This window comes from Dreissena polymorpha, chromosome 16 (genome assembly GCF_020536995.1).
Source record: "Dreissena polymorpha isolate Duluth1 chromosome 16, UMN_Dpol_1.0, whole genome shotgun sequence".
NCBI classification, from domain to species: Eukaryota; Metazoa; Mollusca; class Bivalvia; order Myida; family Dreissenidae; genus Dreissena; species Dreissena polymorpha.
The window spans coordinates 14375791-14447586 of record NC_068370.1 but is presented as its reverse complement, the minus strand read 5'-3'; the positions used below and the strand labels follow the sequence as shown (position 1 = coordinate 14447586).

Below are 71796 nucleotides of genomic sequence, written 5' to 3'. Positions count from 1 at the left end.
GGTCAAGGTCAAAGGTATTTTTTGCAATATTGAAGATAGCAACTCCATATTTGACATGCATGCGTATCTCGCGGAGCTGCACATTTTGAGTGGTGAAAGGTCAATGTCATCCTTCAAGGTCAATGGTCAAGGTCAAAGTTCAAATTTTGCAATATTGAAGATAGCAACTCCATATTTTGCGTGCATGCGTATATCATGGAGCTGCACATTTTGAGTGATGAAAGGTCAAGGTCATCTTTCAAGGTCAAAGGTCAAATTTTGCAATATTGAAGAAAGCTTCTCGATATTTGGCATGCATTCGTATCTCATGTAGCTGCATATTTTGAGGAGTGGTGAAAGGTCAAGGTCATTCTTCAATGTCAAAGGTCAAGGTCAAAAGTCAAATTGTGCGATATTGAAGATAGAAACTCGATATTTGGCATGCATGCCTACAGTGGGGTTAGGGATTTTGTTCCGCAAATAAGGGGTTGCTTGGGGATGAATATTTTTGTGGATTAATCTCTAACAATCCGTTTTTTTAGGTATTAATCCCTAACAATCCCTTCTGGTTTTTTTAGGGATTTTTTGGGTTGAAACGGATTATTTGGAATTGTTAGGGCTGAATAGGGATGCTAGCACTCTGCGCATGCGTACGGGTTAAAAGGCGGAGTAAAGAATGTAAGCTTTTGCTGTGCGCATGCGTAGGGCTGAAAAGGCGGAGTTATTATCGCGAGCTGTAACTTGCGATAATAACTCCGCCTTTTCAGCCCTACGCATGCGCAGTACTTAAATTCGGACCGAAAGTATCTGGAATTCGCGCAACGAAATCAAGATCAATATCACGTGACATCAATCGAACAGCCGCAAGTATCATTCTGTTATTTGGCGTTATCACTCGCTACTGCAGCGTGTCTGCCCGTTCGATTCCAATACACACAATTTCATCACTTCGCACAATATAACTAAAAACATTTTAAAAATGTAAAGGTTTCGATATTAATCGCAGCGTTGATAAATTAAACGTGATTTTAAAATAAAACATAATAGACTTATTTTAAAGACTTATAAGTCTCTGAACCAATAGTAAGTAATGAAACGTAATAATGTTATTTTATGCCGAGTTAGCTTTTTTACAAGTACATATTTCAATTGCCGTAAACTTAATTATTTCTTTCTGGAAATAATGAACTTAGAATAAGTATAAAAGTGTTCTCAAAATATACAGTCTATTAAATAACAATACTTTGAGAGATTATCGGCCGAGTTAGACTATTTAAAAGCATATAAATACTTCTGATGTACATATCATTTTTAAGGTAATATACAATGTACAAGACGACGATTTATTTTTTATTTTAACGTGAACAATCTCGGAGATATTCACCGATGCATATTTTTCTTATTGAAAAGTACATATCCGCCTTTGCCTAAAACTTCACTACAGTTTGTATTTCTAAATTAGTATTTCATGTTGGAACATTTAGAGGTAATATAAAAAGCTATGTCCGAAAATAAATTAATTGATATTAAACTGTTCTGGAGATGTTCTCTCTATTTCCTAAACTGTGATACTTCTTTATTAAATTTTCCAAATGAGGTGTTTATTTTAGAATAAACTATAAAACAGAAAACAAATATATTGATTTTAGTTTCGTTTATTACGTACAAATAATCTTAGCAAGACAATAAACAATTTGAATACACTACTCTTAAAGAGAGACCATGTCCCCAATGTGGGTTAAGTGTGTTTATCTCTGGTATCCGGACAATCGCTCCTACGGACAATCGCTCCTACGCTAAATTTGACAGGGCGGACAGTCGCTATTACGTTGTTTTGACAGGGCGGACAGTCGTTCCTACGATGTTATTGAAACATATACATATAACATTGTATCAATATATTACAATTAACACATGTAAAAACCATGCATTATCACATTAAAACACTATTTTAATAATCATTGAAATGCCGATTGAGAATTCTTTCAGTGTCATATATCAATGGGTCAAATGTGATAACAATGACCTAACCAATTGTTTACGTACCTTAATTAACTTTAATGTGACGCCAGTCTGTAATCTTCATGCACAGTTCGCACATCATAGGTGTCAAAGTGGTCATTATCGATTGATACTACCATTGTTGATATAGCAATTATTGATAAAATGATATTTATTGAAAGATTGTACTTGAAAAGGATGTTTGCGTATTATTAAGACTTTTTTATTGTTGCTACCTTATTTACCAGAAACACGTGTTTTAAATTAAATTGTATTGGTATATATATACTATTTCTTTGCTATTATATAAATATAACTTCTGATTTCAGATAACACAAGTGAACAGTACGAATCATTATTCGCACGAAGCAGATAATCACATGATTGAGGCGATTAATTAATTAAAATCATATTCATGTTGAATCGGCTTACCGTAAACAAGTTGGCAATTTTAATTGTCGGTTAGTTATAGGTGTTAACATTTGATCGGCGTATACTACGTTTTGCTGTGGAATCAAAATAATGTAGGAGCGATTGTCCGGGTCGACAAAATAATGTAGGAGCGATTGTCGGGGTTGGCAAAATCATGTAGGAGCGACTGTCCGCCCTGTCAAAACATCGTAGGAGCGACTGTCCGCCCTATCAAAACATCACGACGATGAAAATACACGCATCGACTTTCTCAGTAAAGAAATCGGTTCGTGTTTAGATCCGATCTCACATGGACTAAACAACCGAACTGAAAATAAACTTAAAGCGAGATTATACGATTTTTGTTTGCGTGAATATTGATAAAAAAATATGTTACAATAAACCACAATAGGCAAGAAAAATTATACATTGAAGATGAAATTCATAAAATGCAGCAAAGACAAATTAGCGCCCCGAGCCGATTGTGACGAAGATCGTAAATATTTTCCTACAATAAACGAAGCATTCGTCTTTTTATTTGGATCAGCGTAAGTGTTCGTGTGTCGTGTGAAAAGATATCATTGCAGGAATTTAAAATGAACAGTCAAACTAAATTTAGATTCCCAACGTACGAGCCTGATATACATGCGGCGAATTCGACTGTAAAGACATTTTCGATTTCAGATTTAAATATCCGGCTTATTTCGCATTTTCGACACATGTTCTTCTTAACTTGTATTTTAATTTATATTGAAATATATGTATAATAAGGTTTTTTTCACAATTTATTTAAATTCATAAAAAAATTGAAAAAAATAATCGTATAATCTCGCTTTAATATTGACTTTATAATTGCAAAATTATAAACGATAAAGTAATGCAACCGATAATTGTGACATATATATGTTCATTAAGGGCGGGCGGCGGGGTTATCTCCCTTTCGTTTCCCTGTTCCATTACTTATGCCTGTCAAATACCAATCTCCACGCAGAGTTGTCGTTCCTTGCTCTCACATACAACTCTGCATAAGGCTCAGCACGCCATTTTGTCTACCAAATAGCTAAAACCGAACAAACGCATACAATGTATATTTGAGTGGATATTTAAGATCGCATGCATTTAATTAAAAAATATGACTTTTAAATGTACGATAAATCGTGCACAAACTTGTGAGTTTTAATGCAACTCTTTGGAACTATTTTATTGCCCATTTACACAGATGTTATCATTCCACGCACTTCACAAATGTAAACAATTGTACATATTTTTTATTGAGTGACGTTAGGCATTGCTTCGACGTATTTATGTATGTCGGTTTCTTAACATAAAAAAAACATATCAATTTTATAATAATTAATTAAGACTGATATAAGATATCATGATATGAGATGGTTTTCTTTAATGCAGTTAATGCAATGTAACCGTCGTTCAAGAGATTGTTTAGTATACTGTAACCTCACTGATGAACGCTTGGAATGATCATGACATGAATGAGACGCTTTCATAACAATAGTCCGTTCTGAGCCCAACACAGAGGTGAATGTAATGTGACCGTCGTGCAAGAGATTGGTCAAATACACGCTCGAATGGCGAATCAATAGATTTGCAAATCATATATACCCAAAAACGAAAAACTCGTGCGCTTTCGCGCCAAATCTTTAACACAAAACCCGTGCATTACTCGCGCTAAACTATTATCATTATCTCTCTTCTAAATAACATTTATAAAACCATACTAGGCTTTTACCGCTTTTATCAAACCGAGAATAATTTAATTTAAATGCAAATGGTGAGCAATGTATTACTTACAAGGGAGGGAATCCCGTACTTAGATATATATAAGAGACAAGGAGTGCAACTTCATTTGCGGTAAAACTACACGTTGTTTACTGTAAACCATGTAACTCGAACAATTTTTAACGGATCAACTATACACCGGTTGTTTTTGAAAGCTAATAAAATAATTTATCAGGAAAAAATATCATCAGTACCATTATATATATAATACGGGATTCCATCCTGTGATTATTTATGGCGAGTAAATTATGAAAACAGTAACCTTTGACAATTTTACGCAGTAGCAATCTCATTTTAGTACATGTTCATCATGTCTCAGGTTATGAACGTTTACGTCGCTCTTGGTTACCAGAAAAATTCCCACGCACGGATTTCAACCGTCATTGTTTGCAACCAAATAGGAGGTTTTGGCGTGACGTCACAAGAGGGGTTTTCCGTTACTAAAAATAGATTGGCCGTCAAACCTCTCGATCGCGGCCATTTACATTGTATTAGAGTAAAGGTCGTCGGAAGACTTAATACTGACAATTTCACAAAACAAGACTATAAATTCCCGTTTTCTTTCTTAAAGTAGGACTTAAATAAAATATAATTCAAAAATAACAAAACATATAATAATTTGATTATAATTATAAGTGGTGTGGATGCGATAGTGTTATTTTTCATCAGCGATAAAAATGTATTGTAATATGTGCATTGTTATAAAACATAGCCCATAAAAAAAGCGCTATAAATTACAATCTTTCAATGTAGTTTTAATTTTCTTTTACACTGAATGAATTTTCGTTTGGTTTTACATTGAATGAAATAATTAATAAAATTTAGCATTCAAATGGAAAAAAACAACACCTGCATATTTTGAAAATTGAACTGTCGATCTTTACATGTTAATTGAAAACGATTTTCTAGTGATAATGAGCGATACATATCTAGCATTTAATGTAGTAGCATTTACTGATACCATAAATTATACATTTTAATTATTTTACGCAAGTGTTTTACATCCCTTCTATGATCAAACGTTATTGCTTGTTTTCATGATGATGTTTCGAACACTGCAGTAACGCATGATCTTTACAAATTATAGCAGAGTTTACATTTGCAGGTACCCGTTAAATACGTTAATTGTGTAGCAGTAAATTAGTACAATATTTTAAATTTATAGTTATTAAACACTTTATTGTTATGCTTAAACTGGCTTATATATATACACTGTACAGTTCCTGTTGATCCATTTATGAAAAATGTATATTTTTTAAATATGTTCAAATATTTTATTAAAGTTACTGTTAAGTATTTTGTATTTGGCTTAAATGACTGCTCAATATGCCAAGAGATAACCTGGAGGTATCATAAATTGTGTTTAATGACCAGACACATGTGGTTTATTCAGGGTATAGGTTCCCAGATTTATGACACCCTGTTTTGTTAGTAATTGTCTGGACAGTATCCGATCATAACGAGATAATCGGTTTGTGATGAACAGGGGCAATTAAACACTGGGTTAAAATGCTGAAACAAAGAGTGTCAGAATTGGTGTGAACACTTAAATAAAAACAAATTTATCAAGAGGATTTAGTTAATCTGTAACAAGGTAAGTTTTTACAGACAAATAGATTCAAATCAGTTTCTAAATGTTGATTACATGAAATCAATCTATTGTTGTTTATTTTCGTCCTTATTTGTGTTCGTTCATTGAATTTAATTGATTCTGAAAGAATTTCAATTTCTGAGTATTTTGTTGTTCTTAAAAATGGTCGCGAATATGTGTCAAGTAGAGATTATTATGATAACCTTATCACGATGCGGTTCATCAAATGCAAACAATAGCGACATGGCCGCAGTGTTGACGGCCAAAATTCGAGCATGCGCAAACGTGACGTCATTATCGGAATCCCCAAAACCTCCTATAAGTGCAAAAGTACTGGAATTGGTATAGCGTTTTTTGAAGGTGTATGTCCAGCGCGTGTGCTGGGAAAACAGGGCTTAATGTATTTTTTGTTCAGCTTTATAATATTTAAAACAAATCTGTATGAAAAAAGTCGGTGAACATTAATCCGGTGTTAATTTTTGAAAATATTGACGCGTGCATTAATTATGGATCTTAAACGGAGTATTAATCCGCATACAAAAAAACACCGGGCATATTGCATATTAGTTCGGAGACATGAAATTGTTTCGAAAGAAAGCAATAAGAGGTTCAATTCTATATGAGCAAGTCTCGCTGCGCACGATTACGCTCTTACCTCTCGTATATATTTGACTCATGAATCTTGGCAAATACCTAGTGTTTTATTTTGCTTCATCTTAATTAAGTTATGCATCTGAATGTACTTTAAGTAGCATAGCATGACTTCCAAATGACCAACAGCTCTTTAATATTTGAAAGAGATTAACACGAAATACCTACCCATCTGTAATAACGTTAATATGTGTACTTCAATATTATAGCATTATAGCATTTTATGCGGTGCAATATAAGTGTTGTCTTAATCATTTTACTGTAGAATTATAAAAATGCTGTAAAAAAAAACCTGCCGACCAACTGAATCAATTCACCGATTTTAAAGAAGATGGGTTGTGGGGTGGCTGATGCACGAGCTAATAGAATGTTTATCAGCCCTTTCAGTGATATTATAATAAATTAAATGTATTTTATGACGTGTCGACCTCATTCTTTGCAAAAGATCATGTGCTGTAACTAAATAAAGACGCGCAAATCAGTATATGTTTTACTGAAAAATTACACTGGAATTAATGCAAACAATGGAAAAGTATTTACCCATTAAAACTTAAGAAAAAAAATACGTCAGATTACGACTCATGCATTGCAGTAGATGTATTTTTAAAATGCCAGACTACGTTGTTTCACAAGAACGTTGGACAAAATATTGGTGAGGCGGGGGAGGAGGAGGCGGGGCGTGTATTTATTAATACGGTTAATACATGGAAATTAATTAAATATACAATGAAAATAAATTTTTAATGTTATTAGGTTTGCTTGATAATTGTTTTCAATGCTCGTTGATGCCAATGCATTTATGAGAATAATTATGCTGTACATTCTTTGTTAATCTCAAACACAAAGAGACCGGTGCAGGTTTCTCTACTGATTATCTGCTGAACTTCTTCATTTAAATTGAGATAAACTTTGAAAATTTTCAGGCAATGATACACTTTTTATTGAACAGTTCATATCTGCCTTTGCCATAAACTGAAATTGTAGTTATGTTTCTTAATCAAGTTTCAATTTGAAATTTATGTTAAAAACTAAAGGTTTAACAAAGAATGATTTATGCTATTTAACTGTCCCGGCGATGTTCTCAATATTTCTAAACTGGTCTATTTCTTAATTAAATTTTCGAAATAAAATATATAGTTTTTAGATTTAACTGTAAACATGAAACACATTTTGCTTTTACTTATTACGGACACATAAAAACATTTTTAATTCAAATCTGCGATAGAGGCGCACACGCATTCTCTTCAAGGTGGATGTCCCCATTTTTAGATGGTCGCTTATCGACCGTCTAAGGTGGTTAGTCTAAAATTCAGGTCGATACGCCTTAGCTACTAGGAGCCCAATACCCGCTTACTACGCGTATCCACGCGAGAAAGAGTTGTATAATTTATGCAAGAGGTTTGAGTTCCCCAATTATATTCATTCACAAATGGAAACATGATATCAATATCGTGTTAAATGCAATAGTTTCGAACGGTGCTTTTATAGAAAAGAATCAATAAACAATGATCGTATTGTACGTGTCGCGGAGGAGGTTGTTTATGAATGAATAAAATAGTCCACTTTCTGCAGCGTCTTCATGACGTAGTATTTTTGTTCAGTCCATTCATAATATGAGGCTATTAATAGATGCGCCTGTCGATAAACAAAGGAAAGTCCACGGGCGATAACAACGCAATAGGTTACGCTCTCACACACACCTGTAGTGCGTTCAGTTACAGCGAACGTTCGCTATAGTTCGCGAACGGTCGCGAACGTTCGCTATTGAACGCTCGGTTCGCCGCGAACGTTCGCGAACCGAAGCGAACCCTCTCGGGAGGTAGTTCGCTAGCGAAACCAAGATGGCGGACAAATAAATGTGTTGTATTTGTTCAGTGTAACTTCGATTTTTTTTCCTAATTTGTAGTACATAAAATGAATTGAACAATAAACAAAGTGTATAGGAGGTGTTCGGGATTCCGATAATGACGCCACGTTTGCGCATCCTCAAATTTTGGCCGTCAACACTTCGGCCATTCTGCTATTGTTTGCGTTTGATGATCCGCATCGTGATAAGATTTCCATCATTTTCGCGACTCTTTAAGAACAACAAAATACTCAGAAATTGAAATTCTTTCAGATTAAATAGAATCCAATTAATGAACACAATTAAGGACGAAAACAAACAACAAATTGATTGATTTTATGTAATCAACATAAAGGAACTATTTGAACCTTTATGTCCGTAAAAACTTACCTTGTTACAGATTAACTAAATCCTCTTGATACATGTCAATGTTTTTATTTCATTGTTAACACCAATTTTGACACTCCTTATTTCAGCATTTTTAACCACCCATTGTTTAATTGCCCCTTTGTTCATCAAAAACCGATTATCTCGATATGATCGGATACTGTGCAGACAATTACTAAGAAAACAGGGTGTCATAAACCCAGGGACCCATATTTGTATGACTCAGTATGGGGTCATTTACCACATGTGTCTGGTCATTAAACACAATTTATGATACCTCCGTGTCATCTCTTGGCATAATTAGCCTAAAAGTTGCTTTAATAAAACATTTGAACATATTTAAAAAATAGGCGTACATTTTTCCGAAATGGATTAACAGGATCTATTCAGTATATATATTAGCCAGTTTAAACATAGCACTTAAGTGTTTTATAATGACAATACATTTAAAATATTGTAGAAATTTACTGCTACACAATTATCGTATTTTACGGGTACCTGCAAATATAAACTCCGATGTAATAACGTGTAAAGATCGTGCGTTTTTGCAGTGTTCGAAATATTATCGTGAAAACAAGCAATCGCGTTTGATCATTATATGGATATAAAGTACTAGGGTAAAATAAATGTATAGATTTATGGTATAATAAAATGCCAGATTTGTATCGCTCATTATCACTACAAAAGAGTTTTCAATATACATGTGCATTCAAAGACAGTTCAATTCGACAATATGCAGGTGTTTTTTTCCATTTGAATGTTAAAATTTATTTATATTTTCATTAATGTAAACGAAACGAAAATTCATTCAATGTAAAAGAAAAGTACACCTACATTAGAAGATTGTAATGTATTGCGTTATTTTAGGGCTTTGTTTTATAACTGATTCAATGCACCTCTTACACTAAATTTCGATCGCTAATGAAAAATAACACTATCGCATCCACACCACTTATAATTATAATCAAATTATTATAGGTTTTATTATTTTTGAAAAATCTGTTAGTTAAGTACTTTCTGCGTTATTAGCGATTTTCGCCATCAAAACCGCAATCAATTGTCCATTGTGTCACACCGGTCTTACTGACAATAACGTAGTGACGTCACCATCTATGTATAGAATGTCAATTTTCTGGGAGCCGCCATCTTGAAACGTTCGCGCCGAACTTATCGTTCAATAAGACCGAATCGGAAACGAACTATCATTGGCGTACGTTCGCTGTAACTGAACGCATTGCTGAATGACGTAGTACAGGTCATTCGTAAATTAAGGAATAGATTCGGGAAAAAGTTAACGCTTATTTATATTCTCAATTTATAAAACGTTGAACATAAGTTCAACAATAACTTCAGCGATACGATAGACAAAAACAAAAAAAATGTTTCATAATCGCTAAACCCGAATATAACAAACAATTTATAATAATAATACGAATGACCTGTTTCGTAACCCCGTTCATGCTACTACAACGGGTATTTCTGGAAAACGTTCTTTGGTTCTCAACTGATAGCTGTGATCTTTTGTATTTACGGGTGCTAGCAACGCAATAGTAGAAGATTAGTAGAAGGTTTAGCTTGTTTATATTCACAGTTCTCAATACATAGACAGTTGGATATGAGTTAATCAATTAATACAGGCATACTATAGGCAACCTCGAAAATGCTTTATAATCGCTAAAACCGAAAACAACTAAATATATTATAGTAAATATATTTATAACAATAAATATCTTTTAAAAATGTAGTCGGCGTATACGCTGACTTTGAAATAAAGTTTGCAATTTACTTTTCTAAATAAATAAATACAATTAAACAAAAGTTAAACTATTGTGTTGTGTTTTTCACTTGTAAGTTGCATATTCACCGCATGAAATGTGTGTAAGCATTGTCAAACCACACATTAGTGCGAGTAGATAAAAAATATACTACGGGAGAGCACTTCATATGTGTCCTCATATGCCTTGTTATGAGTATCTGTCATCACTATCGAAATATATCGTATGTTGATATTTGATTTAAACGCAGTTTTCTTTCGACACATTTAAATCACACGTCAATAGCGCCGTCATGCGAAAATGGGTCTTATGCGTTTCGGCAAGCGTTTGTTAAACCCAACATGTGCTTTTGCGCAGTCAGGCCATAGGCGATGCTGTTCGCTTTAAAATCACTCAATATGTTATGTTTCTCCTTACCAGAAGGAGAGATAGCTGAGTGGGCTATTTATATGATGGGCGCATATGGAATAAGACCCATTTTCGCATGACGAGGCTCATTGCGAATTGAAAAAGCCACATTCAAGAACAATGCTTTTTGATACAAAATTGAATAAAAAAATAGCAAACTTGTTAATATTGGCAGCCTATCCACACATTAAGGAATGATTTCCAGACGTGCTGACCAAGTACGGCAAACATTGTGGTATGATAATTAAACGATTTTCTCTTATCGTGACACTATACAATGTCGCTAATGATAGTTTTCTCATCTTGGAGGCGAAAGTGAAATTCTGCGAGATGGATTGTAACGCGTAATTGTAACAGGGCCACAATTTGTGTCGTTTGAGCATACAGAGAGTAGTCCGGAATTCCTTACACTGAACAGTGCTACATTTTTTGAATTGAGCACATACGCAGTGATGTAGCAAAAATTCAGAGGTTGTATCTCGAATCAGCTTATTTAATATTCGAAAATATTCATGCGTGTCTGTTGGCGTTATGTAAGTCACTAAGATGAAAACTAAGTAAAACAGCTATGCCTAAAAGCGCATTAGTGCTCTATACCTATGTTTATGTCAGCGTTGTTGAGACCGTGTGAACTGCTCGGGTAACAAGTAAAGCATAAACAGCAATGTTTATATATTTTTATTCCTCCATATACAAGATACGAAGATTATTGTATATTTTGAATTTGTATATGGTGTCAAAAATCAAAAGTTTTGTACACGGAACTTTCATTATGCATTTATATTCTTGGTTAGATAGTTATTTGATATTAGAAAAAATATTCCTTTAATATGATGATGACTGTAAATGTTCTTTATATTAAGTTCTCATTACCAATTTCATCATACTTTCTATGCTTTCAGAACGTCTAAAAAGCATGTTGTTTTATTTTGTCCAAATTATTTCTATGAAATAATAAGGATGATAAAAAGTGCACACAAAACTCGACCCGTGCGCTATGACACACGCTTTATAAAGTTAAATGGCGTGTGTTCATTTCAAACTTGCGATTGATTTTGAAAAATGAATTGCGTGTTAAATTATGCAATAGCGAACATCTTCAGTGCCTTCAGTGCTTTGATTAATTAAGCGTTTACTGGTATGCCTGTGCCACCACATGCCGGCACATGTGTAGATAAGATAATAACGATAAGATGCGTCATCTTTACCACCTCACTGAAAGTCGGTTGCAAAATTACACGAATATTTGTTGCAGCAAGGCAAATATAACGTTTAATCGAATTTGTACCGTGTTAAAACACACACAGTTTCGTTTTCGAATTTTCGGTCTAAATACAAACAAATTATTTGTTGAGTTTACAAATGACTTGTATTTTAGGCTATGAAACACTATGCTGTATGCAGCTTATACATTGTAATATGTGTGTGTGTGTGTGTTTGTAATTCAGAGTTTATTTACAGGTCTTCGCTGAGTCTTTACGACTACATTATGTGCTCTTTCAGGGGAAAATATTTAATTTCGAGCTAAAATAGGTCTAATTTACCTCGGCTGGCCGGGTGTCCGCCAAAGAAATGATTTTGATCCAAATAGACCAGTGCGTGATGGCCAATGAGACCTTAATGTGCACTGGTATACAATTAATTAATTGTATTGTGTATAAAACCGACAAAATTAAATCCTCATCCAAAGATAGTTGTCTACGCCCCGCCTACTCGTTTACGGCAGTGATTAACTCCGCCTTTTCATCCGTATTCCCCGCTGACATCGACTGCGCATGCGTTGAGATTAATTAATCCCTTGAAGAGATAAATTCATCCCTTGCACCGAATTGTGCTGAATTCATCCCTTATAGAGCTTAATTCATCCCTTGCGATGAATTCATCCCTAATAGAGCTTAATTCATCGCAATTTATCACTAAAAAGCACTGGCAAAGGTTTAATACAGATGAATTCGGATGAAACGGGGTGAAAACGGATTAATCCCAATAAATGGACTGAGGGTTATTTTTTAGGGATTCTAAAGAGATTAATCCCGGAACAAAATCCCTAACCCCACTGTATCTCATGGAGCTGCACATTGTGAGTGGTAAAAGGTCAAGGTCATCCTTCAAGGTCAATGTCAAATTTTGCAATATTTGAAGATAGCAACTTGATATTTGGTATCCATGCGTATCTCATTGAGCTGCACATTTTGAGTGGTGAAAGGTCAAGGCCATCCTTTGAGGTCAAAGGTCATATATATGGCTTCAAAGCAGCGATGTGCGGGGTATTGTGTTTCACGAACACAGCTCTTACAACACTTACAACACTTACCTGACATACCACAATGGACTCCACCCAAACCATCCCCCAGGCCCCACCCCAGAATCCTCCCCCCCCCCCCCCCCAAAAAAAAAATAAATAAATAAAATAATAAAAATTTTGTTTCCCTTTTTTCATCTTATTTTTGAAATATCATCTTATAAATGACAACCCACCCACATTATTCCCCCCTCTCCACTCACACCCCCGCCACACACACACACACACACACACACATATATTTTTTTAAACATTAAAAAACAAAAACAAATATTTATTTTTAATATTTTATTTTTGAAAGACCTTCCAACCATCACACCAAAGCTATTGCTATCAAACTTGAAATATAATCTTATAAGTTTGTTTTATGCCTTTACAAATGTTCAATAGATTGTGGAAAATATATCTGAACTCAGAATCGTCTATAATGTACCACTTCTTTAAAACATGCGCGATCAATATGTTTCAATTATGAAAATCTCCCAGTTAGAATATGACTATATTACCTTAACCTTATTGAATATGAACAATTTCCCCATTATACTGTCAAGCACTCGAAAAGTCGAGCGCACTGTCTTCTAACAGCTCTTATTGTACTTACATTGGCATGGAGCATATTTCAAAGTGTATTACAGGTATCAACTTTAATCTATGATAGCTCTCACTGAGGACGTTTACACTGAGCAAGAACTTTAACTCTTACTTCCCTACTTTTAAGTTATAAACCTTCCTCACTGTATGTACTTAAATGTTTAACGGAGCATCTTTCGACACGTAAAAACGGTATGAACTTGAAACTCTATATTCAGTACATTTTACTGAGAGAATGCAAAATGCACTAAAACCATTACTCCTGCCCATCTATGTTAAGCGTTAATGGCATTTGTTAAATCTGGTTCTAGTCTGACGCATATCTTAAATGTTTTTAGCGGTATCTACTTAAAACTTCATAAGTAAATAGTAAGTAGACATTACATAATTGAGCATTGCACGAGAACCATGCCTCTTGCTCTTTTATTTAGAGAGTTTTCGCATATTGGTAGTTCCTGTTCTTAAATTGTGTCAATCGCTGAAAAAGATATTTAGTTAAAGTAGGTAGATGTCATCGAGAGAAAGTGCCTTTAACAAGAGCTATAGCATGAATGCTTCATAATTTAGACTTATTGCCTTCTAAAACAAACTTAAAGTCAATAAAAAGGTAAAGCACAATGACGGGTTGTATGGTGCACATGAACCACATTTCATTCTCCTCTAGATTTGAGCTATTGTCCTCGGTTAATTTTTGTACATAAATGGTATCCGAAGAATATTTTTAAAAATCTCCAGCGTTTTAAACTTCTAACTTGAAACAGCGTGAGCATAGGTAGCATGATGCACAGTGTACATAAACTGTAACCTATTATTTTTAATAATGTGAGTTATTGCTCTTTATTTACTTCACAATTTACATTTGAGGGAGTAAATCTGGGAGACTATAGAAAGCATGATCTTAAAACTTAATTGGTATGTCGGTCTCATGTATGGAAAACCGTAAAAAATAGTTTTTTCGCCGTATGTTGATAGTTATTGCACTTTGCTAATGTATTACAATATGTATTATAAAGTATAATAATTTTGAATTGGGCATATGTAAACGGGGTGTATGAGATGTTCAGCTTAGCAGCTTAGTGAAAGTACTTTGTTGCTTGGCAGCAGCTCCCTCAAGAGGACGGGCACAATTGGTTCTCACTTTACACTCCACTCTCATTTCTGGTGCAAGAATCTGGACCAAAACACATAATTCTAATCGCTTCTGCTGGCGAGCGAATCGGAGTGAGGCGGCTTTAAGGATTTTACCAGCTGTGAAAGGACCTTTACGGAAATTAAGTGGACAAGGCAGCATATAAAAACATATAAAACATATAAAAAGACGGATCAGTCGGGCGCGTAATAATGACGACTGTTCACTTCACTGCTAGTCCCAAGGGTTGACACGACCAGTTTGCTACTGGAGCTAGTACGTTGGCAACACTTGGAACAACCATATGAACATGGGACATAAGAACACTCCATGCATGCGGGAAGATCAACAACCGTAGTGCAAAAGCTATGTTTTGGCGGGTATGATTTCAAACATCTCCACGGGGTTTCTATTATTGTCAGGAAGGAGGTATTCATGAGCGTCACCAGTTGCAACTCGGTCACCAGTAGACTCACCTCCATCCGTTTCTCAGCGAGACCTCACAACATAACGATTATCCAGGTCTACGCATCATGCTACAAAGACAAGGACGTCACACAGTTTTAAGAAGAATAAGAACGAATAGTTCATCGTCCTAGATGACTGGATGGACCATACGCCTACCAAGAATGGTAAGGGACAGTAGATAACCAGATCAGTGTCATACTTACTCCGAAATGGTTGAAGTTCACTTACAACAGGGCGAGCGTCAGAGCGTGTCCTGGCACAGACATCGTGACCATGACTGAGTTTCCAACATCAAAATGCCGAAGCTAATGAGCAAGCGTGTCGCCAAAAACCTGAATTTCCTGGACAGTAACATTGACATCATCACAAAAAGCATGAATTATTACATGCATGCCGTCATCGACCGAAGCAGTTTTTAATAAAAAGAGAAGGAGATCAAACCATGGGTGACCTCTGCGACACCCGTCTGGACAGAATAGCAAAAAACAAACAGGGAGATGAGGGTGAAGATGAAAGAGGCAAAAATGTGTTTACTAAGGAGGAATGCATCTAAATTGACAAAAAGATGACCGCAAGCCTACAGTAAGGCCTGTAACACTCGAGACCCTAACTAAGACCATGCAGCATATGACCAGTGTTTTGGCAGACGCAGATGGAACCTACTTACTGAGAGTGCCGCAGTATTGAACAGGTGGACCAATATCTGCAGCAACCTCTATACATACCCGCTTCAGCCACTCCCAAGTCTGAACTATTCGCGATAGAAGCGGACAATGAGTCTGTAAACAATTAAAGAAGAGGTGGAGGTGTCAGTGCGCCGTCTGAAGGCAGGGGAATCTTTGGCAATGGAGAACGTCCCTTCCGGGCTAATAAGCATGGGGTAGAGGCAATGACTGCAGCAATGATGACGTTGTATCAGAAGATCTGGACGGAAATGAACTGGTCCAAAGATAGGAACCACTATCTGGTTGTTCCCCCCCCCCCGTCCTATCAAAAAGGGGCAACTGCAAGCTGCTCGAAAATTACTGTTCCGTCAGCCTCACCAGACATCCAAACAAAGCAATGCTTAGCACCATCCTTAAATGAAAAGCAGTTTGGATTTATAGCTGGTCGGAGCACAGAACAAATCTTAAACTGCAGAGTCGTCATTGAGAACCTCCTGCACAACCAACGTGAGCTGTTTCAAAATTTTATTGAATTTAAGAAAAAGTTAAACCGCGTGTCACATGATGACCTTTAAGACGTAGTGAATATTAAACAGTGTAATTCGCACATGCATATTGTTTTAAAAATAAATCTCGCTCATGTCGACTGTAAATATCCCTTGTTACACAAGCGCCGATGCTATCTTTTCTTACAGAGTAATAGACACAATCTTTAAAAATCATTCTACAGGTTTAGATAAACTAATTAGTTAACAAGTTTTGCGTGAGAACAAAGCATACACACATTACATATGAGATGTTGTAAAATGTCCCTTTTTATAACAGATAGGTGAGTTTTCTTGTCTTGTGAGCAATATTAGCGCACTTACTTCATATCGAAAGGTTGCGTGTTAGAATAACGTCTGGGTCGAGGGGAATGTGTCCATGTCTTATGCTTTTGTCTATGTAGTTAAATGATTATAGCATCGGTTATAACGTTTGCTTCCGTTGTCGCATATAAGACAAACAGTTTCAGATTACAGTGATAATGAAATGTTCTTGAACAACAACAACTATATGTTTTTGCACTTTACTTAAAACACATAGTATGAGAGAGGACAGAGCAAGTAATCTTCTGATATGGCATCAGATGCGCTACCGTTGTGCATAAAAAAAAATTGAACAAAATTCCCCGAATATTATGAATTCCTAGAATGCAACGAAAACACAATCCCGAAATAAGGTCTTACTTCTTGAAGCGATTGCTAATACATGTACACATGTATATCTATTGGTAACTTTATAAAACAAAGTGGGTTGTATTATCATGTTTACGCTAGTTGTAATCATGTTTGGACGTACATCGCGAGTTCCTTCGATTACAATGTGGCGTATCAAGAGATTGAATGGGAGCGGCGTGTCCCCCTCTCAAGGTAAAGAGTCGAGACTCTTACATGTATATGACATTTGTGCTTGATGGATCAGGAATGTATTGTGGGGGGTTGAAATCTTAAAAAAGTCGCCAAACTTGTAGTGTATCTCCAATTCATTAAACCTTCTCAACATAACATTGTCCGGAATTCTCTGACAAACATTTAACGACTTATTTTACTAGAGTTGCGACACCTTAAGGGTTTCGCGGGATGGAATGAGTGGAGAGATGAAATCAAATTGAAAATCTGACACTGAATATTATTGTGGTGTTTTCGTCATTGTTAAATTTGTGCACATGTTTGGCTTTCTTATGAAGACTGTACCATTGGAAATAGTTAAATGTTAGCTTATGGTACATTCAACGGTATGTATTATTAGAGTCAATGTTTAAGAGAATAGTTGTTATAAACTGTGCATGTGCCAATTTTGCCGTTGAATATACATTTACATGTGCCCATTCGGCTGTAAATAAAATGAAACTGAAAAAGACAAAGAGTCAAAATGTTTTTGTCAAACACTTTATAGAATGTTTAAAACGTAATGATGTGTCGACTCGAGGCGCAACAGTAGCGCGTCTGACTCCAGGTCAAAAGGTTGCGTTGTCGCGTCACGTCAGGGTCACGTATTTTAAGCCATTTAAGTCTAGTGGACTCTTCCATCCTTCTAAATTTGATCAATTAATTTCCAAAATTAAGGAATGTCTAGTATATTTATTTCTATATTTAGGCGTCTCATCTGGGTCTGCGCTGTTTGCCTAGGCATTTGTTCTAGACGCTAGGCATAAATGGGTTCGAACATTAGCCCTCTAGGACGTTAGCCCCTAGGACATTAGCCTCTAGGACATATCGCCTAGGTCATTAGCCCCTTCAAAAAAGTGCACGCTAGGACATTAGCCCCCAGATGTTTTAAAACGTACATTCCATTTTTTTTTAATTTCATATGTAAATACATACAATTATTAAAATGTTGAAGTCTAATTGTTTTCAATATACAACTTGTATCACACACGTAATTTTTTGTGTTTTTTTACAATTTCTTTTTTTTCTGTGGACTCTATTTATTTTGGAAACATTTTGCTATATAGTACAGAAGATGCAATACTGTTATTGTTTATCCAGTTGTTAAAAACTTTAACAACCTTTTTCTTAAGTTTGTATCACTCTTAAAATAAACACAACTTTAAAGTAAAACTTGGTTATATTTACATATACTTAGTGCCTAAATAAGAATAAGCTTTAGGCGTGCGTTTAACGTTATCGAGCTAAACTAAATACAATGTGTTTCCTTTCTTCGACAGTTTGCTTCTCTTAGTTTGATACCTTAATTGTTGTTGGTGTGATCGATTATGAAAAATTAAACTGCGTGTACCTGAAGTACATCTATAGTTAACCGTCGTCTTCATTCCCTTCATCATAACTGTATAGTCGGAAATAAACAACGCGAGTGAGTTGTGGAGATTAATTAGTTACTATTGCAAAAACAATATTCTGAACTCGGCAAGTTCAACAACAACGCGTAGAGAAAAATAAGGACTGTGATCATATCAGTGAACATCAATGCATAATATGTTCACGTTTTTATTAGTTGAAATTCTAAATAAACTTACTGTTGTAGCGTTCCAAATTTTAATAAATTGCCATTCACGTGTGTGTTTCAAAAGAAAGACATCACTCCAGATAAGGGCCGGTGTCGTTACCGATTTGTGTGGTAATCAATTGATCATATTCTTGTCAAACATTGATCCCGTTTATTCTGACCAATGTTTGCATTTATTGACGTCGCACGTTTTAGACCAACCAGGTAATTATTATAATGATTAAATAATAACATAATTCAACGGTCCACATTACTATGGTCAGCAGTGCCGTTTATTGTAGATCATTTGTGCATTTGTCAAAACTGCACCTTGTTTCTTTACACTTCATTCTTTTCAGTATCGCCTATCACTGAGTTCGTACTAATGGGATTCGTGTTTCCTGTTCTCGATGTTCACGCATTGCTTTATACCGACATTGCTTTACTTTCAGCGGCTACGTTATGTTCGATCTACTTCTCAATACCTTAAAACTAAAGTCAAATGGATACTCTTACCTCGATCATAACGACACGCACATATCAACGTATGACCCCTTGTCACTCTATGATTGTGCTTTGCCATGACTATGCATGCAAACTATTACCTCTCGTGGATAAATATATTTTTGCTGACATTTAGTTCATTAGAACGCTATTAAGCTCCATTTATTGGTGTACTTAGTTTGAACGGTTGATTCATATCCAAACTGACTTAATGTGAGTTTTGTGTGCTGGTTGTTAGAAAACGTAGACAACATAAGTCGGCATTAAAACATGGTTTTGAATGTGGATCTTTTTCACGTGACGTGATATGAAAAACAAAGAAACTTTTACTTTGGGCAAATAAGTCACCCTACGATGTAACCGGTATGGACAATAGGTTAACCACTTGTCCGTATGTACGCATTCCGTAATACTAGTATTACCATTCCAAAATGCATACCACGTAACAATTAAGCGAGATCTCAGCAAAACTAAAATCCATTCTTAAGACGAATCATTTATTTTGTGTAAGCAAGTTTGAGTACATGGTATCGACAGATGTCCAAAATAGGCCGTCTAGCCGATGATACTTGGTATGTTAACATGTCCGGTTTCTGCAAAACTCGTGAGGTCCATTTCCGTAAGGCGATACGTTGAACCCCAGTTTGCAAGGATGTTGTTGATATCACCAAAGTGAGCAGTTACAGATGTCCCCGACCCAGCGCCTCCGTACGTAAACATGAACATGAGCACCAGCTCATTCTTCACAGCGAGGAAAACAGGATTTCCGCTATCGCCCGAGATTTTGTCTTCGTAAAAGAGGTTACGAATGGACGACGTTTCCGGGCGTGTCAACCATACCATGTTTCCACTCTCAAGTCTCAAATCAGCCACTAAAGCCTTCTCCTCAAAATCTGTGTCCATCACTGGTACATTGTGAAATGGAGGTAATATTTTGGTAAGGTTTCTTGGCATGACTTTTGCGAAAGATATCGAACTCGGCACATCGCTGTCAAGTTCGCCAACAACCATGTCATAACCGCTTGAGAAATCAGATCCATTAACAGGAACCCGTTGCGATCGAGTTATTTTACGATCCACGACGTTGTTATGGCGATCAATTAATCTACAATCATATAACTCTATTACTTTGGCTCACAATCTTTTAAATGTATTTGGTAAACAATATAACATCAGCAATTACAGAAAAGTCTGTTATTGACGTGGTGTAAATACTATTTATGTTATTCCAAGCAATGTATATCTTTGAAGAAAGAGTTGGTGATTCTTTATAATGAAATTATATGTCAAGATTGGGAAAATACTAACGTGTTACGAATTTCTTTATATATTAACTCCGTATAGGGTGGAAATATGTGCTTTATTTATTGAAATGAAAATGAATATCCGTATTATTTTCTAGATGTTAAGAAAGGGTTATCAGAAACTGAATCCTTTGAAATATATCTGACATTTTTATTTGTTGGCTGGAAATTCATTTCATATAAAAGGGTGAAGATATCTGCTAAGCACGTATCAAGTAGATGTATGCCTTCAAATAGATCACATTTTTATAAACAAGCACACCGCCTTTTTAAGAGTTTGCATTTTACACAATGACAAAGAATAGCGTTATTATGAGAATTTTGGAATGCTATATATTAAACAGTGTGATTGAAGTGCGCTTGCCTAAACTAGTAATATAAAGTGTGTGTAATATTGAGTTATACATAGAGATTGCCTTTCCAACCTGAGTGATTGTGTTGACGGACATGCTATAGTGACGCACCCACAGCGCGTGTCTAGGGCTTATCAGCACTCCAGCTTTCCTGATGCCACCATTACTATTCCACGGCGATATGGAGGTTAAATCAAGCGGATATGCCCAGCACTTTGTGTTCCGAACATAACTCTTTTGAGCATGATCCTGTTTTGAATATATCTTCTTCATTTCGTCAACTGTGGCACCCGACCGATTAGCTGAGTACAAAAGGTCATCTATTCCGTGTTGTGCTGCAGCGAAGAAGTGTGTCTGGAATAGAATGCGTTGCAATCGGTGTTAAAGGGGCCTTTTCACGTTTTGGTAAATTGAAAAAATAAAAAAAGTTGTTTCAGATTCGCGAGTTTTCGTTTTAGTTATGATATTTGTAAGGTAATAGTAATACTGAACATTAACCATGCTCTAAAATATCTATTATATGCATCTGTTGACGATTTGAAAACCTGACAATTGTAAAGCGTTGCAACGCGAAACGATTGAATAATTTGGAAAGTTCTGTTGTTGTCGTTATATTTTGTGAAACTACGAGGATTGCTTACATATAGTTAAAAATACATCCCGTCATAACATGAACACGGATGGCCGAGTGGTCTAAGCGGAAGACTTTTTACTCCAGGACCCCAGGGATCAGTGGTTCTAGCCCAGTTGAGGGTTACTTTTTTTCTTTTTTTTAATTGTATTATTGTTTGTTTACTTGAGATTTTTAGGTACATTGTTTAAATTTATCAATATAAAGCATTTTATGACAAACTTCAATGCATGCCGAAATCTGTGAAAAGGCCCCTTTAACGGTGAAACGACATGCACCCTGTACTTTATATGAGTCGCGTTTTGAGAAAACTGGGCATAACGCATGTGCGTAAAGTGTCGTCCCAGATTAGCCAAGTTTTCTCAGTTTATAAAGTACAGGGTGCATGTCGTCTCACCGTTAACACTGATTGCAACGCATTCATAATTAAGCCATCACCGCGACTGCAAAATTGATAAACTAAAATGCATTTGGAATACATATTCCCGACGATATTTGGAAATTAATACGACTGTGATAAGTTATTTATATGAGTCGCGTTCTGAGAAAACTGGGCATAATACATGTGTGTAAAGTGTCGATCCAGATTAGCCTTGAAACTAAAAATGTCATAAAAGCGAAAAGTATCGTCCCTGATTGCCTGTGCACAAAAACGTATTGGTCGGGCACACGTGTTGTCCATGTGTTATCTAAACTTATCTTGATTGAATTCGTTTTGATATGATTTAAATTCTGTGCGAAGACACCTTGTAGCAATTTAAATACCTATATGTGTACTCGCCTCAAAATAAGCTGGGGAATGTGTAGTGGTGAGAGCGATCCGCTGTTGGGAACCAAGTACTTGAAGGGTCGTGTTGCACGCTGGATTCGTTGTAACCCGGATGTGCGTCGCCTCTAGTTTATTAGCGCAAAGGAGGTCAACGATTTCACACCTGAAATATTGAAACAATTATGAACACCCTTCTCATCGCATGCATCATTTACTGTATATATTTATTGCGATTGTATTTTGTGATTTCTTAGACTTGGTATGACGACGAATTAAAACACGATAAAGATACTTGTTCATATATATTCACATTTGTGTGATTTGGGTGACTTTGAGGACTGATGGGTGGGATAAGACAAAGCAACTGATATTAAACATACCAACTACAGGCTACATTATTGTGACAAATTAATTTGGTTGTTTGCTGCTCTGTCGCCTGGTTGCTATGACACAACGTCTGGTTCGAGACGTAACACCTGTCAATTATGGTAGCCACACTGGCTGACTTGCACACATGTACTGAAACTGTAAAACTATGCTCATGTACAATTAAAGCTTTATTACTATTAACTTGGACAGACAGTTTGGAAAATATAAACGACTGGAGAAATATTTAAATAATAGTTATAACTTTGATATATTATCACACTAATTTGATTGAAAGAAAAGCCAATACTTGTATTTGTTCAAATTAATGAAAGTCAACGAATGGAATGGAACATTACCTGTCAAAATGAAAAAAAGCCAGAAATCGAACGAAACACATTCTCCTCACAACTGTGCAATCAATAATGAACAGTTATATGGGAACAGTATATGCCTTTAATTTATATGAGTACCACATACATGTTCTGAACATAATGGTATCGATCTGGATTTTAAGGGTCAAGCACTTTGCACCTAGAGATAGTTGGGTCGAGTTAAGTAAGCATTCTGATAGCGATGCTCAATAAAGTAAAACGTGACCGAAGAACCCAATAGTACTAATTGCCTCACCTATTTTACCAAATGTGTATCCACTTTAACCTAGAAAACTCTTATCAAATCTCCATTGTTTTTGAATATGAAATAACGATGCAAACTCTAATAACCTTTCGAGTGCTACAATAATTAACTTTAATTATCGTTGCTGTGCAATATTAAGCAACGTTTCAGTCAACGGTTTCGCTTCGTTGTGTGAAGCTAAAACATCTGTATTGGAGTCCAGCATAATATTTTATCACGAGACTTACTACGCAAATACATTAAACTGAAGTTCGCTTACCTTACCCGTCTATGAATCTTGATCTTGATAAAACCCTTTCAGAGTTTGTTTAACAGACTAAACGAATAGGTTTATAATGTGCAAAATAACATGAAGACGACTCGATGAAACATAAATGTCAAAGTTTCTGTTTTAATGATGTTACTGTAACATTTATTTCGAATACCAACTAAATTTATTTGAACACTTCCGCGAAAATACCTAAAAACATGCATATTGATAATGAATACCTAGGCAATGCCGTTGAAACAAAATCTCTGCAACGACTGCACAAATGTGTCTCCAGTAACCATTGGACAGACGCAGTTTGTTGCTCTGAGGAATCATTAGAAAAACGAAATATTATCTTGGAAAAAATGATATACATGTAATATATTATTTAGCGAACAACATGAGTGCTTATTGCCAATTGTATACACTCGTAATAATGTGGTGACTAAGTTAATATGTACATGAATGCGATAGATATTGAGATGTGTACCAATACCAAACACAAAACGGTGATACAAGAAGCAAACGCATGATTTGTATAAATATTTTACTTAGTTTTAACCTATTTATTTTAGCTCGATTGCTTGGAAAGCCTAAGCTTGGAATGTTTATTTGAAACGCTCTCGATTCCGTTTCGTGGGCCTTGAACCACTGTTTGGTGGCTTTGGGGGGGGGGATCTTCAGAACGCTGGGGATCGAACCCATGATTTAACTTTTGATTCATTTTAAGGACGTTTGCTGCAGTTTTAATGAAAATTTTGCTATATCTAGAATTTGGTATTTTTTGTATTTAGCTAGAACCATCTATTATGGATAGAAAAGTAAAATAAAAATCATGGGTCACAGGTGTTGTTAATTTTTTATTCGCACTTGAACAAGAAGCATATTTCAGCATTATTTTTTCTACAGATAAGGTGATAACATAAAAAATGAATAAATTGAAGAGAAAACTGTTTAAAACAACCTCTATTTCTCTCAAAATATATGATACCGATTCGATTTGACTGCAAACTCATTCTAAAAACAACTTCAATCAAATGATTAATGCTTTATTAGTTTTTAACAATAACAAAAACAACAGAATTTCACATATGAAAATCAATGAAATGCACACAAGTTAATTTTATTTGTACATGCCTTCCCATATCTAGATTTTGTACAAATTCAACCAAATGTTTTATGAGTTATAATTAAATGAAAATATAAAAAGAAAAACATAGGTCACCGGGTCGTTTGTTCACAACTGCAGCGTTACTGTATGAAGTAAAATATAATTTAAAAAAAGTATCAGGTCAAGACACATACTGGTACATGAATTTCTAAATGTCAATGAAAAAGCAGATTTAAATGTAAATGAAGTCACACATCATGTGAAGCAAGATCAGAAAAAGTAGGTTAATAGAGCATCCAACTGAAAACAAGATATATAGCGCACTTTTAAATGTGCATATCAGCGATATTAATTGTAATTCTCGACATGGCTTGAGAAATATATTGCGGCATGCAAAAGAAAACGTAGATTTAAATATTAATGAAAACACAAATTATGTGTAGCAAAATCATTAAAATTAGGATTATAGAACCCCCCATTTCCCCCAAAAATGTTTAGAATACATTTAAAGGGGCATATCAACGTTATTTTATTGTAATCCTGGCATGACTTAATCAATGTATTGCTGTATGTCCATGAAAATGTAGATTTACATTTAAATGAAAACACACATACTTAGAAATATGTATCGAGATTATTAAAGTAAGGTTAATTACGTTTCCAAACAAGACATACACAATACTTAAAGGGGTATATCAACTATAATAGTTGTAATTCTTGACAAGACTTGGCCAATTAACAGCGTTCCATCGGTATGCATAAGTATCTTGATACGCAGTAACAGATTTATGAAATTGTTATGAACATATGTATGAGAACCATTTTCATGTTTACAGTTCGTGTACGATAAAAACATAATCCAACACAAGTATTTTATTTTTATTAAAACTTTTGTCCACTACAAAAATGTTTGCATGTGAAAAGAGATATTACAGAAGGCGATTATGACGTATATGTTAACCAGTAATTCGCTTCCTACATGAACGTCGTTATCTATAATAAGTTTATGAAATTATTATAATCTAAAGTCTGTGACTGTATGTAATGGAATTATACTGACATTAGTATTTTTTTTTTTAATTTACATTGACTTACATTTTTAAAGCAATGCATACATTTAAAGGACGCATGCGGAAGTTTACATTAGCTTGTTTACACATAGAATATGTTTGATAGTTTGTTTGTTTGTGAGGACCATCTTTTGCTGATATAAAAATGAAATAAAAATCGTGGGTGACTGGTGGGACTGGTGTTGTTATTTCGTATGTAACTAAATGGTGTTTCCAATTCCATAATACGGGCCTTATCAAGTTCCAGTATGCTACACGTGGTTGCATGTCGCGTCTTCGTTCAACTAACCAAATTGGTCCGAGAAAAAAAGGTGGACAAAAATCAATTATATTCGCATATATATGCACGTGCGGCAAGATGCAACCCCACCCGCACATAGTCAAGACGTCGTGGATAGATGATTTTAATTCGTCAGGTATTCTATGTAGGAAATGATCTCAAAAACACTTCATAAAGATATAAAAGTGTTCCGATATATGTTTTAAGCATAACATTAAATGTATACATGTATAAAGATTTTGATGATAATGTATATGTAATCAAATATATATTTATGAAATGTTTCAAACATATGATGATTCAATACCAATTTGCTTAATTCCAAGGAAAGCTTTCCGTTTTACACAAGTATTACTTGAAACACAAAGATTTTCATTTGTAAGGGTGTATCGAATTTTTTTCTCTAACTAGACTCATGCTCGACGTAACAATAATGCGATAACAAGGTATGTGTGGTCTTAGGGATGATGGTTGATTCGTTTTGTGTAGTTAATGTGCTACACATTGATTAGCAATTTTTATAGCTTCATAATACGTTATTCCTTGATAGCAGTCCCTGATTTGACATACATCCCGTTTTTAAACGACTATCCGAAAAAGCACAAACATATTGCGCAACCGGTGTTACATTAAAATAGATTTGCGTGAAACTAAACTGCCGAGTATGTTTTTAAATGATATATAGTAATTTTACGACAATGATTGGATTCAAATATTCATCGCTTACAATACTATGATTTATATTTTCCAATAAACAGTTCTTGTTTCAAAATGTTACAATTGTTTCTTCTTTCAGTTTATACTTGTACACTTCCGTCATTTCAGTTCCAGGAAGAGTAATCGAGGAAAAGCTCGAGATAGTTGTGTTCTTAATCAGAGTCTCCGATACCATATGGACAGCCTCAACAGACAGCTAACGAGAGTCTTCCTTCTTCTTGAGCAAAACCTCAGACACCCAAGACTTCCACTGCTGGGCCAATTAGCCAGAATCAAACAGCACCACTATCTTTACAAGTCTATTCCAAGCGCTAGGGTGTCCACTGCAGCAGGTCCCAAAACTTTGTTGACATGCTCTAGAAGATGCTTCAAATGAGTCTCGTTTTGTGTTTTCTTATAGGGACAGTTGTTTTTGTCTGTCTAAACATTGAAAGTGGACATTAATTTTGTGTGAAATGCATATATTGACATTTATTTGTGGGATATACTGATTTTTAGTCATTTTTTTGTGATAATTCAATAATTGAGTATTTTGTGGGAAATACTGATGGTGACAGTTGGGGGTTTTTGTGTACTGAAGGAAGTGCCAGTTTAGTAACAGTTTATTTTGCAGTGATAGTGATTAAGATTAAAAAACATTCAATTTAAATGCTGCTTGGAAAAAAATCGCCTTACATATTTTGTTAAAAAAGGCTCTAAGCCCTTGTAAAGGCAGAGGAAAATTCTCATTACAATCAAAATTCCTCTTCAACAACGTAACTTCCATAGTGTAATGGTAAACACGTTCACTCTCAATGAAAGATCTAGGTTCAAATTCTGGTGGAACTCAAAAGTTCGATAGAGACATTTTTCCATTCATAATGACAACATAAAAATTAATAAAAGAAATACAATAGCAATAATATATTTGAATAACACTGTAATTATACAACATAAACATGTTGTGGATAGTAATAGTCTTGTTATCAATGATGTGTATACATCTAATATTCAAAACGGCAGTGGAAAGAGCATTCTTTAATCCAAAAAATGATTATTTAATATAAGGCTTTATTTTTGTATTATAGAATGTGAATATGTAATTATTTGCGTGTGTTGCTTCAGGGATCTATACTTTGATTGTGAATTTAACGAATTTAAATGAGTTCCTATATGATAAATATGATTATTTATGTCTTTTAGCATAACAACATATGTCTAGGTAATAAAAGGTTCTTTTCTTAGTATTTTGTTGTTGGTTTATGAAATTTGGAAAGAGACACAGGCGAATAAGTTTTCACATATCTAAAACATACAAATACACTTCGATTTTGTGCAAATTTACATAACATTATGCAATAGAATTGCTCCATTTTGTTAGCCCATTTTCGATAGCATTCTTGGAAGCGATAAAGAGACTAATGATGAACAGCCTTAGCTCAGTAGTTTGAGCACGAGACTCTTAATCTCGGGGTCGTGGGTTCGAGCAACACGATGGGCGATATTATTTAATAATAGAAAACACCATTTCCAATGATGCCATTATTATTATATGTAGATATTCGATATTGTGTATCGTTCCTTTAAAACGCATGAAAAACACATGCATCTAATATAAGTACGGTGATCTGAAATTCGGCAAAGATTGAAATTAAGGATGTAGATGTAAAATGAACAATCCTATCGATGAATTCATTGAAGTTTGCCAGCCTAAACAGACAATTCCATCTTTAAGGTAATAATAAACACAAATATCGAGTTTTATTATTTACACGGGGTTCTTACGATCATCAATATTTCTTCTGTTGACATTACACGAAATAATCGAGTCATGTAGGACTATACTCTCTAAATAAAACAACATATTTTGCTCGACGGCATGTGTACACTTTAGACAGTTGTTCTGGTTTTATCTTTTGGGCATATTGATAGGATAAGCAAAGGTGTTTACTACTAAATCAATGAAATCTGATTATGTTAGAGACCAGAGTAAAACATTGCGCTGCAACGGGTTACAGTTTACAAGAAAACGACCGAAAACAAGATACAAAACCAGTCGGCTTTGATTTGTGTCGATTTCCTTTTTCTTGCTTTTGTACATGACATATCTTTATTTTGCTCACCGCTTTACAGTTAGAGTGCCCTTTTATGAAAGGTCTGGTTATGGGGGTCTCTATGCATAAATTATTTCTATTATTTTTGCTTAAAGCTGTCGCTTTAACATTGACGTATATTCGAACAATATTAGGTTTTCGGGTGATTTTGAGTTTGATACCTTGTTATATATATATATATGTATTTTTCAGAAAAGTAGATTTTCGTTTTAATTTGATTATTTATTATTCAAAATGATGTTTTCACTCATTAATATCATAGCCACACGCTTACCACCTATGGCTCCGGGTATGAACGTAAATAAATATATTAATAAGGTAAATCCACAATCAAGATAGTAATTGCTTTACCGCCAGCAGGGATTGATTTTTTTATTTATTAATTTTATAGTATTTTAGGCTTATTATATTTTACAGTAAATGCATCAAACAACAAGTCGAAAACTGATTTGCTTAAGCCTAAACAAATGTCCGGAATTCACTTGTTTAGAACAACGAAACATTATGACTAAACGAAATGTGGAAAATCAGGAAACAAACCCAATATTTCATCGCCTCAAAAAACATCTTACTAACCATATTTTATAACTAGCTACTGGGAGCATACATAACATTTAGCGAAAAATTAAACACATGTTTAATGCCCTTAAATGGGAATATTCACACACTTACACTAAGTTGATTGGACATTATTTTGAATGGCAAATTGATTATGCTATGTTTTATCATCGCTTTAAAAAAAAAATTAAATTCGAAGAAGAGATTGAATAATCAAAATCAAGTATAACTTTTTTCGCATTCAAACAAAAAACTGGACCACCGTGTAATCTTTATAACGATATTGCAATCTGATTATTGAGTAGATTATTTGAATAACTAATATTAATTATGTTAAGTTTCTTTTTTAAAATCTTCTTCGTCATGCGATTGTACCAAGTCTAACGTTGAATGCAGAGCTGTTCGTGTAATAACTGTTCATCGAAGTATTCTACAAAAAAAATGAAAAACTTGCTTCATAGAGTCCCTCGATTTCTATTATCAACACATTTCACTTTTGACCACTGTATTTAAGAAATAAAAATATTGCTCGATGAATATTGCACAAGGTGATGGAGAATTTAAAATACTGATGTCGGGGCGTGTACGACTGGAAAATGCGTGCCTGTTGACGTCAGCAGAGTTTACTTTTACAACAACAATCCCATTGCTTTACCACATAAATCTAATCTTGAAAGACATAATTGTGTGCATACTTAACAAATTCGTGTTTGCTCCTGTAAATATAGCAGCTAAAACTTATTTAAGTATGAACAATATTGTATGTTTAAACTATATTTAGGAAACTGTCATAAACTACAGTTTATTTCGAATACAAAGTAGATTTTCCTTTTTTTAATCCATACCTATTAATGAGTGTTAATTAATAATTTGTAAACATAAAACATACTAAAATGAAATTACCCTCCATTTACTGAATTAAACGGCATAACAATTCGTTTAAAATTCATTTTAAAGGAAACTCAATGTCGTAACCAACAACATAATAATCAGTTTCATTGTTATTGCTAGTCTGAGTGTGTAACTTACTGCTGTATTAAGGTCTATGAGAAAAGAAATACATGTATTAACATGATTATTTTGCTTTAAAAAAAAGCACCGAATAGTAAAAATGAAAGAAAATATATAAGAGTATGTCTAGTGTAAGTACATATAAAGTTTCTAAATTGTTTAAAACGATATACCATGCCTTCTTAAAAACAACGTACCGGTATTTCGTTTATTAAACATACAATAGCTAGAAATGAATGGATATACCTTGCTTAAATTATAACATGTTTTCTTTGCTAAGTTATTATCAATTAAAATGACCCGGTATGTAATCAATGTCATGCTACAACAAAATGTTGAACAATTTTATCATTATTTGGTTTCCAGGTATGCAACTAATATTTACTAAATCATAATTACAAAAGGTTTGTACGATCACCTTTATAAAATTTGCTAACCATATGCATAGATAACGAAATTTCGGTAATTTATAAAACGTACAATCAAATGGTAAATTGACTATTCTTTAAGTTAGCAAAATTGTAAAGTTATGGAATTTTACATTTAATACCGCCTCGACTAAATGCAAATCCAGACTAGGCGGAACGTATCGTTCGTTATTTCCCATCAAAAGGGACCGAATATTTTTAAAAGGTCTCTCTCCTGCTGGTGCAGCTGAAGTTTCAATTAGTGTAATTCCAGTATTATCTATCATGCCGATAAAGACTTGTTAAACGTGTTTTAGTATTACAGTCACACACAATTTGTTATAGCTATACAAAAAATCGATATGATGCCATTTTGAATCTTGAAACAAAACTAAATTCGGTCGTAACGAGGGCGAACAAGTACGACTTTGATAGTATTACGCGCATACCAGGAATCTTCTATCGGTCGCGTGAAAACCCTTATCTGTATGAACTTAATATGGCTACTAAGCTGTACACGTGTAATGTTTCATAATAAAATTCACTCACTCATTACTTTTTACATAAATAGACAGTTCCATGACAATACGTATTTTCTATATTATAAGTTGCATCTTTTTTTCCGCCGACGGACGAACGAATACATGGAAAAGCGATTCATTGATTAAACGCAAATATATAGGCATATGTACCCAAGTTGGTGAAAATAGCTTAAGTAGTTGTTGAGAAACAACGATACAACAACGTGACACTGATATAATATAATCAATATGATGTATATTTTTTGGTGTTTTGAATGTTTTCTGTTTAGTTTCGCAATTCGTCTCCTGGTTGTTAGCCGCATAAATCTGTCAGATAATACAAATGCATTTTAAAACACACAGGGGACAGTTTTGCTAGATCGTTCATTCATACCATAAATCGTCTTGCAATTTATTTGGTCTATTAGGAATGGGCATACATGTTTACATGTATATAGTATTTGAAATGGAATCGTAACTCAAGAATACTGTGTTGCCTAGTAAAATACATCAGACTCTAAATATGTCGGACAGAGCCTCAATCAACCGACAATTTGGTATCTTAAAGATTGTCATTTGGGAAATATTGCAAAACGTGAAGAGATCAGTCAAACAAAACTCAAAAGACATTTGGTCGGTGTATTTGCAAAATAAGTTTGATTTATTTATTCAATTCTTGTAACTTTGAGGCATTTAAGACTATTTAAAACTGATGGTGGAATTTAAAAAGTGTTCTTATAAAGTACGATTTGTAATGTAGTTCACCCGATATCTCTTCTTCTAAACATACTACGTATAATGATTATAGTTAGTGTGATGGCATGTCTTCTGAAATGTCAGGTCTTTTATATCATGGTAAGTAACATATTTTCACAGTTCTCAATGTCCGTCCGCACTTAACTGATTGTATTCGTCTATCGCATTTTCGGAATGTTAATAACATATATTCACGTTTCTAAATGTCTGTCTTGCACTAACCATATAATATTCGTACGTCGCATTTTCGAAATTTTTATTTTCGCCATCGGTGTTTTTGTCTCAATGGCCATGCTACACTTAAGATATTTTATAATTTGGTTAGTTAAGTGTTGCCATTTCGGTGGGATGATTAATTTTTTAAATTACGCCGATTTCATGTTTCATGTTTATACACGGATCACGGGATTGCTTGGTGCGAAATTTAAACAAGAAATGTTAAAGAACACAAATAATATTTCGTCTTAAGTTCAACTTTGACGCACAAGCTAGTATTGAAAACACGTTTCAAACATGATCTTGTTCAGGTTTATGAAACGACTCATATACTTAATTTAACACAAATATCAATTTTACTGTAGATTGTGTCATTAAAAAACAGAAACACATTTGATCGCAAAACTTTTTAAACAATTATCTTGACTAGACGAACGAACGCAAAAATGTTCAGACGAACAAAGACCATATTTATTCCGCACATGTATATATGGACACATTTCCCAATGCGTACATTTCTTATAATTTCGTATACTGGTCCAGAAGGCGTTCAGTCTTTCTAATAAACACGCACACCTTCGACTATTTCGAGATAATGATGATGATTTATTAATAGTTTTGTCTGAAAAATATACCGAGTTAAAATTGTTTATGAAATTTTCTGAAATCGTCCAAATTTGTTATCATTTGATAAGTTATGCATTTGATCAGGGACTTAAGTTTAAAAATGCTATGCAGTTTAATATTGTGGACGGGTGTTTTCTCTTTGTTCCTACTTCTTAACACAAATTGCAGTTGCTTTAATACAAAACTTACATATTGACGAGTCTCACTCTGTCGTCAACGTAGTACTTAAACACAACAAATCGTACAACAAATAAGCATTACATATCATAGTATAAGTACAAGTATATCGATTTACTGACTGTTTAAGATGTATAATATCGCTTTAATAGTACGCCTTTATTTGATTGTTATCAAAATGATGCTTTTTCAGTCATACCAAGTGATGACGTGTATGGAACACTAACACCTATTAAAATTGGCATATCTCTGGTTTATAACATTTCGTACTGTAATACTCACATACCATGTACAGTTATTATTCATCTGACATACATTTATGTAGAAATATACAACAATTCAAGTAATAGATAATAGTGTATGAGTAATGCTTGGAACAAAATACTTAAAGCTCTCAAGGCAAAAATCGTTCCATACTTGTTATATATTACCCTATGTAACGACATACCAGAGCCTTTATGTGTAATGTATGTGCTATCTTTCTCTTACCGAGGACTGTATGGTGGTTTTTATACGGTTTGTTTCAATTAATGCTTCAAAATCGCGTTTTTTGTAATTAATAGATGAGTATATTCGAACTCGAAAACTTGTTAGGAAATGTCAGCAACTCGTCAATAAATGTGAAACACTGAAATTACTTACAGTTTCATTCATTAAAAGTAATAAAAGGGATGTGTTCGAAGATTTTCATCAATTTGAAAAAAATAAATAATTTATTTTATTCATCTCAAATAGCTCTCCCGTCTGGTAAAACATCCGATGAGTTAGCACAAGATTTCAATATTTATTTCATAGATAAAGTTGAAGGTATCAGAAAATGTATTTCTGAACACGCCCTTTCCCTTCAAATTCAAAACAGAGTAATTACAAGATAAGTATTGATGCAAAGCATCAAAGGGCGTCGGGAATTTCAGTGTAAAAGGCACTCAATGTTCATTTTATTTACATTGGTTTCCTTTTTTTACTGGTATCCCTGTGCAGTTTTCATTAATGGAACAGAACTGTTTAGGTGTTAAAAAATCTGCTTCATCTTGTAAGCGTAATTTCATATTTTTCTCAACTTCAAGGGGAGATGATTCTGAACATATTCTTACGTTGCTCATTTACGATAGGGGTTGAGTACTCATTGATATGAAAACACTGTAAAAGTTTGAAACAAAATTGAATTAAAACTGTAAATTGTATAAAGAAGCTGCATTTCACAATACTTTGAAATTCAGTAAAAGATCATAATAGATTTATTGCTCCGATATTCATCATTTTCAATAGGGTTCGAGTAATACTGATATAAAAACACTTAACAAGTTTGGAAAGTTTGTAAAGATTCGATTAAAGTTTTGAAATCTTTTAAACAAGTGGAAATTGTTTATTATGTCAAATTTCATAGAAAAAAAATTCTAGACTTATTGTCCCGATGTTTCTCATTTTAAATGAGGTAAAAATGCTCATTGATATGAAGACACTGTAAGTTTGGAAAGAATCTGATGGAACATGTTGACATAATCACCTAACCAAGCAGTTTTTCACTTTTATTTTTAACTTCAAAGAGACATACTTCTGGACTTATGGTCCGATATTGCTCATATAGAGTTTCGGTTGGGCCCTTATTGATTAAAAAAAACTGTGAAAGTTTGGGAACAATCGGATGAAAATTTTGGACTTCGAAAAAGGATTTCAAAATTTCTCAACTTCTAAGGACGATAACTATAGACGTAATGGTCGGATAATGCTAAAGGGCCCAAACCACCTGGATAGTAATACGTGTCGCGCTTCGCGCTCTATATGTGGTTCTTAAAAAAAAACTCCGAGGAGTGCTTGACTCTAGGGAAACGGGTTGCTGGGACACAACTCCTCCTTGATAAGCGGCTGATTCCTTTATCGCAACTCATTGTTACAATCAATAATACGTGTCGCGCTTCGCGCTCTATATGTGGTACGGATAGGCCTATGATAGACAACCATAAAAATACATGGATAATAGATATGCTGTTTGCATTTATTTGTTAATATAAAAACACGTGTATTTTTATGAGAAATTTAAGTGATGAAAGAAATTTTTAATTAACGTTGTCACCACGTTGCATCCATTAATTTTAATAAAAATGTCCAATTGTAGTAAAATGGATTTTAAAATGTCTACATAAAATAAAGCTTTATTATATTTATTAACCTGAATTGTCAACCGCCGAACTGTTCCGTTCGTGCCGGAACCCGGGATTGAACCGGGTGGCCTTTAGATGACTGTTGCGTGAACAACTTCAGTCTAACGCTCTCCCAATTGAGCTATTCCGGCTGACTTTCACTTATGTACTGCTATTTGGTGAAGTTGTGTATAGCGATCGTTATTATATGTCTATTAATAAACTAATACATTGTACGCTTTCGTACCACTACGCCTTCCAATAAACTTGCTTGCGCGATAGGTCGTCAAACATCGTACTACATTGACTCTCCACTAAATAAGAAAATTAGAAAAACCACAAAATAAATATATTTTGATTATGTTTTGTTTTTATACAAAACATCATTTGTTTTTATACAAAACCAGAAAGTTTCGCGTATTTGCCCAGTCCCTGTGATCTTTCCCTTGTGATCAGTTGTGGATCAGTTTTTAATTAAAACAATTAGCTTTGCATTATTGGCAATAAATGTTGTAATAAATGTTATAGGCACAAAAGCAGTACTTATTGACACTAATTTACACAAACAATCACCACTATGCAATATATTCTTAAAACAAAAATATAAACATTGATCCGTAAAATAACTTCTCCTCCCATAAGCAAAAAAAAATGCATTACATACTAGTCGCCGCCCTCCAGGGCGACGCCAATAATAACCCAGCAGCAGAAACATGCAGTTTGACACATTTCCGTCCGACAACTGAGGAAGAAGTTGAAACAAGAGCTGTCACCATAGGATGATAAATGCCCCCTATAAACGCTTTGATAGAAGTTATGAGCATTTTACCATGCTAAATCCTTGAAATTCACTAAGTGACCCGGTGACCTAGTTTTTGACCCGGCATGACCCATATTCGAACTTGACCTAGATATTGTCTAGATGCAACTTCTGACCAAGTTTGGTAAAGATCTGATGAAAAGTATTTGAAATAGAGAGCGGACACGAAAAGTGTGACAGACAGACTGACAGACGGACAGTGCAAAAACTATATACCCCCTTTTCTTCTAAAGGGGGCATAAAAAATCATCATGCAAATAAATCTTGCGAGCTTGACCCTATTCCAACTTGGCTACTGAAAGAATGCAAAACTGAACTGCTACCAATACTGACAAAAATCATCAATCTTTCAATGGAAACTGCAAGTGTGCCAAGATCCTTAATACATCACATGTAAGACCTTTATTGAAAAAGCCAACCTTAGATAAAGAAACACTACAAAACTATCGCCCGGTTTCGAATCTGCCCTATGTTTCAAAATTATTGGAGAAAGTTGTCAGCAAAAGAATAGATGAACATTTGACAAAAAACAATTTAAATGAAGGAAACCAGTCTGCATACAGGAAGTTTTCTCAACAGAAACATTTTTATTCAAGGTTCAAAACGATGTCCTACAATCATTAGATAAGAAAAATGTCACTGTCTTTGTTATGCTGGATCTTTCTGCCGCATTAGACACCATCGACCACAAAACTCTTTTAAACCGCCTCGAACAACAGTTTGGCTTTGCTGAAAAACCACTACAGTTGGTAGCTTCCTACCTATCTGACCGCTTCCAAACGGTGAGCATTGACGGCAAGGTATCAGAAATAGTGCTACTGACCTTCAGCGTACCCCAGGGATCTGTGTTAGGCCCACACTTTTATACCATGTATACTAAACCTGTTGGGGAAATTTTAAAAAACATGGACTCGGACATCACTTCTACGCCTATGACTCGCAGCTCTACCTTTCCTTCGAACCCACCGATGGAGCAGCCCAAACCAAAACACTAAATTGAGTTGAAAAGTGCCTCCAAGACAACATCTCGTGGATGAATACAAATATACTCAAACTTAACGACGACAAAACCGAGGTCATAGCATTTTCAAGTCAAAACAACGCCAAGTACGTAAATGGGTTAACTGTTAAAGTAAGGGACTCGACAATTATACCATCGCAATACGTTCGAAATCTCGGTGCTTGGAACACCATAGTAATGCTATAAGTAGATCATGTTTCGGTCAGATTAGGCAAATAGGTCACATCAGGCAATATCTTACACCAATTGCCACAGAATCCTTGGTCAATTCACTTGTCACATATCGGCTAGACTATTGCAATGCATTGCTGTATGGAACAAACATCAGCTATAAAGAAACTACAAAATGTTCAAAACACTGCGGCGCGTGTTATCATAAGAACATCCCGCTATAGTCATATAACACCGATCCTAAAAGAATTACACTGGTTCCAGTAGAAAAAAAGAATCCACTTCAAAATACTTACCAATGAGTTCAAAGCCTTAAATGGACAATCACCTTTATATTTGAAAAACTTACTTGAAGTCTACAAACCAAGGCGAAACTTAAGATCAAAGAACGAAGCGACTTCATTAGTGATTCCAACGAAGATTCAATCCGTATCATACGGGGAGCGAAGTTTCATGTACGCTGCTCCCAAACTCTGGAACTCACTTCCATCAAACATTCGAGGTTCTTCAACACTGAATGCCTTCAAAAAGGCACTGAAAACTCACCTCTTCCTCCAATCTTATGCAATATTAGCAGTGGTTTATTCAATTCATTATATAAAATCTCAATCAGCATGAACTGGAAATAAACCTTTTATAGGAAGCATAATTATTCCTTTGGGGGTTTGTGGAGTCGTGGTAATGGTATCCTGACGTTACCCTTGTCTCAGTCAGTATGACCTGGAATTAATCCTTTTAAAGGAAGCATAATTATTCCTTTGAGGGTTTGTGGACTCGTGGTAATGGTATTCTGACGTTACCCTTGTCTCAATCAGCATGAACTTGAATTAACCCTTTTAAAGAAAGCATAATTATTCATTTGGGGGTTTGTGGACTCGTGGTCATGGTATTCTGACGTTACCCTTGTCTCTGTTTTGTCTCTGTTTTGTCTTGCTGATCTTTCTAATATATAGTTACTGTGCATGTTGTTTGTTGTTTTTTTACGTAATACTTATAGTTTACGTTTAAGATTTTATTGTTTCATTAATTGTCTTATAGCTAAACACACTGGGCAGTTTCATAGTGTCTTGTTGATCTTTCAAATCTATGGTTACTGTGCATGCTTTTACGTAGTACTTATAGTATAGGTATAACATAGTAGTTTTATAGTATAATTGAGTAGTTTTGATCGATTTCTTTTGAAACAGTGTTGCAAAATGTATTCGTATCTGCGATACGTCAAATGTTCTTATGTAAAGCGCCCTTGAACGTGCACTCTTGTATGAAAAGGGCGCTATATAAATCCGGTATAATATTAATAATTATAATTGTATTACAAAATTATACTATTCGGTATAGTTAACAGATATAAAATTAGGAAGAAGACAAAACAGCTTGAATAAAAAATAGCCTCGTCCTCTCCGGGATTCAAAGTCGGGGCCAGTAAGACCAAAATATACTTCAACACGGACTCTTAATAATTATTGTCTTTTTAGTATTGTCGGACTATTTTTTATTGTAACATGTTTTAAGTTTTCTTAATAGGGCTTGTTATTTTGCTTGTTTGAATGCATGCATATATTAGAGTTTTGGGGCCATTGCCGTTGCAATTCGCCCCATAGGTAACATAATATACGTATACCGAAGAATGTAGTCCGTTACTGCATTTAACCACATTGCATCCAGATGCTGCATTCGCAAACAAAATAGCTCCGATGAGCGCGTTCCATCCATGGCAACGTCAATTCACTGTGGCATTAGCACCCGAGTAACACGCAGTCGTCGTGGAAGGTGTATACAGCAACAAAATATCGGTTCAATACTGACTTATCTACATGTACACTTAACAGATAAAGTGCAGTTATGTTATTTCGTTTTAAAAAATCAGCTGCGTTCGCGAAATGGGCGAAATAAATTAATTACCACGCGCTACATTTTTTACTGTTAAAGTAAACATCTCAATGTTCTCTGCGCTACAACGTTTTTATAAGACAATTCGCCCGTGCTTTTCATGCCAGTTTTGAACTTTTTCCTTACACACGAAATACGTGTTGTGGTTGTCACTTTCAAGGCAGCTAATTAATTTGCGTTCATGTTTTCCAAGTAATCAAAACAAGCTCGTATATGTCCGTCCTAACAGTAGAACAGTATCAACATTTATTTTTTGTTCCCATAAAGTCGCTATATAACCTACACTGTGTCCGTGTGACTTAAAATCCAGCAAATAAATTAATTGATTATTTATATATATGAATAATAATTGAATCTAAATGATGTATAGAATCTTATGAAAACGTTTTAGTCTTCGCGAAATCTCAGATACATATAACACTAAGTCAGAGAAAAAATCTAGGTCACCAGTTCAAATGATAATCACAATTGTATTCACAAACGTTTTGCAGTTATGAATCGGCACGTGCGACAATAACTTGTTTTAAAAAGCAGCATTTACTTTTAACCCCAATAGTTAAATCATATATATTATGTTGACAACCTGTCACCCTTCCTTAATTCCATCTGTTTTATTCAACAAAGGTGATTGGTTAGCATCACGGTGTAAAGTGCTTTTACGACCACAACATTTGAGGAAAATCACCCCACCAGTACATTCAGTTCTTTGATTATATTGTCGTGTCGACTTCAATTCCATGTTATAAAATGTATATGCTTTGCCCCCCCCCCAAACTATAGAACACAGTAAATGAACTAAACTATATAAAGTATTAATCATAAATAAATTATGTTTGTGTATCTGACGTTTCCGTATTGTATGATATAAAACAGTTAAGAACATTAAATTACAGTACCAATACTTATTTTAATATTAATTCAATACATTTCTTGGAGGTTTATATATAAATTTTTAGGACGGTCTACAGATTTTTGTTTTTAAAATGTCATTACATATGTTTAGTGACCAATATATACCAGTACTGTCTTAACGAATTAAAACATTTAGAAAAAAATAAATAAAACATATTGCCGTCCACGAGATTTGAACTCGGAACTTCTGTAAACAAGAGGCAATGCGCGATCACTGTAACGCGCAGCCTTTCAAATATGGAAGGGAATGTCCGCCAGTGCATGCATGCTGCTAAATTACAATTTAATTTTGCTTAATGACAATTGTAGGTTACTTTATGACAACACCATGTTGATATATTACAATTGGTAATACCCGCGATTACATGCATGTTGCTAAATGACAATTACATTTTGCTTTGTTTTATTTGTTTTAAAATAACTGCGTCTTCCTTGCGTGTTTATGCTTTTTTGTATCAGTTAGTGTTACATTACTTGCATACTTCGTTTTAATGTTTACTCGATGTATGCAAATCATGTATTCTTGCGAGTAAATGACAAATGAATTATTTTCTATTAAAAATTTCATGTGCCTATCTTCTTGTTGCTGAACTATCATCATTTTAATACTAAGTTATGCGTGAAAATGCATATCTATTGTAAGTTGAACTAAGCGAAATGACTAAGTCCAAGGCAGCAGCTCATATGAAGTAAGCCGAATGCCGACTGCATTAAGACGAGCGCATTAGTAATACTGAATTCATATAAGAGACGGGGAACCAGAGTTTTCTATTAATTTTCGGTAGTTATCGGTAGTGTTCGTAAAAATGTTAATTTTATGCACGGTGTTGTTACATATATACCCTGACAAATTTCTCCATCGCGCCATTTTAAACGTGTGGTCACCTATCTATTTTAAAAGGTCAAGTGTTATTTGTTTATTACGTAAATTGCATACTATTTATTCTCCATTTCGAGCGCTAGGCTTTCATTTGGCTTTCGAGCAATGCCCGTTTATAGTAAATTGGCGTGATCCCTGATTATAAACGTGTTTTCATTTACGTTCCAAACGTCGAGTATTCTCCGGGTGTAGTGTTTTCCGGGGCGACACGAATTACCTAAATCTACCCAAATCTTCCCAAATCTACCCAAATATACATAAATCTTTGTAAAAATTATTATTTTGCATCATGTTTGTGTGATGGGAACTATTGTTTTGTTCTATGCTTCATCTTTACTCGAGACAATATGTAATTTTTCTCAAAAAATTACTTTAATAAATATAGGTTACACACCACTTACATAATGATATTCCCAAATCTACACAAAACAGGTGAAGTCTACACTGTGTATTAGCAACCTGCTGTGGTGATCCCAATCTTATCAGCTCAATACACAGGCACCTGGCTACTGCCTTAAAAACCCGTTGAATACAATAATACGAACTAATTTACCTTTTAATCCGTTTTATTTACCATATATTATTTTATATACGCGTTTTGTGCTAAATAATACAGGTAAAATCATTAGATACATTTTTAAAAAAAAGCACGTTGTCACATATAAATAAGATACATTAAAGACACCCTTACAGAAATGAAAAGGTAGCGGCTAACTAGCCGCTAGGCAGTCGAAATGGGTATCTTGGAGGTAGCGAAAGTCAGCCAGTAGCGGCTAGGTTGCGGCTGAATAGCCAAAACCTATAGACGGTACTGGCTACCAGAGCCGCAAGCGGCTACTGTAGCCAAAAGGTAGCCAGAAACAGAACACGGTGAACTATTTCCAATAATTTGACAAATTTTCAGCCGCTAGCGGAAACTGTAGCCAAAAAAGTAGCCGAAAACAAAACTTTCGTACAATAACCTGTATCAAATGAACAAACTGTCAGCCGCTAGCGGAAACGGTAGACGGACGAACGAACAAACGAACAGACGGACGAACGGAAGAAGGGACGAACGAACGGACGGACGAAAGAAGAGACAAACGAACGGACGCACGGATGAACGAAGGCATTATGAACTCCACGGCACAATACAGTCAAGAAACCCGGTCAGCGGAAACGTCCGACTGCAGAACGAACAACCAAAAGCAAGTTTAAATAGTGTTCAAGACGAACGAATTGACGGACGGACGAACGAATTGACGGGCGGACGAACGGACGGGCTAAATAAGGGACGAACGGGCGCACGGACAAACGAAGGAACGACCGAAGGTACGGAAGGACATATGCATATGCGGACTGCACAGACTAATATGGGACGACACCTTACGCACATTCATTAAACCCCGTTTTCCAAAAGCGCATATGCCTAGAGTATTATTCAAGATTAGCCGGCTCGGGCAACACAGGTTAATCAGGGACGAAACTTAACGCCTAAACTGGATGTTCGCTTCCTTTAAAGGAACAGTGCCATAAAAGCGGAAAATGTTGCGCCGGACTAGCTTGTGCAGTCCTAGAGTGTCAACCCAGACTAGCCGGCGCATTCCGCACAGGCTTATAGGGGCCGAATCATCACGGGATTTTGCTTAGAAAATACTTTAAAGGAAAAATACCATAAAGGCGGAAAGTGTTGTGCCGGATTAACCTATGCGATCTTCAGAGCATAGTCTCTGATGACACTTTCATAAAGGCGGAATGTGTTGTGCCGGATTAACTTATGCGCACTTCAGAGCATAGTCTCTGATGACACTTTAAGAACTTGAATTCGGCCCAGGCTTTCCAGAATAAGGCTCACTTTAACGCTTGTGAGAAATGGGACGTTTCGATAGATTTTCCTAGCGTTTAATATAAAAGAATAGATACAATCAAATAACGAGTTTCGTTTTTTTTTCGGTTTCGAAAATCTTTCCTGGAAAACCGTAACTATTTTAAATGCGGTCAAGTAGCATGATTTTGAAACCGCATCCTAAAAAAATATTTTCGCACATAAATTCCCAGGCGTAAACCTGCCAATACAATATTAAACTAACAAAATAGAGTTGAACCAAAGGTAAACCAGTTATAGTTGATATTAACATGTGTATTTGGTATCCCTTTATTGGCCATATAACTCATTCAGCTTGACACTCATGTATAGGCTTATTATTGACTATACTTGTATGCCTGCTGTAACCACTTTAGGTAATAGTTTTAATACACTGGGTCATATGAATGACAAGTTGCCTTTTCAATTTTTAAGTAATTATTGGAATTTATGTTTATTACTTTAATAATATATATGATATTATTGTGCATTACAAATGTAATTAATGCGTGTATTAAGTATCGTTAAAAGTACCTATCGAATTTCATTTAGTTTATTTTTCTAATAAAAAATATAGTCTAGGCGGAAAAGGTCGTCCCTAATTAGCCAGTGCGGACTGCACATGCTAATCTAGGATGACACTCTACGCACAAGAATTAAGCCACGTTTTACCAGACTGAAGCTCATATACAAATACGAATGTTGCGTGTGATGGGAAAGATATGGGCAGAACGCCATAAACCAGGACGCTGGTGTGACGGGAAGGCGAAAAACAGCATTTTTACCGAAAAAGTCATTGGTGTCCTTACTACGACAATCAGAAATTTCCAGAAACACAATCTTAGGTCGCCGTAAGGAAGCCAGTCCGGTGTGACGGGGCTAACGTAGTAACAAAGTAATACAAAACAATCAACGTCTCAAGTCATTTGTTTCACAAAGTCATGTCGAGCCTCGTGGTTCCGGTGTTATTTATTTATTAGCGAATAGGTCTTTAAAACTACTAAATTAGTACATCGGTATATGTGAGTTAGGGGGTAGTTAGTTATAGTGTAGATAGCAGACATGTAACATGAATACACAATTAGAGGTAGTTAGTGAACGAGAACAAAACTTATCCGGAACAAATATTACTAAAGATCGATGACACGAAACAATCAAGTGTCAGTATTCCACATAGAAATCGCCTTCAACCCTTTATTTGCGTCCACATTCCGCAGTCAGAAAAATGATATAAGAGGGTGAGGCATCGTCTTATTTTTTTTTTCGACGAAAAATGCCTAATGTTTCCTTATCATTTTCTTAAAACATGTTCGAGATTCTCAACAAAACAGTCGATATGCGTCATGAAAGTAAAAACATCAACATTAAATTGCTAATGGTAATTCGTGTCGCCGCATTAGGCATGTTGTAGACGGCTATGTTTTTACCCGCTCACCGCTTTTTAGTAAATGAGGCTATTGGAAGACGGTATTTCAACATAATGAATATTCATTGTATTTAAATGAGGCATTTTTTTGTACGGAGGATTCCAGAGATAGTCGATATATCACGATTGATACCGGAGATTTTGATTTTGATGTTTAGAGTGATCTCCCGGCAATAGTAATTTACGCTGCAATTTGCGCTGGAATAATGTTTTTGAATACTGGTTCTCCTTTTCGCAACGTTATAATGGCAGTGTATGCAAAACCGAAAACTAATCCTAAATCAGAGACGCACTAGCAATCGACCTAAGAAGAAATATAGATCCACAAAGATATTAACAGCTTGTTAAATTAAGTAGCAACATAGCCAAATGCACATACTAAAACGAAGAACGCCGTTAGAATTAGCATTCATACAAAGTCCAAAAGGTTAACTGCAGTTGTCAATAACACACACGCAGTAAAGATATATATGAATTAAATATAAACTTATCAATATGACACAAGTATATGAAGTGCTTGTACCGCTAATGTAACTAGGCGAAATGCAACTACCATGTTACAGAATGCACATGACAGTTGTTAAAATAAGAATGTCATTTAACATTATGCATGCATTGGCGGAAATTCCCTTCCATATTCAAAATCACGGACACATACCTGTTATACGTATACGAAGTATTTTCCAAATTATCGAGGAAAAGCGTTACAAACGCTTTATTATTGTATTGCTTTCGAATGATGATGATCTGTAAATGAACCAATATTTTAAACATTTTTCATAATTAAGAGCGTTATTTCGCTTCTTAATCACAATGAAGATGTACATATTTGAATATATGACAATTATAGTGAAAATCGTCATTTTACTACACTGCGAACCAGTCACTTTAATGGTTAAACAAATACAAAATGCTGCAAACTTTGTGCGACATAATAGAGCTTACACTATTGGAGTATTAACAACATATGTTATAAAAATTATGTGTGGTCAATTGTCATTTCGAAACTAATGAATAATTTAATAGTTCACCTGTTGACACAAACATAGTGCTATATGTTGGAGATTTCACAAGGAAAATGTCGGCAAAAATGTGCTAATTATTTTGGTTGCTCGATCTGTTGTATTAGCAGAATGATTTGTATTCTGGCGTGTTAATAAATGTATGTTTTATCACATCGCTTCATGTTGTTCAAATAATAAAAAATGTTGCAATCACATTCTCTATACGTAGGGCGAGCATGACGATTCGAATTAAAATTTATTGAGCTACGGGAACTGTCAGAAATTTTTGTTTAAATTATGTTGTTTTTATCCAATGGGGACATTACGTACACGACCAGTAAATAAAACAAAACGCTTCGTCAAATTGAGCATATTATTTCTGTTCTGAGACACCTTTACTGTAACTGTGATGTTGCATGTTTATACCATGTTTATACCATAGTAAAGCTTGTATAAGTCTTTGCGTTTTCAAATAGAAAACACGCATTGCAAAAAAAAATCGACTGTCAAAGTAACCACCAAAACTTGCTTTGTTGAGTTTGGTCGAGTATCTTACCATTTTAGTTAGTGTTCTACCTGAACATCATAACAGAAGCTACTTAATATGAAAAACAAATTATGTGTATCACAAACATCTCTGAATTTGTTTTTCCGTGTTTGCATTTTTAATACTCTTAGATACAATTAGAAATATTTAATTGCAATGCTGCAAACTATGTGTGCCAGATGTTTACAGATAATTGAAGCAAATAAAATACAATATTGGTATGTGTACACGAGCAAGAAAGATTTCGTCTTAATTAAACCATAGAGTTTTATCTTAGATTATAGTTTGTTGATCTACATGTATTTTTTCGGCGTAAGCTGTATTAAGCCAGCTTTTCACCCTGGCTTGACCTTTGTAAGTGTCCAATAATATTCAAATAAAATTTCCCGCGGCTAGGTACGAATGAATACACTTCATTTATTCCATTGGCTGATTTGAGTATAACACCAGAACATTGGAAACATATCCGCGTCTTTGTAACACTGTTTTACTGCATGAAACAATTTTATCTCTAATGAACAGGCTCAATAGATAGAACAGTTTTACAATCAATTATCGACATAAATACAGTTTGTGCGTTCACCTTTTATTTTCAGAGATTTACCAGCGCAAAAGCGTTTATACTAAAGGCTATATTCTCATATTTAGTACTTACTTGCATTGCATTTCAACCCGCGAGGTTTCGGGTCAATTCGCGGCCAGTGTGTGAAAGTCAGAGTTTTACAGTTCATCGCCGGAGTTCGCAGAAGGGGTTGCGATCTTTTCATTGAAGGAAAAAATTGGAATCTATGCTATTTTTGTCTGATGGAGTAAATAGTTCGTTTAGTCGCTTTGTTGATATATCAACATTTTAGGCACAGCTGTTGCCTTAGTCGTGTACAGTTGGCGTAAACAAGCCGTCGTTTCAGCAGCAGAATTGTTACCTAACTTTAATGCATTGCATTCCAATCCGCAAGGTATCAAGGTCAGTTTGCGGTCAGTTGCAGAATCTTTATATAAACGCCGTCTCGTAAACTTTGTGCACTTGAAGTCTGTTTTGATCAGAAAGATACTAAATAAAGATATTCGGCGATATTATTGTGGTATGTCAATCGTCGATTTTTAATATGTTTTTAACATTTGCATGATAAGGACCAATTTTGATAAAATTAACTAGAAATATTTATCCATTTAGACCAGTTTATTAAGCATGAGCACAATAATTCACTATACTCTAATTATGCAATTAAATAAGATTCGAGTATTGCCGGCTGACCTATATGCACTCGTTTATTTTCATGTTTCTTGTGTTTTTCTATTCTGTTAATATAGATATCTGAGTATTAATATCCCATAAAGCAAAATAAGCCACGAAATCTGGCGCAACACCCCGTAATTGATTAGCTTGTGATGTAGCTAAGAACTGCGCAGAAAAAAGGCATCCGCTACTTTTTATCTCATAGAGATAACTTTTGATCGTTCATAAACATCGACCACAATCAACGCCGTATATCTTTTTTAAAGATATTTCTTGTTATAAGTAATCAAATCAACTACAAACGTAAGTTGTTTTAAATTCATTGTGGAACTTATTTGCTATCATCCAAAATATATGCGTATTTCAGTGAGTATGATTCAGTTAAAACACGGAGTGTATTATTGTGTAATCTAGAGTCCGTGGTTAAAACCAGAATAAGCAGTCGATCTATTGTATTTGTTCGTTTATTACAAGTATCATCCATGTGTATTTTGGTAAATAATATTAACTTATTTGTTGAATTATTTAAAGTATGTTACAAAATCCTATTATATTTTCCGACACATTCTTATGAACGTGTTACTGCAGTTATACGATTTTGCGTTTTCACTTTAAGAAGTTACATATACACACCGACTTTATATATAAACGCTTTACCAGTAGTATCGTATTGTCTTGTATTTTAGAATTCGTGGTAAAACATAAACAAGTGTTCAATTTGCAGAAAGTAAACAAAGCAAAATGTGCGGCACGTGTATATATACATCTTAAAATAATAAGTGGGACAACAAGAAACGTTTGAATTTTTATACAAGTAGGGGAAATAAACGTTTTCTCAGTTCTCTTAAATTCTTTCACGTATACTATAACAATGTACGTTTAATAAGCACAGTCGTAAGATAATATGACAGGCGGATGCACCATACATGTTCCGTTTTGACTTTTGCTTTTTGCTAAATGTTGGTATCTGACAACTGCAAGTTGTTTATCGACGACTCATAAACAAACGAAGTTCCATTTGAGTTATTGTCGCATGTTTAAGCTAAATGCTCATTAAGAAATGATAATTGTCTGTTACTATTTCCTTACTATTTAACATAATTAACAAAACACAAAACTATTTTGGTTCCTTTTAATTGCATGTTACTTGTTGCCACATACCAATCGTTTGATAGTGGATTTTCTCAACACTTGAAACACATAACGAGCACAATAGTTTTAACACAATACATTCTTCGACAAAACTCACAATGACTAGCTGTGGGCCATTTATCGGAAAGTAGAATTTTTTAAATCTTCTCTTTGCCTTCCCCCACTCTTTCTCTCCCCAATGCCAGATGCGAATGTTAGGAATGTTCTAAGTCAACGCTTGCATCGCTTCGTTTTACTGCCTTTACTTCAGAATACTATACACATTTCCCTACAAACGACGGGGAAACTAGCAACAACACATTACACAGAAGGAACACATTTGTTTTATTATTTAAAACTTAGAGAGAGAGAGAGAGAGAATTTACACGTGTACAGTTGTTACAAAATACATGTAAATGCATTTTTGTTTTTTATGTTTGAGCGTTCATATCTTCGTCATCATACAATTTATAACAAAAAAAGGCAAATTCATTATTAATCAAAACAGACTGTTTGCTGTTTGTAACCAAGCGTATGAACAAAAGTATAAACCGACGACAATACATTCCATTCGACGCAAACATATCAAGAAGTTAAACCAATTACACTAATTAATAGGGATGGCAACGGTTAATCGGTTAACCGGTAATCCGTTTCTTTAGGAGGTTAACCGATTACAAAATTAATATTCGGTTACTCTTGCAGAAAACGCATTTTTGTTGAACGCAATAAATGCTCAAATCGTTAGCACCTTTTCCTTTTCAATCAGCACACACCAGTGATAGTTTTCATCTGTATGAGACACATAAATAGACTTCAACAGAATTAATGTAGTGATTGACTTAAAGGTGATAGTAATCTTGAATAGTTATTTTCGGATATGTTCGTCCCACAGTTTGTTCATGTTTATGTGAGCACTGGAACTCTTGATAGAAACTATTGAAGTTCATCAGTAACTATTTAAACGTTTTGTTATATTGTTATGTCTGGTTATATAATTTTGTATATGTAGTAAGGATGTCATATTAAACACGGCGTTGCTAAGAAAATTAACTTGACGCAGCTAACCAAACCCCCGTACAACAAAATAATGACATCCTTCAATGCGCTCGATGGAGTCTAAATCATAATCCACATATTAAAAACTCAGTCAAGCAGAGCCATTTCATTAACTCGCGCAAGTAAACAAGTTCACTAAGTATTCCATTAACATTACCACGCTTTGTTTTTATTATTCCCGAAGCGTAAAAACGCTTCATTTATTATTACATGAACAAAGATTTTGAGAGAGCGAAAGTAATAAAATAAAGTTGTTTTTTAACAAGAATCATATATTATCCCATAAAGATAAACACGCTTCATTTATTATTTATTATCCCTTGATCAAAATCACGTTTCATGTAGTATGCCATTAACAAACGGACTAACGCTGAATTTCAAATACCACGCTTTTAAGAATATTTACGCGTTTCCAAAACATGAAACCCTGTTGGGAAAACTTAAATGTTCGGGCCAGTGATTTTATAATAAATAATGCGTATATTTAATGTAATGTGACTTGTCATAATGTGACTAATTCTCTTTTCATGTAAGGCAATACGTGCATTCAAAAGTAATCGTTCCCCTTACAATTCTAATTGAACGGCGTCATATGAAAATGTGCCCTACGCTATATGCGGCCAGCGTTGCTCCAGAGCAGCCTGCACTGTCACGCAAGGTCTCGTGGTCTCATCGGCGTTAATTGGTCTGGAGCTACATATGTCGAATAAGACCCATTTTCGCATGACGCGGATCAAGTAATACTCAGTACGTTTGTGTACTCGAATATAGCCATTGCCATAGTTAAGTATAGAACTACACTTTGGCGTTATCGCAACTTCGAAAGTCAACTATTATAAATAAAAATAAGTTGCATGTATACATCATCATGATAGTTCTCCTTTTCCTTTTCCTAATTATCATCAATTTCAGCAGTGTCATGATTATCAATATCATCATCATTAGCAGCAGTACCAACATCAGCAGCAGTACCAGCATCAGTGGCATGCCACTGCATTTCAGTATTATTATAACCACAATTGCATCATATCCCTGTGATCGATATCATACTATTGTGTAATTTAAAAAGGGACGTGTTCGCAGATGTTCACATTACTTGAAGTGTGTCATTAAAAGCCTTTAATAGTTAGATTTGAACATCGGTGCTACATAGCTCCGGTATAAAATCAAAGACACAATTTATAAACGAAAATCAAAGAAAAGTATATGCTTAACGAAAATCCAGTGTATGTTAAAATTTCGTCCCTGATTAGCCTTTACGGACTGCACAGGCTAATCTTGGACGACACTGTACGAACATGCCTGGATTTCTCACAACGCACAAGTAATTAGGCTGCAAGACAATCAACAAGACAGAGTATATTTGCATATACATATAATTGTTTATAAACGTCAAAGACCTATAAAATACATATTTTATAGGTCTTTGTAAACGTATACGTTTTTCGGATGTTTTTTTTTTTATGTGGTACAAAGACAGTCGGTTACCCGATTAACCGCTCCAATATCGAAACAGGTTAATTGATGACGGATTTGCTTTGGTTTGCCATCCCTACTAATTACACTCATAAAACCTGTTTCAACACATGATTTAACTTTTAAGTACGTAGACTTGCAAGCACTTTAACACTCATATGCGTATTTATAGAATTGCAAGTTGCGTGCTCGACTATTTATAACATAAATGCATTAAAGCCTTTGGGCTTTGCAGACAAAACTCCTGATCATAGTCAAATGATTTCAAAGTGCATATAAAATACGTCGTCTGCTGTGGGTGTTCTCTTTCAAAACTCGATTCAACTATAAACAAATACTTCACATAACGATAAAGCATTTTGATTTAACTTGCGTATACGAACATAGCGTCCGTACATGGCACGATGGCATGTTATGTTTATCTCTAATCGACCGATACCGGGTCCATCGAACCGTCCACATTCCTCCCACGAGTCTAATGTAATCCCAACCTCGTAAATGATACCATCCAAGCGATCACCTGAAAAATATGAAAATCCAATACTAGTTCATTTGTTTTTGTTATGTTCTTTGATTCGTATTTATTTTACATTACGCAAGCCATACATTGGTTTTCACTAAACTTATTTCATTTGTTTTCCTTGATGGAACCAGTTGATCAAACGATAACCATTCCAGATCCAGGCTCTAGTTAATACCTCATAAAATTATGAAACATGAAAGCATCAACTAAAATTCAAACCTAATTGGTTGTTGGAATGCTCATGCTCAAACGGTATGCTTTAGCTAAAAGTGAATGTGCGTTTTTCCAGCAACTAGTGTGCAATTTGAAAGAATTTTACGAACTTTGGGGATGTTTTGTTATTGCAAATGGCAACTCTTTATTCAGAAAATTAGGGCATGCTTTTTATAAATTTGTTCACTTTTCAGTACTCAATGTTCACTTATGATCTGACTGACTGTCAATATCAAATGGCTATGTTTTAAAAATGCTTTTTTGTATTCAGCACTTATACACAGGTATTATGTTTATTTGAAATACGGGTCTTACCGTTTCGGTGTACTCCTAATTAGAACACTCGTTTGAGTTATATTTCAGGAAGAATGGCTTTGTTCTCCTTTAAAAGGTTAAAAGGTTTGAGAGATTTCATTGTATATAGGACGAGAAAAAACAGCATTTAAGGTCTTCTAGAAGATGGTTATTATGCTTCGTATTGCTTGTGTGTTTTTTATTTCCTTTTTAGTCTTTAAAGGTCTCTTGCTAGTCATTATACAAATACAAGTTATGAAACTTTCAGGAGTCTTACAATTGTTTCACAAATTGTTACATTCAATTTTCTATAAAGGCGTCCTTATTCTATAAGCAATTAAATGTGAAGTTAATTTTTTAACAAGATAAGACTTATTTATTTCACTTATTTCCTCCAATCAGAAAGAAAAAATATTGAGAAGCAATTTTGTGTTTGTTATGTTTATTTAAAAAACAAAAATACACGAAAGAAATACACGAATCAATGAGAGAATCAAAGCGCTGTAGGCGCTGAATGCCTGGGGCGAGGTTTAGTGTGACGTAAAATGCATTGAGGATGTTTTATCCGAATTTCTCCCTTTGTCCGAATTTATACGGATTGACCCTAGCGGTTGATTGCAGAAGCTCGGAGACTGCAAGAAAAGACAATAGTTGTGTATATACTACAGTGTACATAGATGGTTGAGAACAATACGATACTGGTTGTGGGAACGATAACCTTTTGTTAAACTCTAGAGATCTGGTAGAGGTTCGTCTACATAGGCGGTGAAAATATACAACAACAACATGGCCGCAAAAAACTGTTATTGTTGGCGTCAAGAAAATACCTTTTAGCCTAAAATAGTTTTTTATTGCATAATGAACAGATCAGGAAAACACTCATACTTCCTTTGTAATGTGTATACAAAAGAAAATCCACTTAAGCCCAAGTATCACTTTTTCCGGTGGAGCCCCGGTCCATCACGGTTTGATAACGCCGGTCGACCGGCGGGACCGGGATGATTCGTACACATTTTTTAACGCAGGCACACTATTTCCCGGTGCCGCCCCGGTTGAAGCTGGTCAACAGCCCGGCAGAGTCCCGGTCAACCCGGACGTGCTACGGCTTATCCCGGTCAAGCCCCGGTTGTCGCCGGTAATGCCCCGGTGAAAGCCGGCAGCGTCCCGGCATAGCCCCGGTTGTCGCCGGTAGTGCCCCGGTGTAAGCCGGCAGCGTCCCGGCAGAGCCCTGGTATACCGTAACACCGCCGGCACTCACCGTGTCTATATCGGCATCAGACCCCGGCAGAGCTACGGCAACGCCCCGGTTTCACCCCGGTCGTCGCCGGTAATGACCCGGCGGAACCCCGATGAATGCCGGTGGCATTCCGACAGAGCGCCGGTTTTCTTATGTACCGTAGCTTTACCGAAACTCTAACGGCATTCATTAAAATGAAAGAAAAGAAAATTGTATGAAAAAGTTAACGCTTTCTGCGCAGACTGAGGGTGTTGACCTGTTGATTTTCTTTTCTTTCTTCGCATATTTCTAAGTATTGTTGTTTTCTGCATGGATCATTAAAGTTTAAATACAATTCACCGTACAATATTTATTTTTGGAAATTTTCAGTTTTGAACCCCCCCCCCCCCCCCCAAAAAAAAATCCTCCATTTTTTGTGAACCATTTATTTACAAAATTCACTTTCATTCATCCAAATGTTGAACAAACACCACTTTTTTAGTATGTATTAATAGATAAATGCATAATATATACAAATATGATATTTTATAACATGTGACAAAAGGAATAAAGAAACAAAGGCTGTTTGTAAAACATGCATGCCCCCATATGGGCTGTAAGTTGTAGTGGCAGCCATTGTGTAAATACTTTTCTTGTCACTGTGACCTTGACCTTTAACCTTGTGACCTGCAAATCAATAGGAGTCATCTGCGAGTCATGATCAATGTACCTATGAAGTTTCATGATCATAGGCCTAAGCATTCTTGAGTTATCATCCTGAAACCATTTAACTATTTCGAGTCACTATGACCTTGACCTTTGACCTAGTGACCTGAAAATCAATAGGGGTCATCTGCCAGTCATGATCAATGTACCTATGAAGTTTCATGATCCTAGGCCTAAGCGTTCTTGAATTACCATCCGGAAACCATCTGGTGGACGGACCGACCGACGGACCAACCGACATGTGCAAAACAATATACCCCCTCTTCTTCGAAGGGGGGCATAAAAATTTACAAAAAAGTGACGTCATCATCTTTGGAAAACGAGAAAAATTGCAATCTCTAGTCACGAGTCTTTTTTTTAAATAAATTGTTAAAAACATGGCTAAAGGAAATTACAATCTTCGAACATAGAAATCATCTACAATGTATGCTGAAATAAAAGATAAAGAAAACATGAGCTGTCAGAGGAGAGGACAGCGCGGGAGTATGATGTGGGGTGTGGTCCTCTTTAGACAATTTTTTAAAAATAAAAAAGGAAAAAAAAAAAATTTTTTTTTGGGGGGGGGCGGGGGACGCAGGGATTCTGGGTTGGGGTGTGGGGTATTGTTTTGTTTGGATGGAGTCCATAGTGGTATTCAGGTAAGTGTTGTATTGTCAAATTATGAATAAAATATTACCATACAAAAAGAAGTTATGGCAATTTAACTAAAATTTATTCTTGTGACATTGAGAGTCAAGGTCATTCATACAGTACCCTCATGGTAGTAAGAATATATTTGTAGTTTGAAAGCTATAGCTTTGATACTTTAGAAGTCAAGTGGATCTAAACACAGAATTTAAGAAAATATTCAGTTACTAAGACAAAAAAATGCCATAATTCTTACAAAATGCTTGATACAGTTGTCTGCTCTTGTTTATAGATTGGGGTCATGTTGGTTAAAAAGTTTGCAAAATATGAAAGCAATATGTCAAGGGATATTGAACATATTTGAGGTGGTACGCAAACTTTAACATAGATTTATCAATACTATGCATATTCTAAGTGAAAAAGGACCATAAATCTTACAAAATGCTTGATACAGTTGTTTGCTCTTCTTTAAAGGTTGGGGTCATGTTGGTAAAGAAGTATGCAAAATATTGAAGCAATATGTCAAAGGACATAGGAAATATTTCGGGTGGTGCGCAAACTTTAACATTTGCACGCTCACACCGACGCCGGGGTGAGTAGGATAGCTCCACTATATATATTTCATATAGAATAGTCGAGCTAAAAATGGGGGTCTCCAGTGAAAACGAAAAGTTCCCGCTTTACAATCAAGGTTACCCCCCTTTTCCAGAAACGCCATACTGAATTTGAGATTTTTATATGTGAGCATAAAGATGAGCTAAATGTTAAAAAATTATTATAAATAGATAACAAGATGGCCAAGATGGCCCTAGTTCGCTCGACTGAGGGGAGTCGGTTCATTCAATCTTTACCTTATGTCAAACTGGACCTAGATATTGACCAGACAAACATCCTGGTCAAGTTTCATCAAAATTTGAAATGGCGACCTATATTTTGAGTTGACCCCCCTTACCAAACATCAACCTTTGCTTACAAGGATTTTGTATAATATAATGAAAATTTGGACAATCTAGGGGCAATAATTATGGCATTAATTATGTGATTTTGCTCATCATCAAACTTGACTGAGATCTTTCAGCAACTTTGATAAAGAATGCTTTAGAAATGTGAATGCTAGAGTGTTTCCAAACCAAATGTGGACGGACGGACAGCGGACAAAGACCAATCCTAAAACCTCACCTGAGCAATCAGGTGAGCTAAAAAGTGTGTTTCACCGATCTTAGCCATTGTCCAACTTGTCCAAGAAATCAATACAACCAAGGTATTGACTAAGTTTCACGATGATTACGCAAAATATGTGACTTATATAGTGTTCGATCACAAGGTTTCTCTAGATAGTCACATAAGGAAAACTGCCCCCCCCCCCCTGGCAGCCATGTTTATTGACCCATCGGGACCATTTGCAAACTCATCTGAGATATATATAAATCCAATGTGTTCACAAAGTTATGACCAAGTTTCATGAAAATTGGGCAACAAATGTGACGTCTAGAGTGTTCACATGTTTCACTATATACATAAAGTGAAAAATGACCCGCCCACTGGCGGCCATGTTTATTCACCGATCTGGACCATTTTCAAACTCGTCCGAGAAATCAATAAAACCAATGTTTTGACCAACTTTCATGATGATTGGGCAAATATTGTGACTTCCAGAGTGTTTACAAGGTTTCTCTATAGCCAATTAAGGAAAACTGCCCCGCCCACTGTTTTTTAACGAGCCGGAACCACTTTTGAACTCAACCAACATATCATTAAGACAAACATTCTGACAAAGTTACATAAAGATTGGGAATGAAATGTGACTTCTACAGTGTTTACAATTTGTTTCTTTTTTTTTACCTAGTGACCTAGTATTTGACCCGGCACGACCCAGTTTCGAACTCCACCGAGATGTCATTGGGACGAAGCTTCTGACCAAGTTTCATGAAGATCGGACAATAAATGTGGCCTCTAGAGTGTTTACGAACAAATGTTAATGGACGGACGGACGACGGACAAAGACCGGTCACAAAAGCTCACCTGAGCAATCAGGTGAGCTTAAAAAAGAGGAAAAGCCTATAATAAACCTAGTTTGAAATTGCACGTGAAATGCGTTCTTCTATAAATTAGACTTGAAAATGTTACAGGGAAATAAGAACATTAATAATTAAGTAACAAGGCACATTTAATCATTTTCAATCAAACACGTTAAAAGGAAAACAGATTTTTCAATTTAGCAATAACTAGTGACACTAGTGATATAAAAAACATTAAACTTATTATGACAAACAAAACAAATACAAGATTGTCATGGTACTTATTTGAAGAACTTCGACAGGTTGGAATAAGTGTCTCCAAAAGACGCTTGGCATTGGTGACCCTGGGCTGACCGTCAGAGTTATTCATTATGAAAATGTTCTTGAGACCATCGCGTTCAAAGATCATTTTAAGGCGCATAAGGTTGAGTCCAGAGCCAGCTATAATATTTATGTTGTTGCAGCATTGAACACATGACTGTAAACAAGAACACTCAGTGACTGCAAGTTCCTAGCTTTTTTCTGGGTAGAATTTTGAGTCCATAACCTGTCTGGTTTCATTTTCCTCCTGCACAGATAATCAGCATACAATGTATCACTGAAAAGATAACACCATTGTTCCTTTGAAGTTGATATTTGACTAGTACATGTAGTTATATTTAGGCAGGTTCATAAGAACTTCAATAAATTTCAGTCGAACAAAATTATGCATAATTGCAAATTGTGTATGAATAATTTTAACCATCTTTATTTATTCAAATAAAAATATTTGGTCTTTTCTTATTTATTTGGCTTCAATAAGCCTTCTCAACGTTGTTTCTATAAATTGACAACATTTTCTTCATGCTATTTAACAAAACAATCATATACAGATGTCAAATACACAAGCACTTGTACAGGAGTAAGAATTGACATAAGTGTTTAATGAGCAGTGTGACATAATCCATTATGATATGCGTCATCGTTTTTATTTATTCAGACATTCACGACATAGCATGTCATAACTAGTATTTTATATGATACACCCTTTTAAACTGGAATAATAAGTAAGTGTAAACACCACATATATACATTCTTCATCCAAATGTTAATACCACATGCATGTATTATCTCTACTGGATATGAAACTGACTATTAACGTTACATTTTATTTATTACTTAAAACATTGGTTCTACATTAACAATCACATAAATCAGTGAAATACCTATTTCGTTTCCATCTTATAAGCCTGTCTGCTATAAAGGAGATAGTTGAAACTTGATGAATGGTCCTTCCCGCATGTATTTCCATTTTCTTTAAGTTCAATTGATCTTTGGAACATACAGTGTTGACAAAAAGTAATTAACCGTTCCTGGACCACCAATGTTATTGATCATTGCTGAAAAGATACTAAAAATGCAGCATTTTAATTTGGATAAACATAATACATAATTTAGATGATCACACAAGTAGCAGTCATTGGCATATCATTTTAAGAATAGTAATTTTAATATTTGGGACATAATATACTTTTTTGTTGTTTGTTTGAGGAAAACATCATGACTTGGTCATAAAATTCAATTATGCTGTCCTTGATTTCTATGCATTTACAACACAACTTTTTACTTACATGGCATATTTTCTTTTTAAAAATGAAAGCAAATATGAGCCAGATTATGTGGTAAAAATCACTGAGTGGGTGCACTTTGCCTACAAAATCTACTTTACTTCAATTATGAATAATGAAACTGTTATATTTATAAAAAAAATGCATAATCCATGTACTTTCCTGTTCCGAGCTTTGTGTTGATAGCAAAACAAGGCATTCCTTTCTTGAAAAGTTGAAGACTCTTCTTTACGTGATTTGCCATACGATAACCCGTTCACATGGCTACAGTCATCATACAAGCATAAATCCACTTTATCCCCTTTTACTGCTCACCAACAATATTAAATTTTGTGACACGGGTTCTAAACGTTATTCTTCACAGTGGTTAATATTTTCAAGCGTTTGACATTCGTATTTCCAGGAATCGTTTTCTTAATAAATATCAACACTGCCATGCATTAGGTGACGTTTATCATTAACTCCAGTCACATTAATATGAACAATAATAACAATTTTATTAATCTTTCTCTCTCAATATAGCAAATTGCTTTTTCTTTAAACGACCCAATCTGTCAGGTACAATGTCGGCCATATTTGTTGTCATTGTATTTAGCTTGCAAGTCCTACATTTAGTATTTCATAGCGTATTTGTAGTTTTCCGCACATTCCCGGATAACGTTCGGAGTGACGGATATGTACGAAAGAAGGCGATATTGCACGAAGTTCATTAGAGTGCTTATACCTTAAAGGCATGTCTCAGAAAAAAAATCTTCTTACTGTCTCCGTAGACACTCGTATATTTTCGGCCTAGACCGTCAAGTGAGGAATTTATTCTCGCATGAATATGCAAACAATAATAAAAACTATGTCGTACCCAATGCTTAGAAATTTTTGCTTCAATAATATTTTTTACACGTTTTATGACACTGTCATGTTATATAGCGATGTTCTGTATTTACAATGCGGGTTATTGAGATCTGCGAATAAATTCTTTGCAGGGACCTATTTGCTTGTAAATGTCCTTCTTCTTTGATTGCGCATGAATGACCGCCAAGTTGTAAATAGGACTTTTAGGAATTAATTCATTCGTGGATGTTTTGGCAGCCAGCCAATTCTGACTGTCTCAGAAATTTGTATTATTACTATTGCCTAAGGGCTTCGCCCCAGGCCAAAAACTCCGCAGTTAGCCCTTTTTCGATCGATACCGACTATACAACGTAGCGTAGTGTAGTAAGTGGACCACAATTTGAATCCAACTGTAGTTGGATTTAAGCCCCAGGGATGCGACTTATCTGTATTTTCCGATATCGAGTGTTAATCCTAAAAATCAAAATGTGGGACAATCGGGAGTACAAACTTATGCCGCTCACAGGCTACTGTACTGTTTGGGCGTAAGGGAGAGTATAGACGTACACGTTTTTTTTTCCAAAGCAAAGACCCACTGTCAGAACGGGTGCTTTCAGGAATTAAACTTTCCTCCTAATAAGGACAAGATAATTCTTAAGTAACTTGCAGATTATAGGACAGTGACACGAGGACAATTCCGCACGAAATAGCAGTGACTAATATTTGTATTGGAAATATCGTTCCGTATTGGATAATCATACATCAAATAGGTAAAACAAAAAGCGTTTATTCCAACTCATCAACCCTATTACAAAACGGTGTCTGTTGTAAAATGCACTTAATTAAGAATACGTGTAAATGACCAGTTGATGAGTGTATCGAATTTAATTTCAAAAGCCTTTGGTAGGAATTTAATCTCTTATAGTATGTGTTTCTACACACAGGTGGTTAGCGTATGGCTATGATATTAATTAATAAAAACACCATTTTGAATGAAAAATAATCAAATTATAACGAAAAATCAACTTCTCTGACAAAATAAATTTCACTATCAAATATTCTTATAACAAGGTAATCAACTCCAAATGACCCGAAAACAGCGAGCATCGCTTTGAAAAGCAATAACTTCTTCAATTGGGCAGCGATTTCCATGAACTTGATCTTATTCAACGCACATATGAATTTCCTTTCTGGACATGCGCATATCTTGTGATATGTTTATAAATAATGGGTCAAATTTTAAGAAATAACACGATAACAACTCGCGTGTTTCTACATTATTAGAAATGCATTCGTTTTTATCGACGATATAATGTTAGAATATGTTTGAATACATGTAAAGGAACGATAGATGAGCAACTTCTTTGTAAGTTCAATTTGTTCATAATTTATGTACGTACCACAATTGCATTCATCAAGCCGGTTGATAATGTTAACAGTCGTCACCTGGAACACTCGTCCCAAATCCACCATCCACCAGTCATTGGGCTCACCGGCGGTGTGGGTACAGTTCGTATCCACACTGTTGGGATTCCCATCAACAGCCAGGCTCGCGGAATGGGTTAAGAATTCCGTGGTTTGTTTTGCGAGTTTGTGTGTTGAAAGGCTTACGTTGCTGAGTCCTGGTATAGAACGGTTTAGAGATATATTGCACATTGTGTTTAGACAATGTATGTGTGCATGTGTTTAAAAAAAGACGGCAAAATTACGCGTTTGCGTTTAGAATATAGATATATATATATATATATATATATATATATATATATATATATATATATATATATATATATATATATATATATATATATATATATATATATATATATATATATATATATATAATATATATCAACAGCTTTTATCGTTCACAGTTTCGGACTAAATGTTAAGATAAAAAATCACACGAGGTAATATTGCAGTCATTAATACCTGGGGAGATTATGGGGAGACAATAAATGGCAAATACTTATTTATAGAATTAAACGAATCTGATAGAGCGCGTTTTATAACGTGCATTGTACTCAACAATATCACGGAAATATGTATTACTATTTTGAAAATAAAAGATTCATCCCATAACGATGGCATTATAACCACACTTGAGATAATTTCTTTTTTTATATAGAAAACATCTGACGGGTAAGAATACTGATCCCGCCTTTTTTGTTTTTGCTATTCAATTAATTATGTGTAAAAAGCTTTTGTTCCTGAAATTACTCCTGTTATCACATTTAGCACCGACACGGCGTCGGCACCTATTATCGTTAAGTTTGCCAATTGTATTATTGATGTCGTCACTGTACCCCATTTTCTTAATGCTTTTGTCTGAAGGCACCACTTATTCTATTTTTGGCATTTGTATCGCAATGTTATATTTATGTCACTTATACCGACTACCGCTTTTGTTAATGCTAATTTCACTGATACCGCTTTATGTATTTCGTTTGGTACCGCTTTTGTTGTTTTTTTTTGTTTGACACTGGGTTCCGCTTTTATTATGGTTTTTGTTTTTTCACTTAATACCTTTTTTGTTATCAATGTTCTCATTGATACCGAGTTTAAAACTGTGTTTGTCACTGATATCACATTTTGTTATTGTTCTTGTAAATGCTGCGAATATCTCTTAATGCAATCACAGGCATTTGGCATTAGTAAGCTACCCCCCCTCCCCCCTGCTACTCCTCTCCATCCAGCTGCTACCCACTTCCAAAACCCTCTAAATTGTCCATTTGTTATACAAAATATCAAAACAAAAAATACCTCGTGCAACGTTAACGATTGCATTGGGGAATTATGATAGGAATAAATCGTAGGTTCAAAGTTGTCGCTACGTTTCTGTTGCGACACATTCAAAGATAAATGGGAAACAGTCGATTGAAAATATGAGTACATTTGGTAAACGTATCAAGTTGTGTTATGGCATACTAGCCCAATATCAGCACATGTTAATCAAAATCAGTCATATGTGAATGTCAAACATGTAATTAAAGCGTGCGATGATAAGTAAATTTAAACCTATGATTGATAATAAACCTGTTGCATCTGTTAAATACATCTTTTTCCGATACACTATTTTTATGCTGAATTATTTCAGGTCGGAAATTTGTCACCTGCAGATTTATAAAAGATGCCCTTAATTAATACTTTCACGAATAGAGCTCGTTGGATATCTTTGTCGTTTTATTTCATTAAAACACACGGTATTCTTAATATGTATCTTAACATGCTACACATTCTTAAAAGTGTTTTTGACAACATCATTTATTGTTCGTCCAGTGTCGGTATTGTTAACGTATGTCATATATATTGCTTATTTACAATTGTAACCAACCGTTTAGTCAGTACTATATAACAATATTGATAGTTAGGGAACGATAATACACATAACTATTAATACACTATTAATATTTCATATGTGTACATATGTATTACCAACCTACGAAGTACTTGTATCTCATTAAGGAACCAATCGCCTTTTCGTCTACGCTTCCTTGACCGGACGTATCGTTGATGGCTGAAGTTGAACAGAGTTCACAGAGAGTGGCCAGCCTCCAGAAGTTCATTACGTCGTTTTGCGACTCTGCAAACGCCTGCACGCACTGGGCATAACTGACCTTTATGCGCCTTGAACAGTTTATAGAAAAATATGCCGTATGAAAAATCATTTCAGACATAAAGGGCCCGTCGTCCGCATATGTCAAATCAACAAGTGTAACAATCAAAAACACGATTCTACTCCCAAAAACACAAACCATTTTATGTATGTGTCTCTTATCTTTATATTATGTTGTTTAAAAGAAGGTTAATTCTCCACTGATGTAACACAGACTTTGAGTGTTCAGGCAGTTTCACTATTGAACTGATGAATAATTTGTATAATTAATAGAGCACAGAACAAACAGCTTCAGATAACGTCGTGAACGCATTAGATGCAATAAAACTAACAAACAAACACGCTATTTGTTATATTGATTGGGCATTCGACAGCGACATTATGCTTCATTTATTATTTAATGAAACAAAACCACAAACGGAATGCCATATATGTGTTTGCATATTTGTTTCAATCGTGAAATATAATAACCATGGTTAATGTTTTATAAAAAAAAATCAGAAATGAACGTTCTTTGAAAGAAACAAATCTGCATATTTTACCTTGTAATTTCTTTTGACTGTGATCAATTTTAACCGAGGTTTGTCGAACCTTTTTTTCTTGACAAAAAAACAACACTAACCTGGTCAGATTTAACCAAATGTTAAATGTTGGGAATAATTGTACTGATTGTTAATATCCAATGACATACCGAAAAGTCCTAGGTTTAAAAACGACCTTGCCAAAAGGGCCCTGTATATTTGTATTAGATTCACACAAGTAAGTGATGCATAACTGATTGCAGTTGGTGTCAAAATTACTTGATATTGCAAACGAATTATTTACCTCCATAATATCTCACACCTTGTGACGTTATCAGCTTGTATACAGTTTTCAAAGTACGTGTAATTCAACCGTTGTGACTGGTTAGCATGTATGAGATTTTGAGAGTCCCATTTTGTATCCTCACTATAAATAAATGTGTGTGTTTGTGTTTTTTTTTCAGAGTTTATTTACAGGTCCTTCCTGCTCTTTCATGGAGTCATTCTGGTCCGACCTGAGACAATCAAAGACGCCCCTTTCTTCTCCTCGTGCAATGCGCCGCCTTTATGGCCACTCCTGCCGTCACCAGCCGTCGCCTCGATCCCCGGGACAGTTTTCCCAGTGCGTTGAGCGTACTGAGTACCGCCGCAACGGGGTCCTTCCATAAGGCCACCCCTCAATGTTCCGGGGCCACCCAGACCCAGGTCCGCCCCGTATGTCCTCTTCACTGGTAAGTTCGCTGTCCCGCTGCTCCCGTCCCTCTTCTGGCGAGTCTAGTGTGAAAGCCACACTATCTCTTCATCCCCTTGCATACAGTTTGGCTTGGGGCCCCGATCCTCAAGTTCTGGGAGACAGCGTACCCCCGTCGATTAACAGCGGTTGACTAGACCCCGCAGACGTTCCCTTCTATAAGGAAATATGTACAGGTAAGACATTCTTCCGCGGGTGACTCTCGCCTCGGTCGCGACGCGCACGCTCCAGCTGCTGACCGAGCTATAAATAAATGGTAACATCATTGCTTTATAAATACTACAGTACTAAACATTTACTCACATCTATTTGGTGGCACGAGTACGACGTAACGACGTTGTAATAAAGATTTTGTAAAAACCCACACGGAACCAATAATAACATGGCAAAACATAATATATCAAATTGAGCCGATTATTTATACATTATCAATATTTGTGATAAACTTGACAGTCCAATTTATCTTTTATCTTATTATTTTTCCAAAGGGTAATATTTTTGAAGAATTTACTCTCACTTCCGGTTTTGATCGAGTAACATCAATTATATTGTCTTTCGAACGAAATTTGGTTGCGTAAAACCACTTAAAGAGTGTAAGATGAGATGTCAGATATATATAGGGAACAAACAGTGTATAATTGATATACTTAAACTGAAGTAGGACATTATTTCGTCTGTACATTGTCTCCGTGGAATAAATTGTCTAGACTAAATGATGTGCTTTTGCATGACATTATTGAAGGAAAATACACACTTGAATTCGCCCTTGCGGACGCCCTCCATACATATAAAAATCTCGAAGGAGTGCCAGGTGTGAATCTCACATAATCGTAAAAATTATGCGTTCATTTATTGGTATTGAGCTGAAAATATTAATAATATCGATTATCATAATAACCAAGTAAGTGTTAGTCCTCGCGTGTTTTTTTTTTAAACTGTCTACTGTTTGAACCTACAAAAGCAAGATGTCATTACTAGTCCAAAAATACATCAATTATTTCCTATGAAGCAGACTGTAAGGTAAGAGATTATGAAAAATTAAAGACCTGTGTGTCGCGAAGTCAGAGGATATAGCACATATTTAAGTATTGAAATCATAACTAGCCACAATGGAGCTCATTTGCATAACCATCAACGTTTTATTATACTATTAAGTACATAGCATCAACAAGAAACTCGATCGGTTAACCAACATATACCTTTTCTATAAAAAAAACACATTATTAATCTCATTAGAAGCAGCGTTATCATCTTCAGCACCACCAACATCTCCATCTTCGAAAAGAATTGCAAACTGTACACAGCCTACAATTCACGGCCATTAATCACGGGCGCTACCTCTTTTTTGCGATGTACTAGTAAATGAGCCAATGTTACTTCCGATGTGGCGCTAAGGATAATTCTTCAGTGTGAATATGTTTTATACTATAAAACAGGAATGTTTTTTTTTCTTTTTTTTTATCGTGCAATGTTGTGTGATTTAGCGAAGATAAACTCATCCACAAACGTACAGAAACATACAATCACAACCCGTTTGGAAACGTAAGGACCTTTAAAATTGTAGCATGGTGGAGATTTTGAAAGCCAATCGATGTCTCATGCCTGTGTGACGAGCCAATTTACACCCGATTAATATATTTGTATTTTCTTACCAAAATAGATGTAGCCAATGCCAAGAAGGTGGCGCTAAGGACAGGCAGTGACACCAATCCACGAAATATAAATCATCATATGACTTACCTTTGAAAGATGATGTTCCAATTGCATACTTCATTTTTATTTTCAACGTTAATACGTTAACCCAAATCTATACAGAGCATATACATACACTAATAAAAAATATGTGAGTATGTAAATATATCAGGAATCAACTCAATAAAGAAGTCGGCAACCTGAATAAACCTATCGTAAGATATACCAGAAAGATGTCATTCTCAATAAATCCGATAACTTAATTGTCAACATTCGCAAAATATTCTACAACAAATGAGTTTATACAGTAAGATAATTCACGAAATAAATCGAAGATGTCACTTCTGTTTGAAACGATAAGTTTCGTCCCCTTATCCAAATGCTTAATTCATAAAATGGCAAAGGTCAACGAATATCAATAAGGCTAAAATATGTCGTTTTGTCCCACTAAAGTCTCCAGAAACAGGATAGTCAGGTCTTTTATCTTTATACTTTTTATTATATTCAAGTTACTTTCCAGTTGAATAGTATATTCAATGACATAAATCTTCGAAAGCTCTTTGCAATACACGTTTCTTCATACTTATGTAGATTTTACTTTTGCGATGATATTTCATTATAATCGAAATAAGAAAAAAAAGATCATACACTCAACCCGGAATACCGCACAACAAGTGTATGCCTGTAACGAAAATTATAATGGTTGAACACGTGCATTGGCGCAACCTCATTGACATTGGCTCCATCTCTTATGGAGGAATACAAATAATATATTTTTAATCTTTAACAAGAATTCGTCGTATATTGTAATTTTTCAATACTGTGAACAATACTTTGAATAAGTGGTACCCATTAATCTGAAATGTCTATAATAAAACATGAGCATCGGAGTTGAGAATGATATTGGCATGTCATTTTGCCCAAGACTTATTAAACGATGGCTACAGATATACGGCCACCATTAGACAACTCACCAAACCTATATTTGATTACAACTTATTACAATTTCGACGTACACTAAAAGTGCACCTCATTCAAGTTCAAAGCGAGATTATATGATTTTTGCCTGGGGCGAAGCCCTAAGGCCATAGCAATGATTCAAATTTCTGAGACAGTCAGAATTGGCTGGCTGCCAAAACCCACGAATGAATGAATTCCCCAAAGTCCAATTTACCACTTGGCGGAAATGTATGCACAATCAAAGACGTTCTTCGCAGATCTCAATAACCCGCCTTGTAAATACAGAACATCACTATATAGATCTAGCATGACAGTGTCATAAAACGTGTGAACAAATATTATTGAAGCAAAATTGCTAAGCACTAACTACGACATAGTTTTTATTATTGTTTGCATATTCATGCGAGAATAAGTTCCTTACTTGACGGTCTAGGCCGAAAAGATACGAGTGTCTACGGAGACGGTAAGAAGATTTTTTTTCTGATGCATTTTTTCAAGACACTACATTTGGTATTTATAAACATTTTTTAAGATATTGTTATTTTTTTTTCGTTAACGAGAAATACAAGAAAAAAGAAAATGAAAAAAAAACAAAAAACAAATATTCATGATCATTCTCGGAAATATACGAAGTTACCGGATATGATATTTCACTGCGCAGATCGAGCGCGAAAATCGAGCGCGAACAGTTCTACGTGAGACAACGTACACAATCTGTACACCGTTCTTTATCAGGGTACAGGCCCAGTCTTACCATGATGCCGGCGGAGCCCCGGTGCGTGATCCGGGATCTACCGGGATGAACCGGGGCTCTACCGGGATGTACCGGGGCTCTGCCGGGACGCTGATGGCGACAACCGGAGCAATGCCGGGACGCTTCCGGCTTTCACCGGGGCACTACCGGCGACAACCGGGGTTCTGCCGGGGCTTGACCGAGATACACCGTAGCCAGTCCGGGTTGACCGGGACTCTGCCGGGCTGTTGACCGGCTTCAACCGAGCGGCACCGGGAAATATAGTGTGACTTCGTTAAAAAAATTCTACGAATCATCCCGGTCCTCGCCGGTCGACCGGCGTTAGCAAACCGGGATGGACCGGGGCTCTACCGGCAAAACGGAGACTTTGGCTTAAGTGGATTTTCTTTTGTATACACATTACAAAGAAAGTAAGAGTGTTTTCCTGATCTGTGAATTATGTAATAGAAAGCTATTTTAGGCTATTGAAAGTGACTTTGGCGCCAACAATAACAGTTTTTTGCGGCCATGTCGTTGTTGTTGTATATCTTCACCGCCTATTAGACGAACCTCTACCAGATCTGTAGAGTTAAACAGTTTATCATTTCCACAACCAGTATCGTGTAGTCCTCCACCGTCTATATACACTGTAGTATATACACAACTTTTGTCTTTTCTTACCATCGAAAAACGGGCGAACACATTACAAGAATGTCCGTTTACAATATATGGGAAGCGGACAACGACAACGATCGAGGCATGGTATTGTAATGCGCATGGGGGGTTAGAGGGTTAGGGTAAGGTTTAGGGTTAGGGGTCGGGTTTGGGTTAGGGTTAGCCTTATTTAATACCCTAACCCTAGCCCAACCCTAACCCTAACCCTAACCTAACCATAACCCAGGGTTATCTCTCCTATATCATGTTTCGCTCGTTGTAATTGCCCTCTTTCCACAATATAATTTTATGACGATCATTTAACAAAGTTTGGAAATGTAAAGTTTAGATCTCAGGAAACTTTACGATTCGTGCAAAAATGGTAAATGTCTACTATTACGATGCATTATACATAAAATAATACCATAAAGCATATTTTAAAAAAAAACATGTACTTTCCATCATGGAAATAATAGGAAATCAGAAACTGTGCCACCAAATCAGGACCTTATTAACTATCCCATAGGGATTTAAAAAGAGAAAAAATGAATTGTCGAACATTTACACCATATATGGTTATAATGTTTATTATGGAACTGATATAGACATCAATACCTATTGGGAAGATCTAAGGTCTGCTTGTAAGTTATATAAATAGCATTCTAACGACATAAATAAGAGCTACATATATATCTTTATCGTCAATATATGATCTTTTATTCTTTAAGAATTTGGACCAAAAGGTCGAATTTCCATCAGCATTTACCTCCATTAGCGATTGTAAGTTAAACTATCGCCACAAATACATTCCTGATCTAAAATATAACGTTGAATAAATTTTAGTACATCATAAGTTTTTTTTTAGTTTTTTTATTTATTTAATGAAGGTTATGAATGATAGTTTTCACGTTTGTGTTTCCTTACAACTAAATAACTCGCTCACAGCCAAATAAACTGGTATGTATCTTTAATTTTCACATGTTTTGTTCGAACGTATGAATACAAATATTCGAAGAATTATGGTAAAAATATGTCAACATCCGTGTTTTAAGCAAATCAAATGTCATGAAATAACCACTGCGATTACCATTTTCTCGACATAAGAGAATGCTGTGTGAAAGTCGTTGTTTGCAGCACATATAGTCACGTGTAACCCCATAATTTTACACACGTTGTTATTATTCATACATCGTGTACACAGTTAATTATGTTTTATACAACAACGTATTTGTATTAAATGTTTATGTCAAATTATAGATATACAATATTTATACTCAATACGTATGGTTAAAAATGTATTTTTCACAGTATGTAAATGTAATGAAAGTATATGGGTAACTACTGTCATGCCAATTGGTGTAAATGTTACAATTGAAAAGCATGTAATATCTTCAAAGGCATTGTAATGAAAAGGTAAGTCGATTTTCGCATAATCTTATCCTTAAGATTAAGATTAAAAACACAGGTAGACTTACAAAACATAATTCTTAGTATTAACATGCAATTTACACTGTCTCGTATGTGTTGCCAAAGACAGTTGTTTAAGTGTAAAATCGGGATTGGCTAATACTCGTGATATTCAATGCAGATTAACGGAGCTTTCGAAAGAACAAATTTAATTTAATTCATTATTATGTTTTATTTTACATCAGATTAGTGTTTGATATTGTTTAGCTGGTGCTATATATAAGTGTTTGAAGAATATATGTTAATATATTGTTAACCTGTTTTACTATGTATTATTCCTATCATAAACTAATACCAATGCAAACGTGATATTTATGTTAGTTAGCATTTGCCTTCAAAGTTTCAATTACGTCCGACACAATAACGTTCCTTCTCGCGGACTTCCTTTGTTGAAAGGAGTGCACAGAGTCACACGTGCTAGAGAGCTTAGGTTCCCCAATGTCCTCACAAATGACTTGCTGCATGGCTTGTCGAGCCTCCGATGAGAGACCGTCGGAGAAACGCTTGCAAAATCGCTTCATTAGTACCGCTCGCAATTCAAACATGCTTTCTGTGGGTATGTTGTATCCACTAAGATGTAACTCCAACGGATCGGTTGTTTGGTGATCCGCCATTCGTTTATTATTTTTTTCCGGATTCTGTATATACAAATATAACATAAAAGTAACTGTAACTGTTTACAATTATCACTTTTGTAACGTCAAACAATTAATTTTGTTTTAGACAAAAACTCACGAACAGGGCTGAGGGAATTTCAAGAGTGTTATGTTCATACATTAGTACGGTACTTACGTTCACCTTATTACGGTATCATTTTGCGAAAGTACTTACCGATTGACTTAATTACTATTCCACAATTGAATTTTATTCCGCGCACTGCTATATTTATGTTAAAAGAATTGAAATAAATGAGATTAACTGTGTATTTAGGAATTCACCAGGGCTGCATTGATTGTTTTGCTCAATTATAATGTTACCCGATATTAAAACAAAATAGTGATTATCAGACCATTATAACGTTATATTGAAATGAAATCTGGTGTACACTTCAGGTTTTCATATGCGTAGGTAAATACTAATGGTAGGGTTTTAAGGTTCAAGAAATTAAAACAATTAACCAAGATCTTTTTTAAAGAAACTTCGTTATGTCTGCATACTATCTAATTGGTATTTTATGCTTTTACTATCATTGTGTTATCTAATGTTTACATGTTATTTGTATTTTTTTAATTAATATATAGACCTTTATCTTTTATATAAAATGATTGAGTAAATTCGTTTAATTTAAAACATGTATTATGATTTAGAAAATATGAAAGAAAAATTCATCAATATTCACGTATGCTGCACGAGCAGGAAACACTTCCTAATGTCGTGACTACCTTTATTTCTGGCACATCTCAAAACTGCTAAACACATCACATCACAAAAAAAGTAATGAAAGCAATCGTGAATAAAACTTGGTCACTGCTATAAATCGGTGAATGCAAAGAATTGAGGGATTTAAACCTCTTTATGCAGGACCACATCGCATTCTTAGCCCATATATATTTCAAGACAATCCCAATACACTAACGGGCATTCGTTTATGCATGCGTAGTTTATTTTATGTATAAAACAGATTTTCTACATGTAATTTTCACTTTATTGCAGGAAATTAACAAAAGTTAGGTATATAATGTAAGGCCCTGGAGTATTCATTAACTTATTTATTATCTGTTATTTCATAATGTAAACAAACTGCTATTGTTTATATCATCATTTACTCAACCATTACACTATCCCATACACAAGATTATGGTTGAAGTGTTTAATTGTTATATTAACTGATAGAGTTATCATTTAAATATGTTTTGTCTAATGATTATAAACAGAACTTGAATTCCAAAACTTACTGCCAATGTCCGAACTTCAAGGAAGCTAGTCTAACCGTCATCTAGCAATGATTCGATTGGTTATATTCATTTCTAAGTGACTAAACATTGTATAATTATAATAATAAGACTATAAGTTACTTTAAGACACTATTTTATAGTCATTAAATGTTCATATATGTTGTTATTTGTGTAAAATTCGCCATTCCTAAAAAGTACTTTTCGGCTGTTGAAATATTTCGGATATATTGTATCGTAATATTTCTTCTCTGTCATAACTGCATGTTTGTTTAGGTCAGAGAGAAGTTTATTTGTTTGTTGTTAGATGTAGAATCTTTTGCGCATCTATATTTGCTCCTAAAATGTTCTTTTGTTAGTTAAAATATAATATTGTTGTTGAATGTTTTGCCGCTAGAGAACTTTGTTTAGGATTTAGGATTCCTAAATGCATTTGATTGGTTGTCGCAATCCTAAGTCGTTTTGATTGGCTTAGCCAAATTCCTAAGACATTGGTGCGCAGAATCACCCAGAATCCTAAATCCTAAGTGCTTAGCGACAGGTATAAATAGCGC

The 71796-nt window shown here is 35.1% G+C and overlaps 3 protein-coding genes across 3 annotated transcripts; all 3 read right to left on the bottom strand.

Moving 5' to 3' along the window:
- Positions 1–19981: 19981 nt before the first annotated feature.
- LOC127861676 (uncharacterized) lies at positions 19982–21080 on the bottom strand. Its single transcript, XM_052400363.1, has 2 exons — positions 21058–21080; positions 19982–20598 (listed from the first exon to the last, which is right to left on the bottom strand). Exons 1-2 carry the CDS (start codon positions 21078–21080, stop codon positions 20049–20051), a joined length of 573 nt encoding a protein of 190 aa, XP_052256323.1. The 3' UTR covers positions 19982–20048.
- A 46-nt stretch (positions 21081–21126) lies between these two features.
- LOC127861675 (uncharacterized) lies at positions 21127–50428 on the bottom strand. Its single transcript, XM_052400362.1, has 4 exons — positions 50404–50428; positions 22931–23075; positions 22563–22713; positions 21127–21504 (listed from the first exon to the last, which is right to left on the bottom strand). Exons 1-4 carry the CDS (start codon positions 50426–50428, stop codon positions 21127–21129), a joined length of 699 nt encoding a protein of 232 aa, XP_052256322.1.
- A 799-nt stretch (positions 50429–51227) lies between these two features.
- LOC127861674 (uncharacterized) lies at positions 51228–68655 on the bottom strand. Its single transcript, XM_052400361.1, has 5 exons — positions 68650–68655; positions 63609–63867; positions 62396–62473; positions 60360–60581; positions 51228–51427 (listed from the first exon to the last, which is right to left on the bottom strand). Exons 1-5 carry the CDS (start codon positions 68653–68655, stop codon positions 51228–51230), a joined length of 765 nt encoding a protein of 254 aa, XP_052256321.1.
- Positions 68656–71796: the final 3141 nt, after the last annotated feature.

Coding starts and splice junctions, on each gene's coding strand:
- LOC127861676 (XM_052400363.1), bottom strand. CDS start 21,080: ATGCAAACTCTTAAAAAGGCGGT. Junction 20,599..21,057: donor CAAACTCTTAAAAAGGCGGT/GTGCTTGTTTAT, acceptor ATATGATTGTAG/ATTAATTGATCGCCATAACA.
- LOC127861675 (XM_052400362.1), bottom strand. CDS start 50,428: ATGCAGTGGCATGCCACTGATGCTG. Junction 23,076..50,403: donor GTGGCATGCCACTGATGCTG/GTACTGCTGCTG, acceptor ATAGTTTTACAG/TTTCAGTACATGTGTGCAAG. Junction 22,714..22,930: donor AATAATGTAGCCTGTAGTTG/GTATGTTTAATA, acceptor TCAATATTTCAG/GTGTGAAATCGTTGACCTCC.
- LOC127861674 (XM_052400361.1), bottom strand. Junction 60,582..62,395: donor GAGATACAAGTACTTCGTAG/GTTGGTAATACA, acceptor GTTCTATACCAG/GACTCAGCAACGTAAGCCTT. Junction 51,428..60,359: donor GCTTGATGAATGCAATTGTG/GTACGTACATAA, acceptor CATATTTTTCAG/GTGATCGCTTGGATGGTATC.